This window comes from Quercus lobata, chromosome 9 (assembly GCF_001633185.2).
Source record: "Quercus lobata isolate SW786 chromosome 9, ValleyOak3.0 Primary Assembly, whole genome shotgun sequence".
Classification (NCBI taxonomy): domain Eukaryota; kingdom Viridiplantae; phylum Streptophyta; class Magnoliopsida; order Fagales; family Fagaceae; genus Quercus; species Quercus lobata.
The window spans coordinates 45257683-45329771 of record NC_044912.1 but is presented as its reverse complement, the minus strand read 5'-3'; the positions used below and the strand labels follow the sequence as shown (position 1 = coordinate 45329771).

The 72089-nt window shown below is 37.2% G+C and overlaps 3 protein-coding genes and 1 pseudogene across 4 annotated transcripts; 3 read left to right on the top strand and 1 right to left on the bottom strand.

Moving 5' to 3' along the window:
• The first annotated feature begins 31587 nt into the window (after positions 1–31587).
• On the top strand, positions 31588–33385 carry LOC115960593 (probably inactive leucine-rich repeat receptor-like protein kinase At5g48380). The gene is made up of 2 exons (XM_031079534.1): positions 31588–31878; positions 32322–33385. Exon 2 carries the CDS (start codon positions 32457–32459, stop codon positions 33126–33128), a length of 672 nt encoding a protein of 223 aa, XP_030935394.1. The 5' UTR covers positions 31588–31878; positions 32322–32456; the 3' UTR covers positions 33129–33385.
• Positions 33386–37961: 4576 nt separating this feature from the next.
• On the top strand, positions 37962–41863 carry LOC115961845 (annotated as a pseudogene). Its single transcript, XR_004085323.1, has 6 exons — positions 37962–37969; positions 38304–38313; positions 38374–38984; positions 39556–39632; positions 39720–39785; positions 41287–41863. The product of XR_004085323.1 is annotated as a myb family transcription factor PHL6-like (transcript).
• A 10908-nt stretch (positions 41864–52771) lies between these two features.
• Positions 52772–55385, bottom strand: LOC115962295. The gene is made up of 4 exons (XM_031081200.1): positions 55310–55385; positions 53979–54155; positions 53503–53900; positions 52772–53434 (listed from the first exon to the last, which is right to left on the bottom strand). Exons 3-4 carry the CDS (start codon positions 53896–53898, stop codon positions 52859–52861), a joined length of 972 nt encoding a protein of 323 aa, XP_030937060.1. The 5' UTR covers positions 53899–53900; positions 53979–54155; positions 55310–55385; the 3' UTR covers positions 52772–52858.
• Positions 55386–57499: 2114 nt separating this feature from the next.
• On the top strand, positions 57500–60637 carry LOC115959823 (probably inactive leucine-rich repeat receptor-like protein kinase At5g48380). Its single transcript, XM_031078422.1, has 3 exons — positions 57500–57864; positions 58193–59169; positions 59353–60637. Exons 2-3 carry the CDS (start codon positions 58318–58320, stop codon positions 60367–60369), a joined length of 1869 nt encoding a protein of 622 aa, XP_030934282.1. The 5' UTR covers positions 57500–57864; positions 58193–58317; the 3' UTR covers positions 60370–60637.
• The last annotated feature ends 11452 nt before the right edge of the window (positions 60638–72089 follow it).

The following is a 72089-nucleotide window of genomic DNA, read 5'->3' as shown; positions in this document are numbered from 1 at the left end:
ATTTTCATACCAATCGGGTGTAATTTACCATTTGATCTTTAAACTCATATTTTATATGTAATTTTAAACTACAAAAACTTGAATTTAGACAATTAATTGATGACATGCCTAATAATCTTTGATCACCTTGAAATTTTGTAAACATGAAAAATATATGAAGATAATGTAATCTAATAGTATATTTGTCAAAATTCATATCGAATTAAGAAATATAGGGCTGGGTTCAAGTTACACCTGATGTAAGTCTAAAAAATGTTACACCACCCAATAACTTATTATTGAATTCATATTTTGAAAATCTAACCGTTGGATTACATGTTCTATATGGTCTTAACATGGATGCCAATTTTCATGCCAATTGGATGTAATTTACCCATTTACCCATTATTATCCATTTAACTAATTAAATCTAACCCAAACCTAACTCAACCAAATTATTATGGGTAAACCCCAACTCGCCCAATAATCAAAATTACCAAATTGCCCCTAAAACTTGCAAATAACCAAAGTACTCCTAAAATCCTCTAAAATTATTGAAATGCACCCTAAACCTAAAAAATGACCAAAATACCTCTAACATAATAAAATTACCAAAATACCCTTAAAACTTAAAGCATTACCAAAATATCCCTGGAAACAAAAAAAAAAAAAAAAAACAAAAACCCCTAAATGTAAAAAATAACCGAAATACCGGAACTTTCAAAATGACCGAAATACCCCCCCGAAACTTAAAAATGACAAAAATACATCCTAAACCTAAGAAATGGCCGAAATACTCCCCAAAACCTAAAAATTACCAAAATACCCATGAAACCAAAATATGACCAAAATACCCTCGAAATATGAAAATTACCAAAATACCCACCTAAACCTAAGAAATAACCGAAAATACCCTCGAAACCTTAAAAAAATGTCCAGAATACCCTTGAAACTTATAAAAAAAAAAACCAAAATACCCCATAAACCTAAAAAAAGACCAAAATAGCCAAAAATTATAAAAATGAGTATTTTGGTCATTTAGGGGTATTTTGGTTATTTTTAGGTTTGAGGGTATTTCGATCATCTTTTAGGTTTAGGGTGTATTTTTATCATCATATAGATTTTAGGGCTATTGTTGTCATTTTATAGGTTTCAGGGATATTTTAGTCATTTTTTAGGTTTTGGGGGGTATTTTGGTCATTTTTATAGGATTAGGGGTATTTTGGTAATTTTCAAACATCAATACTATTTCGGTAAGCTTTTAGTTTTCAGAGATATTTTGGTTATTTTTTAGGTTTAGGGGTTATTTTGGTCATTTTTTAGGTTTCATGTGTACTTTGGTCATTTTTTAAGATTTGGGGGTTTCGGTCATTTATTAGGTTTAGGGGATATTTTGGTAATTTTTAGTGGTTTTTGAGCATATTTGGTGATTTCGGGGGTATTTTGGTCATTTTCGAGATTATTTCATGGGTATTTTGTTCATTTTAGAGATTTTGGGATATTTTTGTCATTTTAGTGGGTTTTTAGCATAATTGGTGATTTTAGAGATTGTAAGAGTATTTTGGTCATTTTAAAGGTTTCATTGGTATTTTGCTTATTTTAGAGATTTTGAGGAAATATTGGTCATTTTAGTGGTTTTTAAGCATATTTGGTAATTTTATAAAAATTGGCTTTGGGTGGGGTGTGGATATCTATGGATAAACAGACTAGTTAACAATTGGGTATGGATATTAATTGGGTAAGTTAATTGGATATCCATGGATAAATTAAGTGGGTCAGATATATATGGGTATACCCTGCCCATGGCCATCCTTAATTATTTGTAAACAATAGGTGACGCACACTTATTTCATCACCAAAAACACCTCCATCTTAATATTGGATAATGAATTTGGAATTTCATTACCTCCGGTTAGTCTTTGGTTAAACAATAGGTGACGAAAATTTATTTCTTCACCAAAAACACCCACATCCTAATATTGGGTGACGAATTTAGAATTTCGTCACCTCTAAATTCATCACCTCTAGTAAGTCTTTAGTGACACGAATATTTTGTCACCCTAGGTTTGCCTTTTTTTCATGACCTATAGTGGCAAAATAAATATTTTGTCACCAATTTGTACATCTTTGGTGACGAAATATTGATTTTGTCACCAATTTTAAAATTTTTATAATATTTGGTGACGAATTCTTCTTTTCCTCACTAAATGTTATCATTTGGTGACGAAATTGTTTATCCTCACTAGATTTCATCACCATAGCCCACTTTTGTTGTAGTTAGTGTGGCACGCAAAGAATGGATTCAATATAAATGAAAACATTGTACACCAATTACTATGCACTCACACAATTAATTTTTAGAGATGGGATGCAAAGCCAACCTTTTAGTACCCGTCACAATAAAAGGTGACATTTAAATGTTGTATGTATAGTAATCAAATGAGAATAGCTTTGAAAAAGCTAAGTATTCATCCTCGGGTTTGGTTCGAAGAGGATGTTACAGTTTGAAGTCTTTTCTCTCTCTCTCTCTCTCTCTCTCTCTCTCTCTCTCTCTCTCCTTTTTTTAGACCTCCCCCTCTATTTGGATGCTTCTTGGCTCTATGTATCTCAGCAAAGATGCATCTAGATCTTATAATATTTAGGGTACATGCCTCAAAACTAGTTTCTTATAATTTTTAAAAGCACCAGTCGAATCTAGTAGAAATGTTTTTAAAAGCACCATGAACCTAGTAAGGTTTCTCAAAACAAAAACAAAAAGTTGAACCTAGTAGAAATGGTTTCTAGACAACCTTTTTTTCTCTCTAATGTTCATAGGAGTAATAGACTTGTTTTCAAGCACTCGTTGGACTTTTAAGGTATTAGCAATTTGAAAACTAAAAGCAGACTCGTTTGCAGCATTCTTTGCTGTTCTTGAAAAATTTTCATGAAAGGCTTTGACACTATACTATAATCTTAAGGGATGAAACTGGTTTCAAGGACAACATTTTGCCGTGCTTCAACTGTATTAAATTTTGATAAGTTTTATATATGAACTATTTTCATTTCTAATATAAGAAATTCTATTTGAATATACTATTTGGTTTTGGATTATTTGGTACCCACTCATCCAGAACAAAACTTACAAGATACGTGAAAATAAGGAATAGTACCTGAATTAGGGTGCGCCACACACATTTCTTCATGATTTGCTTTCAGCCTTTTTGAACAGGAGTAAGTTCCGTTGCCATTCTAGTTTGCTGCAAATTACTCTCCTTTGAATTTAAAAACAACCTTCAACTAAAGTACAATACATGCCAATGCAAGCTATGGAAGCATCTTCGAAGACAATACCACTCATTTAACATTTTTTAATACTTAAAAATATAGAAGTTACAACACACAAGGTGACCATCGAATGAAATTACTGCTGACACTTTACTCGGGAGGAGTTTGTTGGCGTTGAAACTTCCTCTGCAATTTGGCGACACCGACTACTACTGTCACATAAATTTTGTCAGTCATGTTGCCCAGGAAGCGGAAATAAGTATGTCTCCAAGATCTGTTCAGTATTAAAGAGCCCTGAAAGTTCAAAAACGTGTAAAAACACCTTTGAACGTTTAGACCCCCAAATAACAACTTAATCAATTCAAGCAATATGTCAAACAACTAGTGTGCGGAAACTTAACATATGCTATCATACGAAATTGATTAAATACTATCTAAGCCATAACAAAATAAAATCCACAGCAGATAATTTAAAGGCAAAGATAGAGGAAGGAAGATGCAAACACAAAGACAACACGCGATGTGTTATCGAAGAGGAAACCGAAGTCCTCGGCGAAAAACCTCTCCGTCGCCCTCCAAGCGGTAATCAATCCACTAGAAAATATAGTTGGGATACAAGGACAGCAATAGACCCTCCAAGCCTAATCTACCCAGTGCACCTAAGCCCTCCAAGCTTCTTACTCCAACGAGGTTGCGCCGAACCTTTTTCTTTTCTAGCTTCCCGGATTCCGCTACTAGACCGTAGCATCAACCAATGAAGATTGGTTCCTTCCAAACTGCTTCCCAGAAATCCAAACAACAGACTCACAATGATGATGATGGTGAGAACCTGGTTTGGTATAATGCCTTTCAAGGATTTGACAATGGAGAGGAAGAGAGTTGAGGAATTTGAAGAGATTCTAAGGTAGAGATTGTGGGTGAAACAATCTGGTTTTTCTTTAGGGTTTCTCTCTCAAAATTCTCTCTGGAAGCTCTCTTTCAATCGTGGGTAATAGGGGTATTTATACTGGAGTGGAGAGGAATGTGAAACGTCAGAATTCTACAAAACAGGGGTGGCTCGCGGCTTGACCTCGCAGCTTGACTAAGTCGCGAGATCCAGTCGCGAGATAACCGTATGGCCAGTTGTCCTGTTTTGTCCTGTAGTGCTCCAGCTAGCAGACTGTTCACCTTCCAGCATGCTTGGCACGTGAGGTTGCTTCTGGCGGCTTGAAGCCGCGAGTCACCCGCGAGACCCAGCCGCGAGACTCTGTTTTCTTGCACACTCTTGAGCAAACTTCACTCTATCTCACTTACTACCCTTACATCAAACCCACCTAAATACAGGGTTACTAAATGCTGAATTACAAGCAAATTTGGCACGGAATAAAGCCAATACGATGGTTGAATAAATTCAACCTTACAATCTCCCCCTTTGGCTATTCCGTGACAAAACCCTAAAACAGACTCTAGACTTAACATGTGAGTTGAGAACAGTTGAACAAAACTCACTCACACCTAACTCTAGAAGCTGTGAAGCACTTGAATCATATGAACATAATACTCCTGAAACACAACAATACACCATGATCATTGTAAGCAGAAAATTATAAAATGCATATGAAACAGGCAATAAGTGATCAAGCAAAGATGGAGTTATGAAACAAACCATGGCTTGATCAACCAAGTGAACACCACAAGGTAGTGATCATAGTGCTCATTCACACTTGGAATGAACACAAGGACATACAAGTTAACAAGCACAAGGCAAGACACTTGTATGCACAACACTCAACCAATGCATATCACACAAGTCATATGCATCTAGGAACAATCCTACAAGGGCACAAGAGTGACAGTACATAAACCAAAATGCATAACATTTAGATTAAAGTACTGATTTCAACATAGCATAAAGGCTGCATTAAGCAAGGTACATACCATAAAGCCTACAAACTATGCAAAAGACATAAACTCTAAAAGCTTACATAAGCACATGGGTACAAAACACAAACATCCTGAAAAAAAAAAAAAACAGTTTACAAAACATAATATCAACTTAAAGAGAAGAAGAATGTAAAGACACTCCCCCTTAGATAAAGACACTCCCCCTCTGATCATGCCTATTTCTCCCCCTTTTTGTCATGGAATAGGCTAGTCATCCTCTTCCAGCTTTCTCTGAATTTGATCCAATTGAGTCTGAAGAGAAGCAAACTTCATATCCCACCGAGTGCTTTGATGGTGTAGAGAAGCTGTGAGCCCAGACATCTTTGTATTCAACTCGTGGACAGAGGATACGATACGTTCAAGTTTCCCATCTAGGGAGAGAGTGCTAAACTGAGAGTCACTGTGAGATGCAGAAGTTTCTGGTTTGGCTCTCTTCCGACTATGGCCAATGCTCGCATTGAATGTACGCATGTTGATTGGACTTGGTTTGGACATAGGAGATTCATCAGCCATTGGATAAATACCCTTGAGCTTCAAGATCCGTGAAATGAGACTGCAGAAAGGAACGCATATCCGAGACTCAGTTCGAAGAACCGTTTTGCGCAGTACATGAAAGATATAAGCACAAATGTCTATTTCCACATCAGAGATTAGATCATGAAGAAACAAAGCCCGTCCGAGGTTCATATACCCAGTGCTAGATAAAGGGTACAAATTGTGAAACATTACAATTATAAGCACTCTCAGTTTTGGAGAAAGAGAGGAAACACTGATGGATTTGCCATTTGGCGAGAACTCCAAGTCTTGACCAAGACTTTCCTTGAGAAGCTCCTCATCAGGACAGAGATCATCGTAGACCGGTGAATGTCGGAAAATGGGTCTGTTGATGTGAAGAATTTCAGCCAGATATGCAGGAGAGACAGAAAAGCTCTTCTTCCGAACCCAGCACTTAAGTTCATCTCCTTCCACAATTGCATTAGGATAAAATTCTTTTACCAACTCTTCATACGCGTCACCCGGATCAGAGAGAAGGTAATTCCAATCCTTGTGAGCAAACCATTTTGGAATATCAGTGTCATGAAGTGAGGGTTGATCCAAAGCTCTCTCTAGTAATGGTTTGGCATGAAGAAAGAAATTCTCATAAGACTGATAGGCTGCATATGATCTGAACTTGTCGGGATCGAATCTCTTTGATGAAGAGCGAGTCCCTTTTGGTTGAGATGGGAAATCATCAACATCAATTACTGGTTCCTTCCCTTTGGAAATACCTCCTTTTATAGCAGCTTTCTTAAATGGGGACATGACCAGTCTGCAATATGAACAAGGGAAACGACAGAACACAATCCAACAAGGTTTATTAGCAGAGGGTTAGTGGAAATTTAGGGACACTGAAGAAACCCTAATAGCTGGAAGATAATGGTCAGACAAAAACAATGAGGGACACAAAAGGCCCAAATTGAACTACACTGTAGATGAAGAGCAAAAAGAAGCACAGAATCAGCTGAAAAAGGACCCACATTCAACAACACATCAACAGGAAACCACACAGGATCATAGTGAAACACGACATCAACAGCAGATCAGAGACAAATGAGCAAACCCTAGCTAAGCACATGATGAAGAACACAAAAACCATCCAAAATAAACTAGCTCAAAAACGGAAACACAAGTTTCCATAAGCTAAGCATGGACAAAGAGAGATAGTTGAGCTAAAACCCATCACAAAAACACAATCAATAGTGAAAGATCCAGAGGGAAAACCATAACAACAGGAAAAATAGAGTGCAAGACAGAAAAACCATACCTGTTAGTCGACGATTTTGAGCTGAAAAGAGTCAAACAATGGAGATCGAAAATGGAGGCACAGTGTGAATGGACAAGAACAAATGAGAAAGACAATGAACAGTCACAAAAAGATCGAGGGAAAAACATTTTAAAAACTGCCCCTGTATGTCTAAAACACGCGATTTTCGCGACTGAGACGAGTCGCCATAAAGCCGCCAGATCGAGCCGCCAAAACACCCTAGGACGAAAATTTGAAAAATTTTCTAAGTGTTTTTCGCGACTGGAAGGTCTACCCGCAAGTAAGTCGCGAGCTGAGCCGCGAAAATCTCTGAGTGAACCTCGCGACTGGACCTTCCACTCGCGAACAAGTCGCCAAAAATGACCAGCGAAGATGCGACTGAGGCTCGCGACTTGACATACCCGCGACTGAGCCGCCAAAACAGGGCAAAACTGGAATTTTGAAAGATTCAGATTTTTCAAACAAAATACTTTCCAAAATCACCTAAAACACTCAAAAATCTTTTTGTGCTTGAATTAACAAAGATTGAGCATGTGAAAACACATTTCATCAAGTACAATCACACAAATGAATATGGCATTTATTGAACATAAACTTGTGTGTTGTGTGTGGATATCAACAATGAGATAGTCCTTCGTCTAATGTGAAGCTTCAATGATCAATTCAACCAAGGCATACACAATTAGCACTAGATCATGTGACCCATCTCAATTATAGAAATATGTATATATGACCTCCCACATAAACTTGAGAACATGATTTGGAGCTTTACATTTGACTCCACTTTCAATCAAAACAATTGATCTTTTTGATCTTTTTGAGACAATCACCTCTCATTGTGAGAGTGATATATGATATTTCACTTTAAGGAATAAGCCTTTGGCTTTTTGAATAAACATTCATTTCAATATAAGGTCGCTTACCCTTTTTCCTAGTCAAATACTAGAATGTGCGACAGGCTTTTGCAGCTCAATATCTCTTTTCATTTGGAGATTTACATTTGGTGAGCTCTTTTTAACAAAACAAAAATAAAGAGTGGGAAGATATATAGACACAAGTCTATGCAAGTCTCAAGATCAACAAAACCATTCACTAATCATTCATGACAAGTTTGAAGATCTATTTACAACAATCACGAAGATTTCAAGATTTTTCCCACCGAGATATATGTGCATGAAAACAAGTAATGTTCGAAAATGCACAAAGCCATTAGCACAAAGGTACAAGGCAAAACAAGTTTTGAGACAAAAGCTCAACAAAGTCAATCAAGCTTTTTGATTTTCTAATTTTTATGTGGTTTTTGGATTTTTGACACAATAAACTAAGAAAAATGATTTAACAATCAAAGAAAGGAACCAACAGAATTAATCAGAAGGACAAACAAACAATAAACATGTTGCACAAAAGGCTAACAAAGAAGTGTGTGCCACATCACAAGCAAAACATATCAAATTATAAATATGTGAAGCACACAACACACAAGAGGATCAAGGAATTGTACCGACACCAATGGTCTTACGGAGTGATTCAAACCGTGGACCATCGAGAGGCTTGGTGAAGATGTCCGCCTTTTGATTGTCGGTGTGTATGAACTCAAGACACACAACTCTTTCCTCTACCAAATCCCGAATGAAATGATAGCGTATCTCTATGTGTTTAGACTTTGAATGCTGGACAGGATTCTTGGAGAAATTGATGGCACTGGTGTTGTCACAGAAGACACACATCGTTTCTTGAGGAATTCCATAGTCATGAAGTAATTTCTTCATCCAAAGAAGCTGAGTGCAGCAACTTCCAGCAGCGATGTATTCTGCTTCTGCAGTAGATAGAGACACTGAATTCTGCTTCTTGCTCATCCACGAGACAAGGTTGTTACCAAGATAAAAACAGCCGCCTGAAGTGCTTTTCCGATCGTCTACACTGCCAGCCCAATCAGCATCTGAATACCCAGCAAGACAATCATTTGAGTCTTTTGAATACCACAGACCATAGTTTGCAGTACCATTCACATATCGAATGATTCTCTTAGCAGCAGTCAAATGAGATTCCTTCGGATTAGCTTGGTACCTGGCACAAACGCCCACACTGAAAGCAATGTCCGGTCTGCTGGCTGTAAGGTAGAGCAAACTTCCTATGATGCTCCTATACAATGTAGGACTTACTTCAACTCCCGACGAATCCACATTCAGTTTAGTGGAAGAGCTCATGGGGGTGGAGGCATGTTTTTTGGATTCTAGTCCAAACTTCTTGACGATGTTTCTGGCATACTTTTCTTGAGATACAAAAATACCCTCCTTCTGTTGTTTGACTTGAAGACCCAAGAAAAATGTGAGCTCCCCCACCATACTCATCTCAAACTCCTTCTTCATCTCTTCAGAAAAATCAGTAGCACGATCTTCGATGGTTGCCCCAAACACTATGTCATCAACATAGACTTGTGCCACAAGGAGATAACCTTCATCATTTTTGACAAACAGAGTTCGATCTGCATACCCTCTCTTGAAACCTCTGTCTAGAAGATAATGTGTAAGACGATCGTACCAGGCTCTAGGCGCTTGTTTTAAGCCATAAAGGGCTTTCTTCAATCTTAGTACATGATCTGGAAAATGAGGATCTTCAAATCCTTTTGGTTGCTCGACAAATACTTCTTCATTTAGATATCCATTCAGAAACGTGCACTTTACATCCATTTGATAAAGTTTGAAATTCAAGGTGCACGCAATGGACATGAGGATGCGAATGGATTCGAGTCTTGCCACCGGAGCAAAAGATTCATCAAAATCCACTCCTTCAACTTGAGTGTATCCTTGGGCTACTAACCGAGATTTGTTTCGAATTATTTCTCCGTCTTCATCAGTTTTGTTTTTAAAAATCCATTTTGTGCCTATAACATGAGTGTTCTCGGGCCGTGGAGCAAGTTCCCACACATCATTCCTTACAAACTGATTCAGCTCTTCATGCATTGACTCAACGCAATTCTCATCTTGAAGAGCCTCTTCAACCCTTTTTGGTTCAAATTGTGCAAGATAACAGTGATATGTCACATGATTGGCTAGCAGAACGTTTCCTTTCCTGAGGCGAAGACCGTCATCAAGAGATCCAATGATATTACTTTCCGGATGATTCTTGATAACTCTTGAAGATGGCCTTTTTGAAGTGGAAACTTCATCACTACGAGAGATAGGAGGATGGACTTCCGGAGGAGTAAGAGGGCTTGAGGTTCTAGACATCGATCTCGTTTCCATTCTTTGGTTGATTGGAGTCGATTCTACTTCTGGTATAGATTCTTCACCTTCTATATCCAAAGCTTCTACCTCAACATCTGCCTCTTTGGTGCTCGGCCCTTCTACATCATCAATCATTTCCACCTTAGGTAAGGCATCATCAATCTTGACATTTATGGACTCCATCACAGTCTTTGTTCTCTTGTTAAACACTTTATACGCTCGACTTGTAGTAGAGTAGCCAAGAAAAAAACCCTCATCACTTCTCGCATCAAACTTCCCAAGATTCTCTCGATCATTTAAGATATAGCATTTACTTCCAAACACCCGGAAATACTTCACTTTTGGCTTCTTCCCATTCCATATCTCATAGGCAGTCTTCTTTGTACCAACTCGAAAGAAAATCCTATTGCCAATGTGACACGAGGTGTTGACAGCTTCTCCCCAAAAGTTTTGAGGTATTTGCTTGTTAAGCAACATGACTCTTGCCATCTCTTGAATCACACGATTTTTTCTTTCTACCACTCCATTTTGTTGTGGAGTTTTGGGAGCTGAAAATTCTTTTAATTCCATTCTTTTCACAGAAGGACTCGAATCTTGCATTCTCAAATTCCCTCCCATGATCACTTCTAACTTTGGCTATCGGAACCCCTTTTTCATTTTGTAGTTTCTTGCACAGAATCTCCAACCTCTCACAAGCCTCTGATTTTTCTCTAAGGAAATCAACCCAAGTGTATCTTGAGTAGTCGTCCACAACAACCATAATGTATCTCTTACCCCCTAGGCTTTCTGTTCTGGTAGGCCCCATAAGATCAACATGAAGTAACTCCAAGCACCGAGAGGTGGCTATCACATTCACCTTGTGATGACTTGCCTTAGTTTGCTTCCCCATTTGACATGCACCACAAACGGTCTTCTTCACTTTTCCAAATTTAGGAAGTCCCTCGACTGCTTCAAGTTTTGAAACTTTCGCTACTTGTTTGAAGTTGGCATGCCCAAATCTGTGATGCCACAACTCCAACGTATCCACACGAGCACTTCTACACGATATGGGTGCCGTGGGAACAATTCCATAACAGTTATCAGTAGTCCGATTTCCTTCCAAAACCTGAATCCCCTCTTCATTGATGATCAAACATCCCTTCTTAGAGAATTGTACCAGAAAATCATCATCACAAATTTGAGTGATACTCAGCAAATTCACCTTCAGCCCTTTTATGTACAGCACATCTTTCAACAGCGACAAACCAGGTATCTCAATGGTTCCTTTGCCTAGGACTTGAGCATGACTTCCATCACCGAAGGTCACATAATCACCAATCTTTTCTTTGAGTGTCTTAAACAGAGACTTATCCCCTGTCATATGGCGAGAGCACCCACTGTCAAGATACCACAAACATGCATTGAACACCTTCAATGAGGTATGCACAAATAGGTTCACATGTGACAGACATTCTTGACCTTCATACACAAACTCATCATCAGTTTTCATGCTTCTTTCATATTGATATTTCTTTTTCAGATTCTCAATCATCTCACACAACGTTCTATTCTTTCTTTTATATTTCTTAATCAATGATTTAGATTCAGATATGCTACTATGTAAGACATGATTCTGACTTTCAAGAAATTCCAGCATGTGAACAAATACTCTAGCATGTTTCTTAGTTTTTAACAGTTCTACAAGATCATCAGTAAGACACCTTTCAGACATATGCATAGAGTCATTTTCACAAACACTTAAGCTACAATTCAGCATGGTATAAACCAAAACAATCAGCCACAACACAGGGGTCTAGGATCACACTTAGGTAATAAAACCACAACAAGTGTACCCGCTCTGATACCAATTGAAAGTTCAAAAACGTGTAAAAACACCTTTAAACGTTTAGACCCCCAAATAACAACTTAATCAATTCAAGCAATATGTCAAACAACTAGTGTGCGGAAACTTAACATATGCTATCATACGAAATTGATTAAATACTATCTAAGCCATAACAAAATAAAATCCACAGCAGATAATTTAAAGGCAAAGATAGAGGAAGGAAGATGCAAACACAAAGACAACACGCGATGTGTTATCGAAGAGGAAACCGAAGTCCTCGGCGAAAAACCTCTCCGCCGCCCTCCAAGCAGTAATCAATCCACTAGAAAATATAGTTGGGATACAAGGACAGCAATAGACCCTCCAAGCCTAATCTACCCAGTGCACCTAAGCCCTCCAAGCTTCTTGCTCCAACGAGGTTGCGCCGAACCTTTTTCTTTTCTAGCTTCCCGGATTCCGCTACTAGACCGTAGCATCAACTAATGAAGATTGGTTCCTTCCTAACTGCTTCCCAGAAATCCAAACAACAGACTCACAATGATGATGATGGTGAGAACCTGGTTTGGTATAATGCCTCTCAAGAATTTGACAATGGAGAGGAAGAGAGTTGAGGAATTTGAAGAGATTCTAAGGTAGAGATTGTGGGTGAAACAATCTGGTTTTTCTTTAGGGTTTCTCTCTCAAAATTCTCTCTGGAAGCTCTCTTTCAATCGTGGGTAATAGGGGTATTTATACTGGAGTGGAGAGGAATGTGAAACGTCAGAATTCTACAAAACAGGGGTGGCTCGCGGCTTGACCTCGCGGCTTGACTAGTCGCGAGATCCAGTCGCGAGATAACCGTATGGCCAGTTGTCCTGTTTTGTCCTGTAGTGCTCCAGCTAGCAGACTGTTCACCTTCCAGCATGCTTGGCACGTGAGGTTGCTTCTGGCGGCTTGAAGCCGCGAGTCACCCGCGAGACCCAGCCGCGACACTCTGTTTTCTTGCACACTCTTGAGCAAACTTCACTCTATCTCACTCACTACCCTTACATCAAACCCACCTAAATACAGGGTTACTAAATGCTGAATTACAAGCAAATTTGGCACGGAATAAAGCCAATACGATGCTTGAATAAATTCAACCTTACAAGCCCTATAGTCCCCAAAATCCTATCATAAATCCAAGTCCCTTGCTTAAATAAAATGAAGGTATTTTGAAGCCATCATGCCCTTCTTTTTGAATGCCTTGATTTTCTTCATCTCACATTTCATTGCTACAATGTGAATCTTCGAGTAATTCATCCCTCAAGCATATCTTTGACAACGGAGACCCACAAAGTTGAGGATTCCCCATGAAGGACGAGTAATTAAATGATTGGAGTTGCGTAGAATGTGGAATTTCTCCTGACAAATTGTAATGTGACACGTCCAAGTGATTGAGGAAGATTAGACTTGCCATGCTAGGTGGCATGCTGCATGAAAGGTGATTCCTTGATAAATCAAGAGACTCCAAATTAATCATTTCACCAATGTTTGGTGGGATTGGTCCGATCAGATGATTTCTTGACAAATTCAAAATTTGCAATCCAACAAGACTCATAACTTCCTTAGGAATTTCTCCCGATAAGTTATTGGAAGATAGGTCAAGTAATTTTAAAAGTTTAAGAACACGGTTGGATACTATCTCCTTAGATTTGACTGTGAGTTTGATACCTTTAGAATAGGTTGTGTAAGGATAATAGATTAAGGAAAGAGTTTCCTCAAAGGAAGTCATGCCATCAAAGACACATCTTGGAATAGTTCCAGATAAATTATTTAAAGCAAGATCTAAAATGTTCAAATTTTTTAGTTGGCACATCTGCGAGGGAATATGTCCACTGAATGTATTAGATCGCAATTCAAGAATCATCAAGTATTGTAAATTTCACTAATCAATTCCAATACGTTACCGGATAACTTCTTGTTGGCAAGGCCTAGAACTCTCAAGGCAATGGAATTCTTCAACGATAAAGTCACTTCTCCAGAAAGATTGTTGTTGTCCAATCGCAGGGTCTTTAGATTTATTAAGTGGCCAATTGAGTAAGGAATTTGTCCAGAAAGATTGTTATTAGCTAAGTTTAGAATGACCAAATTCTACCCATATTCCCAACAGTCTGGAATTTCTCTCAATAAATTATTTGAAGATAGATCCTAATAGCTTGGAGAATTATTTGCAAACAATATTCCGCATAAGTGCGAAATTGGTCCAAAAAATGAATTTTCTGCTAGAGCCAATATTTCTAAGCTGGTGGAGAAGCGAGGCAGGCGACTCAAAAAGGAATTGGAGCCCAAATCTAGTAATGAAAGATGGATTTGCAATGAAAAATCTGGCAAATTTCCTTTGAGGTCATTGAACGACAGATTCATATTCTTGATCCTCGAAGAAAGGTTCCAAAACCAATCTGGCACGACATCTGTAATTTTTCCATCAGAGATATCAATGGAAGAATAATTACTTTGTGATCGAAGCCACTGTGGAAATTTTGAGCCTACTAGGCAAGACCTCAACCCTATGGTTTCAAGTTGAAAGGTGGAATCCAGCTTGAACTCACATTCAACACCGACTGGTTTGAAGAAAGATCTAACACCCGCAGACTACTGAAATTTTTTAAGTGAGCTTCCGTGATGTTACCCTCCAAGTAATTCCTAGCCACATCCAGGGCAACCAGTTGAGAGAGTTGTACAAGACCTTGCTCTAAGGACCCGTTCAATTGATTGTCGAAAAGATACAACTCTCTCAGTGATGAAGATTTGTTAAGCTGACTTTCTTTTTCAAACAAGCCTAAAGTTAGTGGTATTGGACCTTCGAGATCATTCCTCGATAGATCAAGAGGGGTGAGAGAAGTCATGTTCCCAAAAGCATCTGTGATCAGACCTTGTAACTGACATCTTGAAAGATTAAGGTAAACCAAACTATGGCCAATTTTAAACAACCAATCTAGTATGTTAGAATTGAAATTATTATCCGAGAGATCGAGGATTTTAAGGGAGGTAAAATTCACATTATGCACATATTAAGGAAGCTTGTGATGCATACAATAAAATAAACGTAACTCTACTAGAGAACTTAGCATATATATTTATTGATTCGAGCCAATCCTTTGCATTGCTAAGATCAACACCACTCAGATCAAGAACTTTCAAAAAAGAAAGACCATAAACCCAATTGAGGTTTTCAGCTCTTAAAGAAGAATATCCATTTCCACTCAAATCCAGAGACTTCAAGTGTGAGAGGTTTCCAAGATTACTAGGAATGGTTCCATATGAAAATTGGCATTAGATAGGTTGAGATATTCTATATGATGAAGAGAACCAATAAACTCTGGAATTGGAATACTATAGCTGAACTTATTTTGACTCAAGTCTGGGTGTCGCAGATATGGTAGGTTAAGCAAAGATGAACCTATCTCACTGGCAATATGTTGATGTTAGAATTAATTTGTAATTTTAATAAAGAAATTTCTAGATGATGGCTGTTAGTATTTCAGGTCTGTTGGTGTTCTGTGTTCCTAAGGGACAGTTACTTGTATCTAGAAGTCTAGAAGGTTCTTTCAAGTATAAATAAGTGCTATTGTACTGGTTTATGCAGATCAGAAAAATCTGCCTAGCATTGTGCAGGAGCAGCAGCTCTGCATCACAAAATAAAAAAAACCTTGTAATCCATTGCTATTTTTTTAGTAAAAGTTCCGCATATGCCAACAAATTTTGGTATCAGAGCCAGCCTATTCAACCTATTCAGCCTATACAGCACCTGATTTTTCTTTGTTCAGCCAGCTTTAAACCTCTCTTTAGTTAATCTCCATGGATGCCAAATCTGGAGATGTCTTGTTTTCTTATTCAACAAACCAGGTTCCTATTTTCAATGGAGAACACTATGACTACTGGAGCTCTCAATTGATGACCATTTTCATTTCCCAAGATCTATGGGATTTGATTGAAGATGGTTTCCAAGACCCACCTGGAACTGGAAATTCTTCCTGGACTGATGAAAATCAAAAGGAGTACAAGGAGAAATTGAAGAAAAATGCTACTGCCTTGAGGATCATTCATCATGGGGTAAGCAAGTCTATCTATCCTAGAATCTTTGGTGTTAAAAAGGCAAAAGATGCATGGGAGATTCTGCAAAAGGAGTTTCAAGGCTCAAAAAAAGCCATCTCCGTTAAGCTTCAAAATTTGTGGAGAGACTTTGATAATTTGACAATGAAAGAAACAGAATCTGTCAAAGATTTCAATTCAAGAGTTGCTGAGATTGTTAATCAAATCAAGAGCTATGGAGATACTATTCAAGAGCAGAAACTTGTTGAGAAGATACTCCGGAGTTTGCCTCAAAAATTTGATCATGTAGTAGCAGCAATAGAAGAATCCAAAGATCTATCAGTTCTTACCATGTATGAATTGATGGGGTCTCTTGAAGCACATGAAGGAAGGATGAGCAGATTTTCAAGCCAGCCATTGGAGCAAGCATTTCAATCAAAGCTGAATGTTTCTCATAATGAATTTTCCAAAGAAGAACAAGGGAAAAGAGGAGGCAATTACCAAAAGAAGGGTCAGTATGGAAAAGGTCGAGGCAACTTCAAAGAAGGGCAGAACAGAGGACGAGGAAGGAATGGAGAAAAATACCAGCAAAAACCAGGTACCTCTAGTGGTCAATGTTTTATTTGCAAGAAACCTGGTCATGAGTCAAGGGAATGTCGTTTTAGATGCACTAGATGCAAAATTCCTAATCACTCTAAAAGAGATTGCTGGTACCAAGATAAACAAGAGAAAAATGATGCCAATTTTGTAAAAGATAGTCAAGAAAATCAGTTATTTTATTCTTGCTTGAATGCTCTACATGAAACACAAGATACATGGTTCCTGGATAGTGGATGCAGTAGTCATATGACAATGAATTCCAAGTCTTTTGTGGAACTTGATCGAAGCTATACTTCTGTAGTAAAGCTTGGAGATGGGAAGCTAAAGAAAGTTGAAGGAAAAGGAACCATTGCTGTCCACACTGAAGAAGGTAACCAAAAATTTATTCATGATGTTCTTTATGTGCCAAGCTTATCACAAAACCTTCTTAGTGTTGGTCAATTGCTTAGAAAAGGTTATTCTTTATACTTTGATGATGGTGTGTGTACTGTGTATGATAAGAAAAACAGATTGACAGTGGCAAAGGTTGGAATGTCACAAAATAATGTTTTCCCTCTTAGCATGCCATTACATGAGAAAATTGCTTTGAAAAGTGAGGTTGTTGATGAGTCTCATCTTTGGCATCTAAGATATGGCCATTTGAACTATCAAGGCCTTCAATTGCTGAAGCAAAGAAATATGGTGGTTGGTCTTCCTTCAATTCAGAAAAATGACAACGTTTGTGAAGGTTGTATATATGGCAAGATGCATTGTCTTCCATTTCCAAAGACAGCCTGGAGAGCTCGTGCTCCTTTAGAGCTTGTGCATGCAGACATATGTGGGCCAACTAGAACTCCATCATTGAGCAACAAAAGATATTTTCTTTTGTTTGTTGATGATTATACAAGGATGATGTGGATTTATTTTCTTGATCAAAAGTCAGAAGCATTCTCATTTTTTCTTCAGTTTAAAGCTCTTGTTGAAAGGCAAAGTGGTCATCAAATGAAGATCTTGAGAACTGACCGTGGTGGGGAGTTTATCTATAAGCCATTTATGCAATATTGTAAAGAAAATGGCATTCAAAGGCAGCTCACAGTTCGAAGAACTCCTCAACAAAACGGAGTAGCTGAACGGAAGAATCGAACAATTGAAGAAATGGCTAGAAGCATGCTCAAGGGCAAGGGATTACCCAACATGCTATGGGCAGAAGCTGTCAACACAGCAGCATATATTCTCAATCGCTCTCCAACAAAAGCAATTAGAGACAAGACTCCATTTGAAGCCTGGCATAAGCAAAAACCTATGGTGAATCAGCTTAAAGTCTTTGGCTGCATAGCATATGCTCATATTCCCTCACAAGAAAGAGAGAAGTTTGATGAAAAGGGGGAAAAGTATATCTTCATTGGCTATAGTGATGAGTCTAAGGGATTTCGCCTTTTGAATCCCAAGACAAACAAGCTGGTGATTGCAAGAGATGTTATTTTTGATGAGTTGGCAGCATGGCAATGGGAGGAAAATGTCCAAGAAAGCAAAAACTTGGAAGTTCCTGCTTCTCTTGATTTTCAAGACAAGTCTAATTCACTTCCAAGCATGAATTCTGAAGAAGCCCCAAGAGCAACATCATCTCCAACTAGATCTTCAAGCACGGTCTTGCCAAATGCAGATACTTATGATTCAGACAGCCCTCCAAGGAAGTTTCGCTCATTGTTAGATATATATCAATCTTGTGAATTTGCATTATTTGCTAGTGAGCCACAAACCTTTGAAGATGCTGCAAAGGAGAATGTGTGGGCAAAAGCCATGGATGAAGAAATTGCTAGCATTGAGAAGAATCAGACATGGGAGCTTGTGGACCTGCCTAATGGAAGAGATGTGATTGGCTTAAAATGGATTTACAAAACTAAGTACAATGAAGATGGTTCAATTCAAAAGCATAAGGCACGTTTGGTTGCAAAAGGCTATTCGCAACAGCCTGGAGTAGATTTCCATGAAACATTTGCACCCGTTGTTCGCATGGAAACTATTAGAACTTTCTTAGCTCTTGCTGCACAAATGGAGCTTGAAGTATTTCAGCTTGATGTTAAGTCAGCATTTTTAAATGGTGACTTAGAAGAAGAAGTGTACGTAGAGCAACCGAAGGGATACATGAAGAAAGGCAAAGAAGACAAAGTCTATCGACTTTGTAAGGCATTGTATGGCCTAAAGCAAGCTCCAAGAGCTTGGAATAGCAAAATTGATGGCTACTTTCGCCAAAATGGTTTTCAAAGAAGCATATGTGAGCCATCACTTTATGTCAAGCGTGAAGGTACTAGAGATTTTCTAGTAATTTGCTTATATGTTGATGATTTGATCTATATGGGCACAAATAGGAAGATGGTTGAGGATTTTAAAAAGGCCATGATGAAAGAATTTGAGATGACTGATTTGGGTTTGATGAAATACTTTCTTGGTTTTCAAGTGCGACAGTCCACAGGTGAAGTTTTTATTTGCCAAGAAAAGTACATTGAAGATTTGCTTAAAAAATTTCACATGGCAGCATGTAAACCAGTGTCCACACCTATGTCTTCTAATGAGAAATTGCAGCAAGAAGATGCAGCGGAAAAGGCAGATGCAAAGACGTATCGAAGCCTTGTTGGTTCTTTGATTTATCTCACAAATACAAGGCCAGATATTGTTCATTCAGTCAGCCTTATATCAAGGTTCATGAATCAGCCTAGCAAGCTGCATTATGCAGCAGCAAAAAGAGTTCTTCGCTACCTGCAAGGCACCAAGAAGCAAGGCATTTTATACAAAAAGGAGAATGGCAACAATCTTGTTGGTTTCACTGACAGTGATTGGGCTGGATCACTTGATGACAGAAAAAGCACATCTGGCTACATCTTTTGCTTGGGATCAAATGTGATTGCTTGGAGTTCAAAGAAGCAAAAGACAATTGCCTTATCTTCAGCAGAAGCTGAATATATTGCAGCAACTGATGCAGCATGTGAAGCTATTTGGCTAAGGAGATTACTTTCAGATTTGCAACAAAAAATTGAAGAACCTACTGTTATTTGCTGTGACAATATGTCAGCTATTGCAATGACTAAGAATCCTGTTTTTCATGCAAGGACAAAGCACATTGAGCTTAGGCACCATTTTATTCGAGACTTGGTTGGTGAAGGTGAAATCCAACTGCAATTTGTCAGTACCAATGATCAGCCAGCAGATGTTCTCACCAAAGCAGCTACAGTTGACAGAATGGAGTGGTTCAAGAAGCAATTAAAGATTACAAATTAAGAGGGGGTGTTAGAATTAATTTGTAATTTTAATAAAGAAATTTCTAGATGATGGCTGTTAGTATTTCAGGTCTGTTGGTGTTCTGTGTTCCTAAGGGACAGTTACTTGTATCTAGAAGTCTAGAAGGTTCTTTCAAGTATAAATAAGTGCTATTGTACTGGTTTATGCAGATCAGAAAAATCTGCCTAGCATTGTGCAGGAGCAGCAGCTCTGCATCACAAAATAAAAAAAACCTTGTAATCCATTGCTATTTTTTTAGTAAAAGTTCCGCATATGCCAACAGTTGAATGGATCTTGACTGTGGAGCTCAAGTTTGGTCACATGCCCTGTTACGTTGTCTCATCCAACTCCACTCCATTTGCAACAATCTTCTTCGGCCTTCCATGAAGAGAAGTAGTCTGTACCACTACTAAAGCCTTCTCCAAACTTAAGAAGAGCTTCATGCTCAATGTCCAAGCACCGAATCGTGCTACTCATCAAACTGAACCCTACGCATTGAAGCCCAATGATGAGATAAACAAGTAGCTGAATAAACTTACTTCCTTGAATCATCATGATCAGGATTGCACTCGAGATTTCCAGGTTCTAGCACGGCAGCACTAAATGAAAGATAGCTTACAAATGTTTGGAACCAAGGAGAAGGAGGGAGAGGAGAGCGAAGGTGGCTGAAATATTAAACTCTTTTGCACTCTTAAACATGTGAATAGAACGTAAACAACTCGTTTTTTGTTGATTCGGACCTCTACTTTTGTCTTTTTCCCACTTTTTTCTTACATTTCTCTTTCTCGTAATAAATCGAAAAATATCTTCATGTTATAATACTCGTTCTATTATTTTGTATAAATATTCACCATTCATGCAAACATATCTGTATTTTAAAAGTGAAATTAAAAGTAAAAAATAAATAAAAGTAAAATAGTAAATATGAGAGTATTGTTGTCTTACAAGTTTTTGACAAAGTCAGTCTTTTTTTATTTTTGGCAAAGTCAGTCTTTTCATTTATTAAGAAGTGATGTTTTCATTTATTAGGAAGTGATGTTAAACCGTGTGCAACACACTGAAGAAGAAGAAAAAACAAGCTAGTCGGACTAATTTCCAAGCAATGGCTACAAACTCTCTCTCTCTCTCTCTCTCTTATTAAATCTAAATTTTGATAAATTTACTATTATATTACATTCTCTTATTATATTATTTAAGTCATTGATCAAATAACTTTGCTTAGATCCTCCCTTAAAAATTAAAACAAAGTTTCAGAGTTTCTCTAACCTAAGGCGGCGCGACAACCCTAGGTTGGTAGAATACGTGCCTACTCTCAAAGTGAGGCTTTTGTTTTGGTTTCTGGTTTCCTAACCGGCGCAACGTTGGAGTCTATCTCTAGTTGGATAGGTATGGAGAATCTATCTACTCTCTAGGAGTCTTTTTCGCTAATGGAGTTTGAAGGCAGTAAGTAGTAAGTACCAAGTGGAGGATGATGGTCTTGAAGGGAAGTTTCTACTTGCGGCACGGTTTTTTACGGGTAGAGTTTTGAATATTGAGGCCATCACTCGCACTTTCAAAATACTGTGGCACACTAAAAAGGGCTTCGAAGCACGTGATATAGGTGATCACCGTGTGTTTATTTTTTCTGAGCAGACTGAAGTTGACAGAGTTCTTGCGGGAGAACCGTCGTTGTTTGATAAGTACTTGGTTGCTTTGAAGAGAATTGGACACCAAACGGAGATGAAGGGACTAGTATTTGATAGTGTATTTTTTTGGATTCAGGTATATGACCTCCCTATAGGTAGTTTGAAGTTGAGAGTGGCACAAGACATTGTTTCGGTAGCAGGGGAAGTCGTAAACTCAGGGGCAGCGGAGGAGGACTATGAGGGCAGCCACTTTATGCGAGTAAAAGTGAGGATTGATATTACAAAACCGTTATGTAGAGGTAGAAAGATAGGACTGAGTGATGGCAAGGAAGGTTGGGTAAATTTCAAGTATGAGCATTTGCCTAACCTATGTTATTGGTGTGGCCGTCTTACCCATCGTGATAAGGAATGCTCGGTCTGGTTGGAAAGGAAGGGTACATTGTAGGGTAGTGATCAACAATTTGGATCGTGGTTGCAAGTGAACACCCCGAACCTAGCCAAGAAAATTGTGATTCGGGTTGCTAGGTATGAAGAGGAGAAGCACGAGGATAATGAGACTGCCTTATATTTGGAGCAGAGTGAGGGTGGGGATGTGGAAGTTTTGAAGACCATGCAAAGCAATGGGGACCGAGAGCACCATCGGAGTGATGATGATGAGGGTCGGAATGCCAAGTTTAATGATGTGCACGTTTAGATGGAGGTACCAGTGGTGACGGAAGTGAATGGGATTCTTGATGTGAGTAACCCACACAGGTGCATGGATCCAGGAGACATTCAGGGCCCCATTAGTTAGAATTTCCAAGCTCAATTAGATGATATCGATGCCAAGTTAGCACGCTTCGATGGTGGGAAGGAACTTGGGAAGAAGGTTCGAGTTGGTAGGGGTAGTGGTGAGGGGGAGCGAATGGAGAAGTTAGTAGGGGGGTTAAGGAATTTTCCCCTTAAATTTGATAGTGGCAGTACACCTTCAATAATACCAGTGGAATTGTTTTCCTTGAAGCATCCAAGAGAGGTGTCAAGTGAGGAAATGGGACTTGCTAATGATGGTAGAAAGAAACAAGTACTTGTGGTGAGAACTCAATCGGTGGAGGCTGATGTTCAACCCCGTCGACAACCATGAAAATCTTAGCTTAGAACTGCAGGGGGCTTAGGAACCGACATGCCGTTCAAGAGCTTGTCAATATTGTGCAAGCACAAGATCCCATGATTGTGTTTTTGTCAAAAACATGGTTATTTATGGAACATATGAAATCGGTACGAGATTGGATTTTGTTTTATGGGTGTTTTATGGTGTATAATGATGATTAAGGGGGGGGGGGGATTAGCTATTTTATGGAAAGTAGGGGTGGATGTTTGGGTGAATAGTTTTTCAAAGTATTACATTGATTTTATTGTGCATGGTGGTTCGAAGAATGCTTAGAGATTGACTAGGTTTTATGGGGAGCCGCCCGATACAAGTCATCGGAATGAGGGTTGGAATATGCTTCGAATGCTTAGTTTTAAACTGAAGCCTCTATGGTGTGTTTTGGGTGATTTTAATGAGTTGCTCGAGGTGTGAGAAAAGAAAGGTGGGGCTCCTCGGGCTCCTTTTTTGATGCAGAATTTTCGTGATGTGTTGGACCATTGCGGGTTTGTTGATTTGAGGTATTTTGGTCCAGATTTTACTTGGCATGGCAAGTGAAGAGAGGACTAGATTTGGGATAAATTAGATAGGGGAGTTGCTAATTATGAGTGGTTGACTCGTTTTCCTACAAGTAGGGTGAAGCATTTGAATTGCTTTACATTAGATCATAGGCCACTTCTTCTATCCTTGGATGGGGATAGTGAGTACCAAAGGTGGCGCAGGAAGCCTTTCCGGTTTGAAGCAATGTGGATTTCGGACCCTGAGTGCAAGGAGGTGGTAGCAAGGGCCTGGGATTGCACTCCTAATGGTACTCCCATGTTCGTGGCAGCTATAAAACTTAAAAGATGTAAGAAACGATTGAAGTCTTGGAGTAGGGTTCATTTTGGCAATGTGAAGCAGCAGATAAAGCAAGCAAAGGATCAATTATGGCATGCTAAAGAGGTTTCGACTAGGACTGGGGAGCTTGAGGAGGTTATTCGGATTAAGATGGAATTGAATGCTCTTTTTGATAAAGAGGAGAAGATGTGGCAACAAAGGTCCAAGGTTCAGTGGTTGAAAAATGGTCATCAAAACACGAAGTTTTTTCATAGGACTACCACTCAAAGGAAGAGGAAGAATTTTATTAGGGGGTTGCGTGATTGGAATGGAGCTTGGCAGGAGGATGAGGAGGTTTTTTAAGCTATTATCACTGATTTCTATACTCATCTGTTTACTTCCTCAAATCCACAGGATCTTGACAGGGTTTTGGAGGGGATTGATGCTGTGGTCACTGAGAGTATGAGAACAAATCTGAAGAGGCCTTTTACTAGTGAGGAGGTGGGAGTAAGAATTAAAGAAATGGATCCGCTTAAAGCCCCAGGTCTAAATGGTATGCCACCTTTATTTTATCAGACTTATTGGACTGATATTAGTATGGATGTTTCTCAAGCTGTTTTATCTTGTTTAAATTCAAGGTCTATCCTAAAATCTATCAACCATACCTTTATTACTCTGATTCCCAAAATTCAAAACCCTGAAAAGATCTCTAATTTTCGACCCATAAGCCTGTGAAATGTAATCTACAAGATCATCAGTAAGACGATTGCTAATCACCTCAAGCCCATTCTTAATTCCATTATATCTTAGACCTAGAGTGCTTTTATCGCTGATAGATTGATCACTGATAATATTTTAATTGCCTTTGAATCTTTGCATCATATGAAGAATAGTTGTATAGGGAAGAAAGGTTTTATGGCTATGAAATTAGATATGAGCAATGCTTATGACAAAGTTGAATGGGTGTTTCTTGAAAAAAATTCTTTTTAAAATGGGTTTCCCGTGTGCATGGGTAGCTTTGATTATGGAGTGTATTACCACTGTCTCGTATTCTATCCTCGTGAAAGGAAGCCAAAGGGTATGATAGTCCTATCTCGAGGTTTAAGACAAGGAGATCATCTTTCCCCTTATTTGTTCCTTTTCTGTGCTGAGGGGTTGAATGCTCTTTTACGAGGTGCTACAATAAAGGGAGACATATAGGGTTTCTCGCTTTGTAGAAATGGGCCTAAACTAACTCATCTATTTTTTGCAGATGATTGCTTAATCTTTTGTAGGTCTACTTTAGAAGAGTGCAATAAAATTCAAGAGCTATTAGCTTACTATGAGATTGCGTCGGGCCAAGTGATTAATAAGGAGAAAACCACTCTTTGTTTTAGCAGGAATACAAATGAAGTAACTCGAGAAGCTATCAAAATGGCCCTCGATGTCCCTGTTATTAGGCATTATGAGAAATATTTGGCTTTACATTCTTTTGTTGGAAGAAATAGGTCGGCATGCTTTGCTTAAATCAAAGAACGGATATGGGGTCATATGCAAGGTTGGAAGGAAAAGTTGTTGTCTCAAGCTGGTTAGGAGGTTATGATTAAGGCAGTGGTCCAATCTATCCTAGCTTATTCATGAGTGTCTTCAAGCTTTCGGTAGGCCTTCGTAAAGATATTGAAGCCATGATTCGAAAATTTTGGTGGGGCAATGATGATGGAAGAAAAATTCATTGGGTTAAATGGAGTTATCTATATTCTTCAAAATCAATTGGAGGTATGGGGTTTCGAGATTTCCAAAAGTTCAATAATGCATTGTTTGCTAAACAGGTGTGGCATCTCTGTCATTGACAAGACTCCCTCCTTTTTAAAGTATTTAGTGCTAAGTATTTCCTCATTGGTAATATTCTTGAGGCGTCTATTCATCCTAAATGCTCTTATGCATAGCAGAATATTCTTTAGGCACGAGGAGTTATTGAAAAAGGGGCTATATGGAAGGTTGGCGATGGAAAGCTGATTGATGTTTGGCAACATAGGTGGCTGCCTAATCTGAATCATAGTAAGATCATCTCTCCAAGAGCTGATTCTTCAGTTCAGCGGGTTTGTGATTTGTTTTTCCCTAATACAAGAGTTTGGGACCCGAGTCGTCTTGCAAGTTGTTTAATTCCGTGGGAGGCTGACTTGGTGAGGAGGATTTAAGTATGTGAGGATGGGGCAGAAGATAGTCTGACCTAGCCTCTGACCAATGATGGGGAGTATAGTGTTAGGAGTGCTTACCGTATGCTTGTCTTTGCTGAATCTCTTCTTATGCCCAGTTCATCATCTTCGAGTAGTAATGGTTTGGTATGGAAGAAAATATGGAAGATGAGGGTACCTAATAAGATTCGGCATTTTATTTGGTGTGCTGCTAAGGACTCTCTGCCCACGAAACAGAACTTAAAGGCTCGACATCTCCCTATTGGCAAGGAATATGATGGTTATGGAGAGCACACTGAGTCAATTATGCATTGTTTATGGCTCTGTGATCAGACAAGGTCGGTGTGGATGTTGCTCCTAGAATTTCGGTCACTAACTCAAAAGAAGTGTCGGACTTTCTTTGAATTATTAGAGGAGCTCTTCAGTTCTGGGTCGAATTTTAGGGCAGCTTTGTTCGCTAATGTGGCATGGTGTTTATGGCAACATCGTAATTGGATGAAGGAGCATCAATCTTCTTGGTCGCTACTTGAATTGGGTGATAAAGCTCGGCGGCTGGTTAAGGAATTTTGGGATGTGAATCCTCAGGAGCATGGTGCATCTATTCCTCATCCTGTGGTTCACTGGTCTCCTCCGCCCAATGGTTGCTTCAAAGCAAACTTTGATACTGCTTATTTTGAAGATTCAGGTATAGCAGGTATTGGTGTTGTATGTCGAGATCAGTCCGAGCAAGCTATTGCGGCACTATGTTAGAATCTAGGAAGGGTGCAGTCAGTTAAGATGGCTGAAGCTTTGGCAGCTCAAAGGGTTGTGATTTTTGCAAGGGAGTTGAGTCTCTTTAACATTATTGTTGAAGGTGACTTCCTTCATGTTATTTAGGCCTTGAAGTGTAGTGGTCCCTGCCCTCTGCTGTTTGGCCATATCATTGATGAAACCAAAAGACTTGGACGTATGTTGAGAAGTTGTTTGTTTCAGCATGTTAGAAAGGATGGGAATAGATTAGCTCATTGTTTAGCTAAAATGCAGTTTTATCTGCAGATCTTGAGATATGGGTAGAAGATTTACTCGAGGATGTGGATGTTGTTTTCCAGTCGGATCTTCCCTGAGTTTGGTTTTTGTTTTGTTTTGTAGTTTTTTTTTTTTTTTTTTTTTTTTTTTTTTTTTTTTTTTTTTTTTTCCATTAATAATAGATCACTTACCTTTTTCTTAAAAAAAAGACTTTTAAAATACCCTCTCCCCCCCCCGGGGGAATTGATAGTAATAATAAAGTAATAACATTATTTATTTATTTATTAATGTTTCCTTTCCTGATAGTAATAAAATACTCTAATAACTTTATTTATTTATTTATTAATGTTTCCTTTCCTTGGTTGGTTCTCATCAATCATCAATATATATATAAAAGCAGAGACCTCATACGGGAGTGTATGAGGTCTTGCCAAGTGGCGCTCTAACCTTGCATTTAGCCTTTTTTTTACTTCTTTCATTAATTTTTTCTATATTAATATGTGCTGTGATGGTCCCAAGCATTTTCACTTTTCATTTTTCTATTAAAAAGTGAGAATACACAATTTGACCGATTGGCCAATATTTCATACTTTTTTTCTTTTTTGATGAAGTTTCATACTTTTCTCACAACCCATAATTTTGAGAAAAGTTTGTGTTCTATACATTTTCTTAGCACAATCCTTCAGATGGCCCCATTATATTTTCAAAGAAGACCTTTCTTTTGAAGAAATTGTTTAATGCAATCCTTCTATGTACAACTCTCTCTTCTTCCCTTTCCCTTCCCTTACTTTTTCCTCCCTTCCTTCCTTTTCATCTCCCTTACAACCAAACAGGATATTAGTTTCCAAATTCAGCTAATAAAAAAAAGTATTTTGAGGATATTAATAAAAAGAGTTTGAATTTGGTAAGAATGGGGTGTAAAATTCATATTTTATACCATCCAATAAGAGATATCACATTAGCTTTTTATTTAAGACTTAGTACATCATACCACAATTAATAATATCTTAATAAACTCCCAATTTGGTTGAATTTTCAAATGAGTATTATAATTGATTGAGTGTGGTTGTTCTTATTTTTAAATACATGATAAGATGATGTGGCATGTTGGGCTTGGAGGGTGTAAAACTTGGGTTTTAAACCACATTCTTATAGAATTTAATCTTTAATAAAAAAAATGTAAAAAATGTGTTTAATTACCGTTTTAGTCTTTAACACTTGTACAGTTGGACTATGTATCAAAATGGTTTTTAACATCTTAAACGTGTCAATTTTGTTTCTAAACTTTTCGTATTGTGTCAAAATAATCCTTATTATTAAGTGGCAAATGAAAAGAATTGATGTATCTAATAGTAATATCAAAATAATATTTTTATACCATCTAAGCTATCCTTTGAATTATCACGTGTCCTTAATTAGAAAATAAAATAAAATATTTGAAAATATATTAATTGCATCTCCATAAGTAAATGAGATGTCATTTTATTAGCAAAAATTGAAAATTTCTTTTCTTTTATTTTCCTCTGCTTTCTTGGCAACCAAATGGGGTTTAAGTCTTGAGTTTTTAGTTAAAGTGCTCATGAACATCATCTAAAAAACATACTATTTACCTAATTTTAAAATGAAATTAAAAAAAAAAAAGCCAAATGTCAATTTTTTACATTATCATTTTTTTAAGAAGTTAAAGTTATTACCAATTATATTATAAAAATCTTGTAAACTAACATGATAATGAATATAATTAGTGTCATGTCAACAAGGTAATAAATCAATTTCCTACTTATTTTTCTATTTTGTGTTTAAAGATTGATACATTCATTTAATAAAAGTAGTTTGTAACCCCGAGCATATGCACATGTACATTTAAAAACAAGCACAATTATGTGTGTGTGTGTGTGTGTGTGATTTAGAATCTAATTGGTTCTAGACTCTTCGGTTTTGTACCAAATAATCCACCTGCTACAAAAATTAAAATATTAGATGGGATATATGGCACAAAATTGAACTCCAATTAAAATTCAATTTAGAGTCTAATTGATTTTAGACTCTTTGATTTTTGCACCTAATAATTCACTTGACACACAAATTTAAAAATTAGATGAGACACGTAGTGCAAAATTAGACTCCAATTTAGAATTTAATTAAATTTTCTCTTAGTTTTGGCTATATATGTATGTATGTATGTATGTATGTATAGCTACCTACCATCACTCTATTTAAAATTAATCGTTGTTCATGAAATCACAGTCCCATATATGGCCCTTTTTTAGGAGCCACTATCTCATCACAAAAACTATCTCATAAAAAAAAAAAAAAAGTTAGTATATTGCAATGTATTTGGAATGGTAAGTCCATCGGTATTTGGAAATCAATTTTTTTTTTTTTTAAACCTTAAATTGGACATGTGGTGCAAAATTAGACAATAATTGGAATCCAATTTAGAATCTAATTGGATTTTCTCTCAATTTTTGCTGTAATTATATATATAGACTGATTATTAGCCTATGCGTTGCACGATTTTTTTTTTTGGTATGATCTTTTTTGGTAAATATTTTGACTAGAGAAAATTTTTTTGGGAAAAAAAAAAAAAACCTTCTTTCATTTTTATGTAATGGTTTTAAAAAATACAATGAAGGGTTTTATGATAAATTTTGTTAATTTTATGAAATACATTTATATAAAATAAAACTCATAAAATGCATAAGATATATTTAAAGGTATAATTCATGACTATGCATGAAAGTTATTGTATTTTTTTTTTTTAATTTCTATTAGCTAGATCACATTTCTTAAATAAACTGAACAACCATTTTATCACCCCATTATGCATGTAATGTTTGGAATGTTGTTAGTTAGTACATGATTGCTTGATAAACAATATTGAGTAAAAATTATTTTAATTCTATTTAAGAAATTTTTTGTGCAATTTTCATTTTCATTTTCATTTTCATGTCCATTTTTTTAATCTAATAGATTTAATTTTTCATGTTAGTTTAATTGAACAGTATTGTGTTTATAATTTTTTTTCTTAACTACAATTGATTATTCACAAAATGAGTAAACAACTTATTGAGTATTGCAAAAGATACAAATATGAACATTAACATGAGCATGAACATGAAGGGAGATTTCTATTCATTTTCTTGAAGAAAAAATGTACTTACAGAAAATTCCAAACTTTATTAGGTAAAGAAGAATCAAAGTTATAGATAGCAAAAACAATACACCAAAAATTTTAAGAGCCTAAGAGGAGCCATTACTCATTTGAAACAATCCAAAATACTCGAGGACTAAAAAAAAAACCATCCACTCCACACTTCCATCGCAACTGCTTTAGTTCAAGGAAAACAATATATATATATATATATATATATATCTATATCTTTTTTTATTTATTTATAAATAATTACAATATACTACTAATCTAGCAACTTGAACATTTTTTCCCTAATTCCTGCAATTTGAACATTTTCTCCCTTAAACCCCAGATACTTTGTGTATAGGGAGATGCCAATTCAGCTACATGGCCCTCGACATATATATATATATATATATCATTTAATAAATATAGAACTTCCTTTAAAAAAAATTAATATGTTTATCATAATTAAGGGAAATCCTAATGGGTATTTCACTTGAGCATATGTGAAAAAAGGCATATACATACCACAAATAGTTAAGGAGAAAGGAAAAGTTGCTAATCCCTTTTAATATGGTTAATTACTTTGCCTCAATTAGTTGCCCAAACAACATACCACTTATTCATACCACAACCACAAATGACAATGCAACATTAGTCATCTGTAATTGCTAATTTGAAAGTACAAATTTCTTTAATAACTCTACCTTCATTTCTTTTGGCTAATATGTCTTTACTGAATCAAAATCAAACCACAAAAATCATATAAAAATCAACAAATTAGAGTTTAAAATTATAATTAAAATTTTAAAAGAAATCTAGGCACAATTGCACAAAATTCCACGTAACTAAGTCACACTTAGGAATATTGGACATTTTTTCCTTTGTATATATAGGGGGGTCCCAATGGGATGAGGAGGCTAACAATTTTCTCTCCAAAACATTTATTGTAGGAATATAAAAGTTTTCCATTTTATACTTTTCACGATTAAAGAACATGACTTGCCAACGAATCAAACTAGAGTTTTTAGTACTTATAGCAATTTCACAACATCAAGAACAAACCCCAGTGTATACATTGTCAAATTCCATATTCTCCTATTACATCAAATGAGTGTTTAATTTTTCTCGCAAGGAAGAAATTACATCCTATTTCAATTGGTTAGGTTAGTAAAGGACCTATTCCAATTTAATTATCCTAGAATTTTGTATACAAGTAATAATCAAGAAAACTTCCGCCTAAAATAAGTCAGACTTTTGGCAAGAGAGAAAATTGAAGTCTAGACAAATCAAGCTAAGGCCGACCAAAATAGACCATATTCTTAATTTCTTATCTCTATTTGTTCCATGTACAAGACTTACAATCAATGGTTGGCGTATAAAAGTTGAACATCTTATCTAAAGTCTATTCTCTGAAAGCTTGAAAAAAATTCATTTAAACTAACACAATATATAAATTATAAAGGAATCAAAGAAAAATTGTCAAAAATAATGAAAATTTAATCTATACTTAAATTCTTATAAGGATGAACACAATAGCAATATCTTTTTTAAAAAAATAATAATAAAGATAAAAAAATCTGTGCTTATTTTGTAGGTATGATAAAGTCCTATCACAAAATTTTTTAGACTTATGTTGATTAGTGAGTAGGCGATAAAAAGAAATAATCATCAAATACCACAAAATTATCCGTGAATTGCACGGTCAACTTACTAACTTTCAGCAAAAGCAAGTCAAGCACCGAATAGTCGCCTTTGAACTTTGACAAAATGGCCTACCTTCTTGGACCCGAACTTGATGATGATGAAGATAAACCCAACCCAACCTCTTTACTGGTCTCTCCTCGTCTACTCTCTTACAAATTCAAAAAGCTATCTCAGTTCACACTCTGCTTATATATGGTTGAATTTCACATCACAACTTTTATTTTTTCTTTTTTTACCTTCATCAATTTACTCCCTCTAATACTTGCGTTTAAATATTCAAACCATATCCATCCCATCCTTTCAAACCAAAGATTGCCATGTTTCAAAAACCCTTTTCTGGGTTTCCTTTATTTTTCCGGGTAAGCCTCCTTAAACCTCAATCTCAGCTTACTTTTGTATTCTCTCGCAAATTTACTTCTACTTTTAGCGTTTTTTTTTTTTTTTTTGGATGAATATATTGTCAATATTGACTTCTTTTGATCGATGAACGAGTCAACTCAAACTGGTAGCTCAAAGTTTTATGCTTTCTTCCTACATTTGTTGCATACTCTGAGTTTGAGATTCTTTGGTTACATGCTTTAAACAACAATTTTCAATATTTAAACAACAATAAAACTTTTAATACGTATTTTTATAACACTCAAATACGTCCTTCCACAACATTAAAAACTGAGCAATAATACTTAAATACTGGGCTTTGGTTTTATTTTGTTATCATTTTTCTCAGCTGGGTATGCTTAAAAATTCGTAGAAAGCTGAACTGGGGTTTTTTTGTTGTTGTTTTTCTTGATTTCTGTCTCAGGTGATGATGCTATGAAGGCTTTGGTTGTTTTTGATTTCAGTATTTTGAGCACTCTGACGTACATTTGATAGTAATCTCCAAGTGATTTAAAGAAAAAAAAAAAAAAAATCCGTAGCTCGTTCTTATTGGCTCTTGATGAAAATGGTTCTGAATGGCCGGCCTCTTACTGTTCTTGTAGTTGTTTCTCTCTGGTTGTTGCTTAGTTGTGGTTTGAGCTTTGGTGTTCAAAGTGATATAGATTGCTTGAAAGGTATTAAGGCTGAACTTGAAGATCCTTATGGTTATTTGAACACTTCATGGAATTTTAACAACAATACTGAAGGCTTCATCTGTAAATTTACTGGGATTGAGTGTTGGCACCCTGATGAGAACAAGGTTTTGAATATCCGGCTTTCGGATATGGGACTTAGTGGCCAATTTCCTGGTGCCATTAAGAACTGCACAAGCTTAACAGGCTTGGATCTTTCCAGCAACAAACTTTTTGGAAATATTCCGCAAAATATCTCCAACCTAGGTGGATTTCTGACATCTCTTGATCTCTCATCTAACAATTTCTCAGGAGAAATCCCTGAGGACCTGTCCAATTGTACTTACTTGAATGTTCTAAAACTCGACCATAACAGGTTGACAGGTCAGATTCCTGCAGAATTGAGTCTGCTTGCTCGGCTTAAACAATTTAGTGTGGCAAACAATCTTTTGACAGGACCAGTCCCCTACTTTGGTCCAAATTCTTCAATTACAGCAGATAGTTATGCCAATAATCCCGGACTATGTGGGTTTCCTTTGGATCCTTGCCAGTCAGCTTAGACACAAGATTGAAGAGCAATGTGCTGGGTTGAATGGTGAACTTTGCCGCCTTGTGGTTTTAATTTGAAGCTTGAACAAATTGAAACAGAATTATGCTTCTTACCTTAATAATAATTTTGTAACTTGAAGTTTCTCACAATGTATCCGTTTTTTCTCTCGTGGCCTTAGTTTCTTATTATGCATTGTATCTCATTCTCTATTTTGTTATCAATTACCCTATAATAATAATTAACATCTCATTTGTTTTCTTTTTACAATTGATTGTTTTATCAGTACTTCTACTAAGTTTGGAAATAATATTAATGACATTATCCTTATTATCAAACATCTCTTTCGCTCTTGAACTCCATCTACCCTCTGTTATTGTCGAGGGAGATTCGGAGCTTATTATTTCAGCCTTACGAAGTGAGGAGGAGTCCTTTACTTCCTTTGGCCATTTGATTTCATCTATTAAGCAGAGTTTTGAAAGTTTTTCTTGTATTTCTTTTTCGCACACCCACAGATCGAGTAATTCTCTAGCCCATAATTTAGCTCAGTACGCTAGACACGTTGATGCTCTTATAGTGTGGATGGAGGATATTCCACCACAACTTCATCATGTTCTTGTAACAGACTTTGGTTGATTTAATAAAGTTTCTTTGTATTGATTCTCAAAAAAAAAAAAAATTCTTGATTACACTTCCTCCAAAAAAAAAAAAAAAATTCTTGCGTACATTTTTTTTATAAAAATTTCCCGCTTACAGATTCTTTCAAATTTCACACGCTATGGTACAAAGTAAATTTTGAATTTAAGAAGCTTCATTGAAAATCAATTTGGGCAATGATCCAAATATGAAGAAATTTTTTATTAAAATGTACATTTTGATTAAAATTTCATAATAACAAGAGTTCTATTCAACCCAAAACAACAAACGTGACAATTTTTTTTTTTTTTTTTTTGGGGAGAATCAAGACAGAAATTTTATTGAAAGACAACATATGAGATTACAATATCCTCAAGCATTTCTTTGAACCAAGCCCGAAACTCCTCAAAATCTCTAGCCTCACGAGCTAATGCGTAGGCAACACTATATTGGTAATTGTAGTCTTTCTGGTATACTAATGCCTCTATGGTAACCAGTTGAGAAAACCCTGTAAAAGAAGAAAGTAGGGGTGTGCAAGAAACCCACCGACCCGCCAAACCCGACCTGACCCAACCCAGCAGGTCGGGTCGGTTTTTAAGGCTTGGAGGGTTGGGTTGGGTTACAAAAAAAAAAATTTATAGCGGCTCGGGTTGGGTTTGGATCATAAAATTACAAACCCGCCAAACCCGACTTGACCAACCATATTTAATAATTAATATATATTTAAAATTTTTTATATATTTAAATTTTTTTTAAATCAACTGTAGGGAACTTATATATATAATATATATATTTAAATATATATTATATATTTAATAATTTAAAAAAAAAAAACCAACTGTAGAGCAGCATTTCCTCGATTCCTCCTACTAATACTAATTTAATATATATAAATATATATATATATATATATTTATATATATATAATTGTGGGTACCTAAGGCATGCTTAGGCATGCTTGGCAACGTCCTAGGCATGCTTGCAATGTCCTAGGCCATCCTCGGCATGCCTTGCAACGTCCTCGGCATGCTTGACAACGTCCTTGGCCGACCCAGGCATGCTTGCAACCTTTGCGTCCCACATCGAAGGAAAACCCCCCCACTTTCTGCCTTATAAGCTGTGAAGTAAAGGGAGTAGTATACCACCAAGTCTCTTGTGATCACAAGAGACTTGGTGGTACACTACTCCCTTTACTTCACAGCTTATAAGGCAGAAAGTGGGGGGGTTTTCCTTCGATGTGGGACGCAAAGGTTGCAAGCATGCCTGGGTCGGCCAAGGACGTTGCAAGCATGCCTAGGACGTTGCCAAGCATGCCTTAGGTACCCACAATAATATATTATATAATTAATAATTTTTTTTAAATAACCAGTTCTTCCTATTCTATATACAAGCCAATTAGTTCATACAAATTCTAATAAATTACTATTGTTGTTTAGTCATTAGTGTTGTTTGCTTTTAAGAAGTTACATTGATACTAATCTTTAGGTTTTTTTAATATATTAATATTTATATTTTTTTTCTACTCAATTTAATAATAATAAAAAAAAAATTGTCAAACCCATGGGTTCAATCCGACTCATGTGGGTTGAGTTGGGTTGGGTTGAATATTTTTGACCCACCATGGTGGGTTGGGTCAAAAAATCCCCTCAACTCGACCCAACCCGACCCATACACACCCCTAAAAGAAAGGAAAAATTACAGGGAAAAGGTTAAAAAGAAGCTTATACAATATATATGGAAAAGAAGTTACAAGAAATCCACTTTAGACCTTTTTCACAGATCTTTGGCTAGACTAGAAGAGAGTTGAGGTCAACTGTAAATAGGCAGATAATGCAAGAAGATGGATATGATCAATAACACGAGTTCTATAATAATCAATATCCCCGCAAACACAAAAACCAGACCGTCAAAAGAGATGATAAGAGTACCTTCCGCAAGCCTTTTTTTTCATTTCACAAGTGACACGCTTTATTAGGAAACGATGAAATCTATATACAAACAGCATACATAGACTCCTTCAAAATAATTACAAGCCAAAATTCAAATTATTAACCAAGTCTACAAAGGAAGGGATACGAACACTACCAAAACCAATAGAATACTCATACAATGACAACAAAAATAAAGATTTTTGCTCAAGAATTGATAACTCAAAACCATTAAATCTGTGGTTACATATCTCTATCCATATTGTCCATATAAGCGAAGGGGGGTGGATATCCTAGTAAGAAGCAATTAAGCATGAAAGCTCATTTCAAATGGCAATTATGATCCTCATGACTACCAAACTTACATTACGCTTTTAAATCAGTCATGGCTACCCAAGATAGTTTACATGGATTTCTTATTACTCTCAATTAATGCCAAAGGCAAGAGATTTATGCACACACCAATTACAAACAAGCAGGCAACTTTTCGTTCAATCACATGCCATACCCAATAACCCCAATTTTCAAACCCAAGAAAAATCATCAAGCTTTATTCTTAACAATAAAAACCCAATCATCAAACGGATACAAACTGAAACAAAATGAGACCCATATCGTTAAACAAAAAGAAAAATTAAAGAAAAAAGACAATAGAGAGTGACCGAGAGGAGAGATAGACCCATACACTAACTACAGTTACCACAAGAAAATAAGAGGAGCCAAATCTCGACCACCAAACTCACACATGCCTTCCATTTTGAGTTGCAACTTGCAAGTGCTAGTCTTTTTATTTTGTATTTTTTAAATTATTAATGTTTCACTTGGAAGATAATAATATTTAACATTAAAAACTAAAATGACACTATAAATAAATAAATAAATAAATAATATATATATATATATATAATTTCATGTAATTACCATTATTATTATGTGCTAAAGATAAAAAACCGAGAAGGCAAAGAGATGAGTGTCTCTTGTCGATACTCTCTCTCTCTTGCTGTTGCTTCTCTTTCCCCAGTGTCAGTAGCAATAGCAGTAGCCTTCCCAAAGCCACCGCCACCACCTCCACCTCCTTCAATTTAAATTCAATCCCAACTCTCCTCAGAGCTTGTATTTGCAAGAGCTCTCTCCACATCCGCTCACATCATCTGTAAAGGCCTCATCACCCTTTTCATCTCCCTCTCCCTCTCCCTCTCCCTCTCTCTCTCCACTCTTTCCTATTCCACTTCCATCTTCAACCGTGTTCGCAGGCCCAGTAGGTTTCTCTAGAACTCTCTCATTAGAGTTTATTCTCAAAAATCTCATTTCATCCACGTTGTTTCGCTCTTCATTCGCATGAAGAGAGAGGTTGGTGTGCCTGACAGCTACACCTACCCATCAATCATTAAAGCTCGTTCCACCCAGTGTGAGGTTAGCCTAGGGAGTGCCCTTCATGGGTCGGCATTGAGGTGCGAGGTTGAAGGGGATCTCTTTGTTAGGACTACTTTGATTGACTTCTATGGGAAATGTAAACATATTTTCAGTGCTCGTAAGCTGTTCGATTATATTTCTGACAAAAATGTGGTTTCATAGACAGTTATGGTTGTCGAGTATGTAACTGTTGTGGTCACTGGGAGAAGCCGCACATGGATTGTTTAATGGTTCTGTATGTGTTGCTGCTTTATAACATGATCACAAATGAGCTGGTTGGTTTCAGTTAAACTCCAATCTGTGCCATTCCAGATTTGGTCCAGTAAGTATCAACTAAACATTAACTACTGTAATGAATGTGTAAATTTTTTACTCTTTTATTTTGTGACCAGGAAAGGGTTTTTGATGTGGCTTGCTATTAGCACTGCTGACTTGTAGCTGAGCACAATATAGCAATTTCTCAGTCTAGTGATTTTGTTGTGATCCTTGCTCTTTTAACCAATAAATATATTATCCATGAAATTGTTAGTATGTGTAACATGATTATTCTACAGTGTAAGTGTTGGCCCACCTTTTCATGACTTAAGCTTTTAAGACTAATCGTAACCACTTCTTACATGTATCAATTAAGTAATTGGACTGATTTTATTATAACATGATTTCTTCTGGTGCTACCGGATGGCATCTGGCTGATCACTCAACTGGTGGTCTGTTTTGTAGGTCTTGGACATGTTTCTTTGTACCCATTTGTTTATGAATTCAATTTGACATACTTATCAAAAAAAAAAAAATGAATTCAATTTGACATGGTTCCTTTGGCTTTCAATTCAGTGGTTTACTTTGTGGATTGACCACTCTCTGCCACTAAAATGAAACGGTAACAGGTTGAGAGTTTTTACTTGTCTAAATAAGCCAATATCGTGGGGATACCAAATGACTCTATTAAAAGAAGTACTGTAGCTGATTCTTGTCTTTGAACTGAAATTTCTTTCTGCTTTGGGGAGAAAGAAAGAAAAATTTCATAGAGATGTAGACTGTATGTGACTTCTTGTTTCTGCTTTGACCTGGTGTTGTTTCTTTGTAAAGTACCTATCCCTCATGTATATTCAACCCAATGAAGCCTTTAAATTGTAATCCTTGTATCTCAAAGTAATTTATAAATTTTAAGCTTTCTACTGAGTTAAGACATATCGCATTTGTTGATTTCACAGGTGGATGAAGGTTCAGCTGCTTTTTAAGACCATGAATCGCAATAGTATCTTAATAAAATGGGGCCACTAGTGGAGTCAGTCATATTATGCTACCGACTATTAAGTAAATAATTTTTTGACTGATGAATCAGAGATTCAGAATACAAGAGTTTATCTGCTAGTGAGTGTTCATTTTCACATCCATCGCCTTTCATTTGAACAAAATCTCTTAGTTCTCCTACTCATACCTGAGCATCTACTGTCCAGCCTCAAAAGCATTTTTTGAAATCTGGATCAAATAGTTCTCTGTCTCCTAGTTCTTATGTCCAAAACTCTAAGAGCACATTTTCATGTTCATCCATGTTCTGATTCAGCTTATACCAGTCTTCTTCTTTAAGCTCTGAAAGCCATTGGCAGCTTGGAAATCTCCCATCTCTTCCACATCCTCCATCCTTCAACCAGTCTATTTCTGCACATGATTCAAAAGCTCCATTAGTTATTAGTGGGGATTTAGACAATCTATATGATGAGAAGAATTCAGAGGTTCATATGATAGACTTTCTTAATTTTTCTGGAGATGCTTCTAAAATTAGATGGCCTTCACAGTGTAAGTTGTGCAAGCGACATTTTTACAGAGCAACTGGAGCTACAGTTTTTGTCTGATGAACTATCACTGACCATGGAGAAAATCCTCAGCTTGAAGTAAGTCTCTTGCGATTGCCACTACTTACATTCTGATTAAATGTATATATGCTGACTAAAGTACCATGTAAAGGGTAAGGTTGATAGTTCATGGTGCTGAATCAAATATGACTTGATTGTTCGAACAAATTAACTTCTGGCATTATCGCCAAACTTTTATTACAATTCAAAAGAACAGAATGAATGAGATATGGTCTTTCCTTTTGAGTCAAATATAAAATCTTGGGGGAGGGATTATTTGTGCAATATGTAGGAAATTTATGAAAAACCACAAGTACCAACAAAACCAGCCATAGGATTGATGTGTAATCAAAGTTGTCACTCTGTGGTGCCAACTCTTGATGATCTTTCAAGTCAGCCATCTCCCTGGTTAGCCACTTGAAGGTTATGCCACTCCATGCATGTTTTGTGCAAGCTGTCACCTGATGGGGCTGAGGTTTTTTTTTTAGTGGTATTGTTATGTTTTTAGTATGTCAAAATATTTGCTATCTTATCAACTGTTATGAAAGCTTTGAAAGTCCTATTGTCTTTCTATTGCGTGTAGGTCTGATTTGTTTGATCTGAAATGTAGAGGCTACTCCAAAGGGCGTATTGAAGCATATGCATGTTGAAGGTTTGACCGTCTATCATGTGAAAAGCCACTTACAGGTACTTACATATATTTACTGAATTAAGTGTAAATTTTGCAATCAGCTACCATTCATATTAAGCCTGTGTTGTTGTATGTCTATGCAGAAATACTGATTTGCCAAGTATACGCCCGAGAGAAAAGAAGCTAAGGAACAAAAAAGTGGAAATAAAGTGATGCCTCTGTTCACCCTTATCATAATCATCATCTGTTAGAAATTATAGACCATATCAGTATAAACATCTCATTTATTCATTTTTAGCAGCTTATGTTGTCAATGAGCTATTGCTCAAATGACACCCCTTCCCCTATAAGAATAGAGAGAGGGTGATATTGAGGGTTCAAGACCCTATGGGGTGCATGTGTAACTTATACTTAAGGGAGAATAAAAGTTTCCGAAGCTTCCATCCTATTTCACCAGCAAAACTCTTTGGAGTGATACCTGCAATTATAGCAGTGTGATATTATTCATGTTTGGACTCTGGACCCACTTTTGCTCAACTTGTATTGCCTTTGTAAATTTCCTTCTTTCCCTTTACGCTTCTTCTACTTGTGACTCACTAGATATGTCCATGTGCTAGACAAATGCTCCTTTACCGTGTAACACACCTTTTATTTTTTATAGGTAAGAAAAAAATTATTGGAAAAAGTCTACTTCATGCAAAAATACACGAAGGGGTCAAAAATGATACAATGGAAATCAAAATAATTATGTACCTATAAACATTGGGAGGGATTTGCTTTACCATATAACACACCTGGTTTCTATTTTCCATAAGTAAAAAAAAAAACATAATACTTCAATAGCTTTAATTATTCTATTGTCAAGCATGGAGGCTAAAATTCAGAGGGAAGCCTTATTGCTTTTAATCTCATTTCCACCTTCATATGATACCTTGGTGTGGTAGAAGACTCACATGTGAAGGGGAGATTTGTTTAAATATTTACATGTGAGTGATTATTGGTTAAGTAGTCAAATCCCACATCAGATGGTAGTGAAAAAAATGAGTAGTTAATGTAACATTATTGGTCTTAAACCCATTGACTTAAACTTGCAAGTTAGGGTGGTATCCCAACATGTTGTGTCAAGTCCTCACATAGAGGTTTCCGGGTATTAATTTCCAACTCTCCAACTCTCACAGACCTGATATCTCAACATCAACAATAATAATAAACATAAACTAAGGTTTTAGGGTTTTATTTATTTATTTATTTTTTTTTAATTTTACTTTCCATGTTGAACTTCAGTTTTCTCCAAATCGTGGGAGTTCTCTTGCAAATGTAGTTACTTTTGAATTGATGGTTCTGCTGCTAGATTTCTAAGAAAGTGGTATATATGATATTCCTTATCCTTCATTATGACACTCATTCATATTTCTGCACCAGTGTCAATGACATATTTCTTGCGAACTTTTATTTCTTGGAGGAAACTTTATGTTCTTTGTCTAGGAACATAAACTTACATGCTGATGTCTGGAACATCTTTAAAATGATACCATGAACATCTTTGTACTACACGTTATTCTTTGTTTTGAGGACCTTCTAACTTTGTGGTTAAGGTCATTTGATGTATTATTCATTGAGATGGTTGCTTTAATTTTAACTTCTTATTGCTGCCTGCCCTGTTTGATCATGGTTTAGCATATTTGAGAACTGTTTCTATATCCTTCACAGAGAGGTCCAAAGGGCCCTTCAGCTGGCATAGAGGAAAATGCAAGGTACTTGCAGAAGATCTTGGCTGAACAATAGAAAGCTGGCATTGCCTTAATTGCTCCTCCAACCTTGTCATCGCTGACTAATCCATGCCAAGATTTTGAATTGCGGCCTTCTCCATCAGCTGGTGCATCACCTACACATCCAGCTGTATCTAAAATGGATTCATCTTCACCTCTGTAATCCAAGTATAAAGCTACTGATAGTAGTGATTCTAAGCAACAAGTATGCTCAAAAGGACCAACATATGGAAGAGAAACAAGAATCCCGTTCAGATAAAGGTAGTGGCTGAAAATGAAGTGTAATATTTGGACTACTTCAGTTATGCTGCTTGTTATCTCCAACATTTGCATCATCTCCACAATGACCCAACTATTGTAAATCCGTCAAACGCATGTAATGTTTTGGCTGAACTGAAACAAGAGATTCCAAATACCAATCATAAAGAAATTTGATTGGTGATAGTATCTCTTGATTCTCTTCATAAGTAACATTTTAGTTTTTTGAATAAAAGAGATTCAGAGGCCTTTCAGCTGAACTTTGGATTCTGTTGTGATTTTAGTCTAATGTTTTTTGCTTTTGTTTGGGTTACTGTTGGTAATTTTGGAGGATTTTTCACTAAGGGATATTTTTGTCATTTTAGTACTTTTGGTGATATTGTGATAATTTTAGAGCTTTAAGGGGTTTATTTTTGGATGTTATGGAGTTATGGTCACTTTGCTCACCACCAATACTCAGGAACCTGAAACTTGCCTTTCGATTACAAAGCCCTAATGCAATGAACAGTTTAAAGAGAAACTTTTCAAACTCTTTATATATCTTTTTATTGACTGTGAATTTTGACAAATTTACTATTACATTGCATTTTCTTATTATATAATTTATGTTTGCAAAATTTCAAGAAAATTGAATATAATAACTACGTCATCAATTAAATTTTTAAATTTTAGTTTTAAATTATGCATAAAAAATATGTTTATGGATCAAATAGTGAATAATATCTAATTTGAACGAAATTTGACATGTTTGTTAAGAACTTAAGAACATGTAATCTAAGTGTTAATTTTTTTTCAAAATATATAACTATGTTAATATTAGTTTAATGAAACTTTGTCCTAAGGCAAATCATTATGCTCTCTTTGACTAATGAGACTTTCTCTAATTAGTGTAAGTGTAACTCTTACCAATGATAATATATATAATTTCTTTGTGATTTATTATTTATTATGAATGTTTTGGCCATTTCTTTATGATTTATTATTTGTTATGAATGTTTTTGGCCATTGTATATAGTTAACTTTTTCTTAAAAATAAAATTTGAGATAAATGAATATGCTCATTTTAAGGGCTTGATTGGTAAGAGTATTTATATAAAGGTTTTTTTTTTTTTTTTTTTGCAATCTATAAAATGGTGGGTCCCACACTTGAATCTATTTTTTGGTTGATGTTCTCTAAATTCAGTTTTTAAAAAATTGTATCCTATTTTCCATATTCAAAATAGGATTTTGAAAATAGCTAAAAGAATGTTTTCAAGATACAGAAAATGTTTTTAATGGCATAATTGTACCTAAATTGAAGACAGTAGACCCAACGTATTTGTCCAAACTCTTCTATTTCTTAAATTAAGGAGTTTATCTTTATAATAAAAAGAATTCTCTCACTTCAAATTTGAAACTTATCATTATAAAAAAAAAAAATTAAAAAAAAGTAATCTACATATTTTACATGTTACTTTTTGTAATTTTTTTTTTAAATCTCAAAAATAGAAATGGTCTCCTAAACAATTTTTTTTTTTTTAATATTTTGAAAATTGTTCTTAAAAGTGAGAGCCAAACATGTATAATATAAATATTATTATCTAAAAACTAGCTTCAATTTCAACATTTTGAAAATTGTTTTTATACTGTTTTGAAAAAAAAAAAAAAAAAATCTTCTTACCAATCAGGCCCTGAGATTGTATTTGGATACTAGAATTTGGATTTTAAATAAATGAACTTAGAATTTATTGATTCCAAACATGGTTTTAAAAACTGGTACAGTCAAAGAACCGATTTGTGCCCCAGTTCTTGATTCAACTTAGCTTTATATCGATCTTGAGGGATTTTGCCAGACCAAATTGGTGCTTGGTTCCCGGTTGAACTGATCGGTCCAATCTTGATTTTAAAATAGTTTCCAAGTTAATAAATTTTAAAAATTTTCATTTGAACCTATTTTGTAGGAAGGAGGATTTGAACTTCTACAGTCCTAAAATTTATTATTTTGAAGCTTTAATAAGTTATAAATTTTGAATTTGAAATCCATTTCCTTCTAAAATAACCAAACAATTACCATTATTCATGACCTCTAAAATGATGCTTGAAATCTTTAAATGACCGTACAAAACTAACTTTAAAACATAAAAAATAAACTAAATAACCCTAAAATTTCCTAAATAATAATTTAACCAAAAAAAAAAAAACATTTATGAGCATTTTTAATAGATTAGCCAAACCCAAATTGGTTACATTATACATGTTGGTTTCTACATTTAAGAACAATTTTCAAAATACTGAAAACAAGATAATGATGTTTGGGAGACTTTTTTTTTTTTAGACTAAAGAAAAAAAATTGCAACAAGGTTCATGTAAAATATGTAGATTACTTTCTTTTTTTTCTTTTTCTTTTTTGGATAATGATAAGAGAATAGAGCTCATGTACTTTTGAAGTGTGAGAATTTTTTTTTTTTTTTTGGTAATAAAGATAAGCTCCTTAATTTAATTTAAGAGATAAAGAGTTTAGACAAATATGTGGAGTCCACTATTTTCAATTTATTTACAACTATGTCATTCAAAATATTTTATGTATCTTGAAAACATATTCTTAGCCGTTTTCAAAATCCTGTTCTAGATAAAGAAAATATGATACAATTTTCTAAAAATTATATTTAGAAAACATAAGTCAAACAATAGATTCAAGTATGGAACCCACCATTTTATTTTTATGGTTCACCAAAAAAAAAAAATAATAATATTCCCTCCGCCCCAGTTTGTTTGTCCTCTATTTCATTTTGGGATTTCCCAAAATATTGTCATGTTTCTAAAAATAAAATTAATTAATTTACTAATGTTCCTATTATACTCCTACTTTATTTTCAAAACTATTTGAAAAGAAAACTAACAAATATTTAAAAAAAATCTAATTGGGACACTTTTTTAGTTGTCTTATTAAGAATAACTCTTTAAAAAAAAAATGATAATCTTATTTAAGGATTGTTTTGTAAACTAATTCATTTTTATAAGGTAAACAATATAATCAATGATATTCCCTTAAAAAGTTTGACTTTTCAAACAGGACAAACAAATTATGACGAAGGGAGTAGTATTTAAATTCTCTTACCAAAGATGCCCATTGTCTCTCAACATAGGAGGGGTTTGGATACGCGTTGCGTTTGTGCCGTCTACGTTTCCTGCATTTTCACTTTCTTTTTTTTTCTCCTTCTACTGCAGCACTCATTTCAGGGGACAACGGTTACTGTTCATGCACTGTTCATAAACAGTAACCGCAACTTTTGACTATTTTAACCCACAAATCTCATTTTTAACCAACTTTTTTATTAAAAATAGGTCTCACGGTACTATTTACATATTTAAAAATTATTTTACTACAATATTTTTAATTTTAACAAAATAAGTTCTATTTAAACAGACCCTATAGAGAAACATTTTTGCTTATTTACAATGACTCTTCGAGCAAAGTCAATCACTGTAGATGAATAAAACAATTCTTGGTTAAAAAAAATTCCTAAAGCTGAAATATGGGAGATTGTTATCTTTCCTCTCAATTTCGTCCTCATGACCAAACGTTCTCTCTCTCTCTCTCTCTCTCTCTATGTTTGACTATTTCAGAGTATAAAGCTGTAGTAGGGTGGGGGACCAGGGGGTAGGGATACTGAATTGTTTTAATGAATAATAATGATCCTAAAAAATTAAAATTAGAAAGAGGTGGATTTTTTTTTCTAGATTAAAAAGAGAGAAATTAGAAAGGGATAAATTTAAGAGTGCAAAAGCCTATTTTCACACCCTCTAATCAAATATCGCCACATCGGATTTATGTAAATACAAGAATAGAGACTAAAACGCCAGATCACAAAATCCATATATCTTTCTCTCTCAGACTCATATTAGCCGTTTAAACCCAGATCAATCATTAGAGTCACCATCATCACCAAAGATTGAAAAACGGATTGTATTAATAGAGAAACAAATTGAGGACCAAAAATAGTATAACCCCAAAAGGTCACCCAATAACCCAGATGCTTTGTGAATGGAAGCACCTCTTCGTGTCAATCCCAGATGCTTTTCCTTTACATCCACTTCCAAATCATCATTAAAGACTCAACAATTGAACCGTAAGGCAGTGAAAGCTCCACACATGACACAACGCTTGGGACTAACGATGCATTGATTTGGTCCATTCTCTGCTTTGGCCAGACAATGTTTTATTTTTGTTTTTCTTTCTTTGACGTTAATGGGACGTTGACAGTGATTGGTGTTTTGCATTCTATTCTTGCATTTATACAAATCTAACGCGGCATCTTTTGATTAAAGAGTGTAGAAGCCTACTTTTATACCACATTCTTATTGAATTTAATGGTTCCAAAAAACACTCTTGCAAAAAATAAAAAAAATTAATGAGTTTTGCATTAGTTTTGATAAATTCATTCCAAATTAGATAAGATTTGATAAACTTCCAGATTTGAACATATATTATGTATATGTATGTACGTATATAAAATGATGAGGATAAAAGGAGAGCTTAAACCACACGGACATAAAGCCGACGGTTTGATAATTTTTCTTTTGGGCGTAGCAGACGGTGCTTATGCTAACGGTCATAGGATCAGCTGACTCCGTGGTTGACGGCTCAAATGCTGACGGTATAATAAAGGTGACGGAGGTAAATTGAGGCTGACGGACCGGGCACAAGTTTACTTGCTTCCCACGCTAGATAATATTTAAAGAATCCCCATAAGGAAAAGATCCCGTAAAATACGCTCAAAAGGACTCCTATAAGGAAAGGACTTCTACTCCAAGGTAAAGAGGTCAACCTCCTACTAGTATAAAAGCCCAAGCATCCTCACAAACTGAGGTACGCATAATTTACCCTCTCTAGCACTCTAGAGCAGTGAGAATAGTTCTAACTTAACCTTCGGAGGGTGTTTGGCCGGTACCACACCGGTACTCTCTGCTAGGTTCTTCCTTTTCGTTGTGCAGGTGCCGTTTGATCGTACGAGGAACGTGTGACTCACTGGTGATACTATTTTCGGCTTCATCAGTTGGCGCCGTCTGTGGGAAACGTAGCACGTTCTCGCTTCCTAGACAAAAGAGTTACATGGTACTCACTCGCTCAATGGCGACAACCAACGACGCTCAAGAAGAAGAAGCCCCTACGACTGCTCTTGAAAGACAGGTGAGGACACTCGCCGCTGCCGTAGAGCGCCTCACCAAACAAAATCACGACCTAGAAGAGCAACTGAGACAGAAGAATGCAGCCCCCAACAACCAAGGAGCAGAGCAAGAGGGAACTAGCGCCGACAGGAGAAATCAGGAAGGCCCCCAGGCCAGCAACGCCCCGAGCAAACCAGAACGGCAGAACACGAGCATCCCCTCCCTCGCAGAGATTGCTCCGCCACTTGTTATCGCGGAGATGCAGGCCATGAAGGAACAAATGGAGGTTATGATGAATGCTCTCAAGGGACGAGTATCAAGCGACCTGGACGACCTTGTCAACCGAACTGACTCGCCGTTCACCGCCACCGTCAACTCCTACCCTTTACCAAGCAAATTCCGCATGCCACAAATAGACAGTTATGACGGGGTCAAGGACCCGCTGGACCACCTGGAGACCTTCAAGACCCTAATGCACCTTCAAGGAGTAGCGGACGCCATCATGTGTAGGGCCTTCCCTACAACACTGAAGGGCGCAGCGAGAATTTGGTTCAGCCGACTGGCACCAAACTCCATCGGCACCTTCAAAGAGCTCAGCGCTCAGTTTACCACACACTTCATTGGAGGCCATCGATACAAGAAGTCTACAGCGTGCTTGATGAGCATGAAACAGCGAGAAGATGAAACTCTAAGGGCTTACATCTCCCGCTTCAACAAAGAGGCACTCTCAGTCGACGAAGCCGACGATAAGATCCTTGTTGCGGCATTCACGAATGGCTTGAAGAAGGGAAAGTTTTTGTTTTCCCTATACAAAAACGACCCTAAGACCATGTCGGAAGTTCTTTACCGCGCCACGAAGTATATGAACGCTGAAGATGCCCTATTAGCTCGGGAAGAGAAGCCCAGGAAAAGAGAACGACAGGAAGACAATCGGCAGGACCAAGGCCGCAAGAAGACAAGAACAGGAGACCGGAGGGAAGAAAGACGCCCTAGACCAATGGGGGGAAGATTCACGAGCTTCACTCCGCTAACAGCCCCGGTGGATCAAGTCCTTATGCAAATCAAGGACGAAGAGGCTCTGACGTTCCCAGGAAAACTGAAGAGCGACCCCAACAAACGTTCCAGGGATAAGTATTGCCGTTTCCACCGCGACCACGGCCACGACACGGCTGATTGCTATGACCTCAAGCAGCAGATTGAGGCCCTTATCAGACAAGGAAAGCTGCAGAGATTCGTTAGCAAGGAGAGAGCGGATCCCCCCGCACAAGACCAGCACCCCCGACGGGACAATGAGCGACCGAGGCCTCCGATCGGGGATATCAGGATGATCGTAGGAGGAACGGCTGCCGCCGGGTCATCCAAGAAAGCCCGCAAGACCTATCTTCGGATGGTACAAAATGTTCAGCTGACGGGAGTCGTGCCGAAGATAGCACGGAGAGAAGGTCCCATAATCGGATTCTCAGAGGAAGACGCGCGACGCCTTCATCATCCACATGACGATGCGCTCGTCGTCAGCCTGCGTGTGGGGGACTACAACATGCACCGGGTGCTGGTCGACAATGGCAGCTCAGCGGATATTCTATACTATACAGCGTTCCAGCAGATGAGGATCGACAGAGAGCGGTTGATCCCAACCAACGCCCCGCTTGTTGGCTTCGGCGGGAGCCGGGTATTCCCATTAGGCGCAGTCACATTATCCGTCACTGTAGGCGATTACCCTCAGCAAATAGCCAGGGACGTGACATTCTTGGTGGTCGATTGCTCATCAGCCTACAACGCTATCCTCGGGCGACCTACGCTCAACTCATGGAAGGCAGTAACTTCCACCTATCACCTAATGATCAAGTTCCCGACTGATTACGGAGTAGGCGAGCTGCGCGGGAGTCAAATGGCCGCACGCGAATGCTACATAGCCATGATGGAAATGGAGGATCAGGTTCAGGCTTTAAGCATAGAAGAGCGCCGGACGGTAACAGAGCCGGTCGAGAAGTTGGAAGAGATATCCCTTGACAATTCCGATCCTAGTCGAACGACCAAAATTGGGACGCTCGCTGACACCACGATCCGTCAGGAGCTCATAACCTTCCTCAGACGCAATCAGGACGTATTCGCGTGGGATCATGAAGATATGCCGGGAATAGATCCTTCAGTCATGGTGCATAGGTTGAACGTATCGCCCGCCTTTCCACCTATCAGACAGAAGAAGAGAGTGTTTGCCCCCGAGCGAGACCGAGCCATAGCAGAAGAAGTCAGAAAGCTACGGGAAGCAAGTTTTATTAGAGAAGTATACTATCCCGACTGGTTAGCAAATGTGGTGATGGTCAAGAAGGCAAGCGGGAAATGGCGGATGTGCGTGGACTTCACCGATCTCAATAAGGCCTGCTCCAAGGATAGCTACCCCCTCCCGAGGGTCGATATCCTAGTAGACTCCACGGCTCAACACCAGCTGCTGAGCTTTATGGACGCCTTCTCGGGGTACAACCAAATCCGAATGCATGAAGCCGACCAAGAGAAAACGTCGTTCGTAACCAGCCAAGGCCTCTTCTGTTACAAGGTGATGCCCTTCGGCCTAAAAAACGCAGGCGCAACGTACCAGAGACTCATGAACAAAATGTTCGCGCAGCAGATTGGGAGGAATGTCCAAGTCGATGTGGACGACATGTTGGTGAAAAGCTGAAGGGAGGAAGATCATCTAGGAGATCTCAAAGAAACGTTCGACACACTTCGCTCCTACAATATGAAGCTTAATCCAGGAAAGTGTGCCTTTGGAGTAACGGCAGGAAAATTCTTAGGATTCATGGTGTCTCAGAGGGGCATTGAAGCAAATCCGGACAAGATCCAGGCCATCCTGGATATGGCACCACCAAGAAACGTGAAGGAGGTACAAAACCTCAACGGAAAGATAGCGGCACTAAACAAGTTCGTGTCAAGGGCTACGGACAAGTGTTTACCCTTCTTCCGAACATTGAAGAAATCCTTCGAGTGGACTGACGAATGCCAGCAAGCGTTTGAAGAACTGAAGGCTTACCTTTCCTCCCCACCATTACTAAGCCCGTCGCAGCCAGGAGAGGAGCTTTTTCTCTATCTAGCCGTCTCCCCCGCGGCGGTTAGCGCAGCCTTGATCAGAGAAGAAGAGAAAGTGCAAAAGCCCGTGTACTACGCAAGCCGAGCGCTTCATGGGGCCGAAGAAAGATACCCGCCCATGGAAAAACTTGCCTTTGCATTGGTTACGGCAGCCCGCAAACTCAAGCCGTACTTCCAGGCCCATACGGTGAACGTCCTGACTGACAAGCCTTTAAGGAGAGCAATGAGCAGTCCCGAGGCCGCGGGACGATTGGCATTATGGGCCATAGAACTGAGCGAATTTGATATTCAATACCGCCCACGGACTGCCATCAAAGGACAGGTCGTCGCCGACTTTATAGCTGAGTTCACTCATGATGAAGACAAGGGGGCAGCAGAATCCCCTCAATGGAGCATATATACGGACGGGTCATCTAACAGACAAGCCGCAGGGGCCGGCATTGTGCTATTATCGCCCGAAGGAGACACCATTGAATGTATGGTCCGTCTTGATTTCCCTGCCACTAACAATGAAACAGAGTATGAGGCTCTGATAGCAGGGCTCGACCTTGCTAAAGCGGCAGGAGCCACGAGGGTAGTCATCTATTGCGATTCACAGGTCATCACTAACCAAATAAATGGAGACTATGAGTGCAAGGGCGAAAAGATGAAGAAGTACCTTGGTGAAGTAAAGGCGAGAGTGGATGACCTAGAAGCTAAAGTTGTCCAAATTCCTAGAGAAGAAAACGAGCGAGCCGACCGCCTCGCGAAAGCCGCCTCAGCAGAACAAATGGTCATCCCTGGTAATGTACTCTCCTTCATACAGCTTTCTCCGCTAATAAACCTCAGCAACATGCAGGAAATATGCCCCGACAGAAGCTGGGCGACGCCGTTAATTTCATACTTGAAAAACGGGGTCTTACCAGACGGGAAAGAAGCCGCAAGGAGACTCAAGGTCCAGGCAGCAAGGTTCGTCCTGATAAAAGACGTCCTTTACAAAAGAGGTTTCTCCCGACCATATTTAAGATGCTTGGATATGGAAGAAGCTGACTACGTCATGAAAGAGGTACATGAAGGAATCTGCGGAAATCACTCAGGGTCCAGATCGTTGATACACAAGCTTGTGCGGGCAGGGTACTATTGGCCCACCATGCAGAAGGACGCCGAAGCCTACGTCAGGGCCTGCGACAAGTGCCAAAGGTTCAGCAACATTATTAGGCAACCAACCGAAGAGCTGACCCCAATGACGGCCCCATGGCCGTTCGCACAATGGGGCTTAGATATCATGGGACCCTTCCCTACAGCAGCACGACAGCTAAAGTTCCTGGTGGTGGGGATCGACTATTTCACAAAATGGGTGGAAGCTGAAGCATTGGCCACAATCACGGAGAAAAACGTACGAAGCTTTGTTTGGAGATGTATCATATGCAGGTTTGGAATCCCTAGAGTCTTCGTCTCGGACAACGGACGGCAATTCGACAACGACCCCTTTCGAGATTTCTGCTCACAACTAGGAATAAAGAACCACTATTCCTCCCCCGCCCACCCTCAGGCTAATGGCCAAGTCGAAGTAACGAACCGATCCTTGCTCAAAATTATCAAGACTCGGCTCGAGGGGGCAAAGGGTATATGGCCCGATGAATTGCCAAGCATATTATGGGCTTACAGGACGACAGCAAGGACACCCACAGGAGAAACACCATTCCGACTGACGTATGGAGGAGAAGCGGTCATTCCAGCAGAAGTTGGGCTCACAAGCTACAGGGTGCACAACCACGACGAAAACAAAAATGATGAGGCTATGCGACTACAGCTGGACCTAATAGACGAAATCAGGGCAATAGCAGAACAAAGGCTCGCTCGGTACCAGGACCGTATGGCTAAACATTACAACTCCCGGGTTCGACACAGGGACTTCCAGGTTGGAGACCTTGTTCTTAGAAAGGTCATGGGCGCCGCTAGAGACCCTACCCAAGGGAAACTCGGCCCCAATTGGGAAGGACCCTACAGAGTCACGTCGTGGCAAAGGAAAGGCACATACCATCTTGAGACATTGGAAGGAAAGAAACTGCCGCACCCGTGGAACACCGAGCACCTACGAAAATACTACCAGTAGGAGCGGCAGCACGAAGTTCAATTTTTCTTATTTTACAAAACTTTAGTCTCACTCCTCAAAACTATCATTTACTTTAATCTTTTGCAACAATTCTTCTTTTTAGCCCAAGGGGCAGGATTTGGTTTTAATTACTTTCATTTGAATGCATGACAATAAGAGGAGTTTTTCAGAAATTACTGAAGTGTATTTCTTCTACGGTCTACTAGGTTCGCGGCCAAAACCGCTAAGTCCATAACATACGGACCAAAAAGATGTCAAAGACATCAAAGCTAAGACCGACGGTCCAAAAGATGAAACAATCATCGTATGGACGAAGTCCTAAAAACTAAGGACTAATGAAGGTGTTAAATACACCAAAGCTAAAAAAGCTGACGGGCCAAAAAAGATGTCAGAGACGTCAAGGCTAAGGCCGACGGTCCGGGAAATCTAAAAAGCCGACGGTCCAAAAGATGAAACAATCATCAAATGGACGAGGTCCTAAAAACTAAGGATTAATGAAAGTGTTAAATACACCAAGGCTAAAAAGCTGACGGTCAAAAACGTCAAGGCTGAGGCCAAGAAAACGACGGTCCAAAAAAGTCAACGATCCAATAGATGAAAATATCATTATATGGACCAGGTCCTAGAACTAACGGACCTATAAGGCAGACGGTCCAATAGATGACGGTCTAACAAAAAAGTAAGACCCTACTTACAAACATGGTTCTAAAAAACCCATAGAAATGACAAAAAAGGGGGGCTAAAAAATCAAAAAGTAACAATCTCATCAAATAAATAGGACCATAAGAAATTAGAATCAGTATACATGTTCAAAAGCAACGGATACAAGTGCCATGAAAAGGGGCAGATAGAGTTACAAGTAAAAGAGCCCAATAAACAAAAGGGCATTTAAAAACATTGTTCAAAAATTACAATAGAAAGGCTAGGGTTAAGTGGCAGGAGCATCCTTGGAGACCCCGTCAGCTCTATCCTTGGCAATTTGTGCCGCATCTGAAGACTCGGCAGGGATAGTGACGGCTGGCTGGGCCAAAATAACTCCGACGTCATTAAGCAAAGAGTCCAAATTAAGGGGTCCGTCACCTTTGTCAGCAACAGTTTCACGAGCAGGAGTCATCGGCACGGAAGCATCCATGGTAATTCCGGATAGATCCAACTCTGGATAGGCTGACGCCACCTGTTTCAGACAATCGTCGAAACCAGTGCCATAATAATCAGCGCAGGAATCAATAAAAGACTGGGTTGTCTTGAATTTTTCGACCGCGTCAGCCCCAGCCGTCTCTACTTGTGCACGTAAGGATGGAATCTCCTCCTCAAGCTTCTTTTGCTGACCCTCAGCCTCTCCCAACTTCTCCTTTACATCCTTCAGCTCTGTGTTTAAGAGACGGACGGCCTCCTTATATTGCGCTTGCTGATCCATCAGATTGGCGTTAAGCCTCCTAACCCGAGAAACGACGCCTTCTTTGGCCATGCACCGATCTTGAAGTGCCTTTACACGAACCAAGGCCTGAATGAAGAACAACCGTCAGCCATAAAGCAAGGTAAACATTAAATTAATCGAAGTAAAAAGCATACCCGTGCTATGTCAAAGAAAGCTGACGCGCCCAAATCTTCCGTCCCTAGCTGAGCACAAGGGTCCAGATCCGTCTGTTTTATGAGGGATTCTACCCCCTCAACAGCATAATCCTTGTGGGTCAGCAAGCAACGGGGTCCCTCAGTGACGGGACCGGAAGAGGTCATCACTCCTTTCCCAGCACCGTGACCGGACTTGGGAGGCGACTTCATGGTAGGCCCATCCCCTGCACTGACGGCTACCTTCTTAGAAGGAGGATCGTCCTTTCCGTCAGCCTTCCTCTTAACTGAACTCTTCAAAGAGGAATGAGGGGTTGACGCTCCTTCTTTTCCCTTAGCTTTCTCCTCCTCCTTCTTACGGGCTGCAGCGGCCCTCACCCTTTGCCTCGCAGCTTCCATCTCTACACAAAATAAATTGACGGATCAGTAATAGCCGACGAAAGAAATAAACCGACGGGTCATGTAAGGCTTCGACTTACGTTTACGAGAAAATTCTTCCAACTTCCGAGCTTCAACCGTCGGCTCTGGACCCCCACAATACAAATGGAGAGTGTCTAGGGTGATCAAGTCCCTACACTTCCGTTGCTCAAGCGGTATGCCAAGTATCCGACGGATAAATTCCCTTTGTTCGTCAGATATCTCCGGACGAGCGCTAGCTGGAATAAAAGGGAGCAAAGGGTGTTAAAGGAGACGGTCTTAAGAAAACTCCCTGATAAATGAAAAAAGACGGTAAGAAGAAAGACAAGGGGGCAACCTGACTCCCTAATATAGGCCCAAGTGTTGTCAAAATAACCGCCGGGCAGTGTATCCCACTCACCTGGACGGCACACCCAGTCCGTCCCTTTAACGAAGAAAAATCTATTTTTCCAATTTCTATTGGAGTCTGGCATATCAAACACTAATCTTAAGCTCTTCTCACGTGGAGCAAAATGGTAGGTCCCCTTGGCAGATACTTTATGCTGGGGTCTGTAGCAATAAAAGAACTCGTCCAGCGAAAGCTGACGGTTCCCCCCACTCAAGCGACCCCAAAGGATCTCAGAACCAATAAAAATCCTCCAGGCATTCGGAGCAATTTGGCTGACGGACAATCCCAAGAAATCCGCTAGCTGACGGTGTAAAGCCGTCAGTGGTAATCTAAGGCCAGCAGCAAACATGGCATCGTACATCCCCACATCAGCAGTCCTCCCTGTATAACACTTCTCATTTTTTCTAGGGAGACGGATAGGAATGTGGTCTGGGATTTGGAAACGGGTACGCAACTCGTTAAAAACTCTGTTGCTCATCTTTGGAAGGAATTTATTGACGGCCCACTCCTCCGGGAGGATGAAGGGACGGTTACCTCCAGAACTCCCTGAAGTTCCATCACAGGACTCGTCGTCACCTTCATCCTCATTTCCGTCACTACTAACCTCGTTACCCTCGTCCCTACTCCCGTCACTATCCGACTCCTCGTCGCCTTCATCCCCGTTCCCGTCAACACAAATTTCCTCGTCTCTCCTCTCGACCTCAACCTCACTTAACATTTTATCCCTCACTTCCTCAACTTGGCCTTCTACATCAATACTAAGGGACTGGGCTGACGTTTCCTTTCCTGACGATTCAGAAAAGCCGTCGGACTCTTGACCTGAGCCAAAGAATTCGTCGTAGCCCGCTCCATCGCGGACTGACGACTGGTCACTCGACGCGTCACTCGACATCTGACTACCTACAAGTGACGGATATGCTCTAAGTTCCTAGACTGACTTTGTTTTTTCAGGCAAAAATAAAAAGGAAAAAAAAAAAAAGCGAAGAAAAGGAAAGAGGAACTTACAGGTGAAGCAGATCTTGAACGGATGGAACGACCTTGAAAGTGACGGTGTTGATAGCAGCTGACGGATCAAATTGAAAGTAAGGGTGACGGATTCTCTCTTGAAAAACCAGCGAGGTTGAAATGATGAAATGAGTCAAGGGGGGTGGTATTTATACAAGAGGAAAAACGCACGGAAGGCGAGGCGACGCCCGCGCCCAGAAACGAGGCCAACGACTGAATGCCACGTGACCTTGCATTTAATAGCTCGAAGATCGAGGAGTCGTTCATATTTGATTTTTCTCTAATCATTTTCTAACTCCACATATTGACGGTCTTACTCGTCGAACATGTAGAGTAGGGGGCAACTGATGAGGATAAAAGGAGAGCTTAAACCACACGGACATAAAGCCGACGGTTTGATAATTTTTCTTTTGGGCGTAGCAGACGGTGCTTATGCTAACGGTCATAGGATCAGCTGACTCCGTGGTTGACGGCTCAAATGCTGACGGTATAATAAAGGTGACGGAGGTAAATTGAGGCTGACGGACCGGGCACAAGTTTACTTGCTTCCCACGCTAGATAATATTTAAAGAATCCCCATAAGGAAAAGATCCCGTAAAATACGCTCAAAAGGACTCCTATAAGGAAAGGACTTCTACTCCAAGGTAAAGAGGTCAACCTCCTACTAGTATAAAAGCCCAAGCATCCTCACAAACTGAGGTACGCATAATTTACCCTCTCTAGCACTCTAGAGCAGTGAGAATAGTTCTAACTTAACCTTCGGAGGGTGTTTGGCCGGTACCACACCGGTACTCTCTGCTAGGTTCTTCCTTTTCGTTGTGCAGGTGCCGTTTGATCGTACGAGGAACGTGTGACTCACTGGTGATACTATTTTCGGCTTCATCATAAAAGATTATAACATAGATTGGATAAATTTCAAATTGCTTGAAATTTTTAAATAACTTGTATAAGACTAACATAAATTTGAATTAATAATAATGAGTAATGACTAACATTAGAAGAAAAAAAAATGTGTATCCATAAAAAAATTTTGAGTGTTTGGAAATTTGACTGCTTTCAAATAATTAAAATTTTTCAAATTGTAATAAATTTTTTCAAAAAAGGGTTATTGTTACAAAAAATATAATTGTGGAAAAATTTGACGATCGTAAATTTCAAATTTGAAAACCGTAAGTGTTGGCAAAATTTGAAAAACATAGGCTTGGGAAAGAGTAAAAGGTAGAATAAAGAAAGATTATTATTATTATTATTTTTTATAAATGAGATAGAAAAAGAACAAAAAAATATCGGTTGAAAAGTATATTTAAAAGCTAGATAGATAAAATGAAAAAGTATGGGTCTATTTGGTAACAGAGTTTAAACCATAGTTTATTAGTTTTTGGTGTTTAAGTGATGCAAGCTGTGAAAAAAAAAAAAAAAAAAAAAAAAAAAAACCCACATGTTAATAACAGTGTTCAACAAGAAGTGTTTGAGTCAAAATTCTTAATTTAGAATATTTAAACACACACTTGCACCAAACACTCATGTTTTTTGTTTTGAAAAAATGTTATAGAAATATAGTACTAAACATATTTTTTTGCACTAGAAGTCTTGAAAATATATATTTTTATTATATTTTTTAGTTCCCAATTTTCACATCATTTTGAAAACCATTGCCTAAACACGAGTACCAAACAACCCTAATATTTTCTCTCCAATTTTAGTTAACAAAAAAAAACTTTTCTATAGCAGATAATCTAAAATATTATTTATTTATTTATTTATTTTTGAGTAGAGTACACTCTAAAATAAGAACTTCAAAATACCCTCAAAATCTCCATAATAATTGAAATAACCTAAACTTATCAAAATAAACAAAATACCCTTAAATTTTTTTAAAAAAAAATGATAAATTTTTTCTTATACAAAATCTCCAATATTGCCCTAAAACCACTAAATTAAAAAAAAAAAAAAAAATCCCAATATTATTATATTACCCTAAAACTCTCTCTCTCTCATTAAAAGAATTTGATGTTAAATTGTTGCGAAGATATTACATGTCTCTCTCTCTCTCTCTATACATATTTTCCCCACCTGAATCGATAGTAATAATAAAGTAATAATATTATTTATTTATTTATGGGAAGTATTTCCTTCCTGATAGTAATAAAGTAATAACTTTATTTATTTATTAATGTTGCCTTTCCTTGGTTGGTTCTCATTTTCAGCAAAAGCAAGTCAAGCACCGAAGAGTCGTCTCTGAGCTTTGACAAAATGGCCTTCCTTCTTTGACCCGAACTTGATGATGAAGAAGATGAACCCAACCCAACCTCTCTACTAGTCTCTCCTCCTGTACTCTCTTGCAAAGTCTTCAAAAAGCTTTCTCAGTTCACACTCTGCTTACAATATAGTTGGATTTCACATCACAACTATGATTCTCTCTCTTTTTACCTTCATCAATTTACACCCTCTCTAATACCTGCGTTTGAATATTCAAACCATATCCATCCCATCCTTTCAAACCAAAGATTGCCATGTTTCAAAAACCCTTTTCTGGGTTTCCTTCATTTTTCCGGGTAAGCCTTGTTAAACCTCAATCTCAGCTTGCTTTTATATTCTCTCGCAAATTTACTTCTATTTTTAGCGCTTTTTTTTTGTTTTTTTTTTGTTTTTTTTTGTTGTTTAGTGAATATATATTGACTTCTTTTGATCGGTAAACGAGTCAACTCAAACTGGGTAGCTCAAAGTTTTATGCTTTCTTACTATAATTGCTGCACAGTCTGAGTTTCGATTTTCAGGTTTTATTGTGTTATCATTTTTCTCTGCTGGGTATGCTTTAATATATGTGGAAAGCTGAACTGGGTTTTTTTTTTTTTTTTTTTTGGGTCTTGAATTCTGTTTCAGGTGATATTGCTATGAAGGCTTTGGTTGTTTTTGGATTCAGTATTTTGAGCACTCTGATGTGCATTAGATAGTAATCTCCAAGTGGTTTTTTTTTTTAATCCGTAGCTCGTTTTTGTTGGCTCTTGATGAAAATGGTTTTGAATGGCCGGACTCTTACTGTTCTTGTAGTTGTTTCTCTCTGGTTGTTGCTTAGCTGTGGTTTGAGCTACGGTGTCCAAAGTGATATAGATTGCTTGAAAGGTATTAAGAATGAACTTGAAGATCCTTATGGTTATTTGAACACTTCGTGGAATTTTAACAACAATACTGAAGGCTTCATCTGTAAATTTACCGGGATCGAGTGTTGGCACCCTGATGAGAACAAGGTTTTAAATATCCGGCTTTCAGATATGGGACTCAAGGGCCAATTTCCTGGTGCCATTAAGAACTGCACAAGCTTAACAGGCTTGGATCTTTCCAGCAACAAACTTTTTGGAATTATTCCGAAAAATATCTCCCACATAATTGGATTTGTGACATCTCTTGATCTCTCATCTAACAATTTCTCAGGGGAAATCCCAGGGGACCTGTCCAACTGTACTTATTTGAACATTCTGAAACTCGACCATAACAGGTTTACAGGTCAGATTCCTGCAGAATTGAGTCTGCTTGCTCGGCTTAAACAATTTAGTGTGGCAAATAATCTTTTGACAGGACCAGTCCCCTACTTTGGTCTTCAAAATTCTTCAATTACAGCAGATAATTTTGCCAATAATCCTGGACTATGTGGGACTCCTTTGGATCCTTGCCCATCAGCTTCAAAGAAGTCTCACACTACAGTTATTGCCGCAGCAGCCGTAGGTGGGGTGACAGTTGCAGCCATAGGCGTGGGTATTGGTATGTTCTTCTTTCTGCGTAGAGTGTCTGTGAAGAAGAAGGAAGAGGACCCTGAAGGAAACAAATGGGCAAAGAGTTTAAAGGGAGTTAAAGGCATCAAGGCAAGCGAATTTAATGCACCTCTTTTAGTACATACTTTATAGTGAAAAATGTGGTTAATTGGTTATTCATTTTCTATTTGGTTTTTGCTTTTGGTAAACTCACACACGTGCACATATTTTTTGTTGAGTTCTTATTACTCTTTCAAAATGTATTATATTTGAGATGAAGCTATTTTACTTCAGGTATCAATGTTTGAAAAGTCAGTGTCGAAGATGAAATTCAATGATCTCATGAAGGCTACTAACAGCTTTTGCAAAGACAATATCATCGGGACAGGACGAACAGGAACTGTGTACAAAGGAGTCCTTGATGATGGCACTTCACTTATGGTTAAGAGGTTACAGGAATCTCAACACTCTGAGAAGGAATTTCTGTCTGAAATGGCTACTTTGGGGAGTGTGAAACACCGTAACTTGGTTCCCCTTCTAGGTTTTTGCCTAGCTAAGAAGGAGAGGCTTTTGGTTTACAGGTACATGCCAAATGGTACCCTTCATGATCAGCTACATCCTGTGGATGATGGTGGCAAGGTTACAGAGTGGCCTTTGAGGCTAAAGATTGGGATAGGGGCAGCTAGGGGATTAGCATGGCTCCATCATAATTGCAATCCTCGTATTATCCACCGAAACATAAGCTCCAAATGCATCTTACTGGATGCAGATTTTGAGCCCAAAATATCTGATTTTGGCCTTGCTAGGCTCATGAATCCAATTGATACACATTTGAGTACTTTTGTGAATGGAGAGTTTGGGGATTTGGGTTATGTTGCTCCGGAGTATGCACGAACTCTGGTGGCCACTCCAAAGGGTGACATTTACAGCTTTGGAACTGTGCTTCTTGAGTTGGTGACTGGTGAGAGACCTACACATATCGCTAAAGCTCCTGAAGACTTTAAAGGAAATTTGGTAGAATGGATTACACAGCTGTCGAGCAACTCTCAGCTTCAGGATGCCATTGATAAATCCTTGGTTGGGAAAGGTGTCGATGGTGAGCTTTTCCAGTTTCTTAAAGTTGCATGTAATTGTGTAGCACCAAATCCTAAGGAGAGGCCTACTATGTTTGAAGTGTACCAGCTTCTAAGAGCTATTGGGGAGCGATACAATTTCACAATTGACGATGATATGCTGATGCCTTCCAACAGTGGTGAAGCTGATTGCTTAGAGGAACTTATTGTTGCTCGTGACGTAAAGGAGAATAATTGAAAAGGTATGGAAGAGGTATATGGATGAATGTCATAATCCTTATGTAATTAACTCTATGTGGTGTTTAAAAATGAAAAATAGTGTCACGTATAATTATAATGTATTAATCACTGGTTTTGACTTATATGTATTCAGAAAATACTGTAATGCCTTCATCTCATCATTTTCGAATAGGTATTTTAGGTCAACCGCTGATGGTAGTCTTGCATCCTATATATTTTGTTAAATAGAACAATTTCAATATATTGGTTCTGTCATATTTAGGTAATTTACAAGTTATCATTAGGGATAATATGAAGTGGACATACTCTTAATGACCTGTGGGTTTTCTTGGAATTTTTGCCTACTTGCTTCATCATTGTATATGATAGCAGTTATTGGCTTTGTGTGTATGGTTTGTTGGTTGGTTAATATTTGTGATTGATGATTTCCCTTCGAAATTATTGTATATCTGATACAAATAAAGAGATATATTTGCATATAGCTTTGTTAGGCCTGTGTGTATGAATGTGTGTGTGTATATATTATGTATGTATGTATGCATGTATGCACGTATGTATGTAGTGTGTATGTATAGGCATGTAAATGATTTTGATAAGTTAATAACCTACCAAGGGGCAAAGGCCCTTGGTTCTATACAAAGGACACAATATGGATAGGTATATGTATGGATATGGACTTTTTCCTAATATTTTATTTTTTTCCCCCCAAAGTCATTCCCATGGAGGCCAATGAGCTATTGCTCAACTGGCACTGCCATCTCCCATATTATTTGGATGGAAGGTGAGGTCATGGGGTTTCGTTCCATGGGGTGCATGTGTAACTTACCAAAAAGAAGAATTTCTTAACTTAGATTACCGAAGTTGTCTGAGGTTTTTTGGAATGGTGATGCAGGACAAAACCAAAATGGATGTAACATCAAAATTGAAGAACCAAAAAAATAAAATGATAACTAGGAATGATCTCTTAGGCTTGCTTGGAGTCCAAACCAAGGAATAGAGAACAAACCTAGAAGTCAGCGCCTATGGTTAGCTAGGTCAGACTATTGGAAATTTTCCAACTAGAATTTGATTCATCATAAACTAGTTTCCATGGGAGTGCAATAGCATGCTTATTTAGACTACTAAAACTGAGCCTTATCTAACTGATTTAGGAAAACCTTGATTCTTAAGGACTTGGGTAATCCTAGTTATTGAATTACAAAATACCCTTTACTCTAGGATATTAAATACAAATGCAAATACAAGTAACCAAATGAACTATTAAGATCTAAAATAAAATCCAATTGACCTTATAAATACAATTGAGTTCCAAAATTAAATAAAACTAAATTAAAATAAAACCTCTTCCTGCATCAAATAGTTAGTGGTATTTGCAACCTAGCATGTTCAATTAAATAATGTTAAGCATCTACAATTGTGCTGTAGCAAGTGTATACAGTTCTGTTATTTCTTTCATCCAAGATAAGACAATAAGATTTTTTTTTTTTTTTTTTAAGATTTATTATTTCGCAACTGTGGCATGATACATTTCATATTTCAGAATTTTTATGAAAAGTAGTAGGCAACTCTACTACATAGAAGATTTTGGAATAAATTATGCAAATAAAATTTAGGTCAAATGGCATCTGTGACCCCACTAAGAATGGGTCAAGGGTGTGGACAAGTAAAACTTACCAACCCACTTCCCTCTATTGTAAAATGAAACCCGGGGGGGGGGGGGGGGGGGGGGGGGAAGCTAATGTATGCAGGAAAAAATACACACACACTAATGTGTGCAGTAATGATAAATATGTTATAGTAGCACTTCATCATATCATTACTTTAAAGGAATATACGTTGTACATTACTAAATTTCCGCTCTCAAAAATGGCTACCATAGATGGACCTAATGTTGTAACTCTCTTTCTCTCTCTTCAAGATCTTCTGTTTGTATATTTTCTATGTACTAGGGTTGCACCTTTTTTCTCTTTTTCAGTAAATCCTAAACCATAAATGTTCTTGCAATTCCCCTAACAGTTTGCCCATCAACTTGCAAGTGTGAATTCCCAGAGTTGTTTTTGAACAGCCAAGAACTTGTCAAAATTCCAGTACAGTGAAACAAGGCTATTAGTGTCTTAAATTTTGTCTGTAATATATATACATAATTTCATGAACACGTAAGTATTTTTTTCATATTAGTTTTCTAATTCTAGTTTTTCCTCCTTGATACAAGATAGTGAAGTAAAAGAGGTTTTGGCTGCTATATCAAATACACACTGAATAATAATAGAAGATCTGCATAAAATTTCAGTTGCATAGGATGGATGTAAACTCTCTTATTTTCATGTACAACACTCTTTCTAGCATTTAAAAAAAATCAACAATGGTAGGAATCAACAACATAGCCTTAGTCCCAAAACTTTGGGGTATGCTATGGATCCTCAAGAGATAAATCAAGATCGGTCACATGTATTCTTTGTCATTTTATCGTACTCAAAATATTGTACTTGCTGTCACCATCTTATTTAGGATATCTTTTTTTTTTTTTTTTTTTTTTTACTACTACCAATGTTATTTTAGGTTTCCTCTATGTTTTGTTTATTTCCTCAACATAAATCAAATCACTCATCCTTACAAGTTTATTAATCACTCTCCTTTGTACATGAAGAAACCATCTTAAGCGAGTCTTTCTCATCTTTGCATCATTGATACATGGGAAAGAGAAGAGGAACTTATATGCCATCTTTTTAGAAATATTAAACTTGAAGCCAACTAGCATGATGGGCATTAGCATTGATGAAATATAACATGAAGCTTTCCTCATGATTCATTTGAATCAAATGAAACTTGGTGCCTAGTTTTGGACATCTATGTGAACCTTTCCGTTTTCATTTGCCATCTTGAATTGCTTTTTTCTAATCAGCTGCTGTTATGAATTGCATGTCTCAGCTAATTCACAAATATATTATCTCTGTTTTAAAAGAGAATTCATTGCATTGTCTTGTGGATACATAAACTTTAAAAGCTTTAACATTTCTCTGAAATATTGTTATATTTTCACATTTGTTAGATAAAGTTATATGCTGCATTGTATATAACTTTAAGCTCATATATTTTTCTTTTTAACGGTATCTTTGGGTTGCATATGCTATATTCTATTGATTCATTTTGCTTGAGCCAGGGCAGTATTCTATTAATTCATTTTACTTGATCCAGGGCGCTGTCAATGAAATGATAATTGTTAAAAGTGGCTTTTAAGCTGTGTGTGTGTGCTAGCATGCACTAGCTCATGCATGTGTGGATTTACTACTGCTTTTCATGGTTTCCTTAACTAAGAGAGAGAGAGAGATCTTATCCTTTTTTTTTTTTGGTATCATATGGTAGGATTTCTTTGTCTTTGTCCATGTTGAGAGAGAAACATAGAGAATGAATAAATTTATTATTCTTTTGTTCTGTTTTGTTTTATATCATATGGTAGGATGTATTTATTTTTGTGTATGTTGCTTTTTAGAATTTTTATAATTTCATTATTGCAGTTTGCAGCATTATGATTTTATTGTGTTGTGTGTTTGTGCGCAATCGTTCATCTCCCTAATCCCTATCCACATTCATGTTTTCTTAACTTCAAAATGAAAAAATTTATGTCCCAGAGGGAGAGAGAGAGAGAGAGAGAGAGAATGTGTTCACTATTCTTCTATTTCATTCTATAATATTTCGCAGTGATTATATTTCGCAGTGATTGGAGGGATTTATTCTTTATGTTAATGGTGCTGAACTTTTCCATAATTTTAGCTCTGCTTTTTACAGCGTAGTGTGGTCATGTAACGTTTTTTTACTATACACCTTGTCACTTGTGGCAGAAATGCAGCGTTAGGATTAGACATAGCTAAATTTTGTGCATAAGCTGTAGGTTGGGCTTGGGCTTCTTCAATCCAACCAAATCTGATGTAAAATTCAACTCAACCCAAGCCATAGGGGTGGGGTTGCTCTTTTTTTAATAAATATGTTGCTTACTAAATATACCGCCACCCCAATTCCTCCGGCTTAAACTAAGTCTCCTCTCCGGCACTTAGTGCATAGGGAGATACCATCTAGACTAATATATCCGTTGGTGCCATAGAGGTGGGCTTAATCGGGTCGAGCACAATTTTGTCAAAACTGGGGAAAAAAAAGGATTTTATTGAACATCTAATTATGTAAACACATTATTCAAGAAGAGATTGTAATTTAGAATTTGACCTAACATTTGAATGTTATAGTCTCTCAAAAAAAAAAAAAAATTCAATGTTGTAAAAACTTCTATTCGAAATGGCAGAGTATTAGACCAAATGAGAAAAAAAAGAAAAAAAAAAAGAAAAAAAAGATTTTTGTTCAGTGACGCATGAGAATAAGAAAAAGAAACATCAATGGCCAAAACGACTTCTAAAACAACTTCAAGCAAGTAGCGGCATTAACATGATTAAGATACGTTAGATTTATCAATATTTAACTTATCAATTAACAAAAAGGTAAATACATAGTTTAGATCATCCAATGGCTAGAAATTTTGAACTTATGAAAGGCAGCATTTTAACGCCAATACTCATTTATCTCAATTTCATATTTAACCCGTAGTGTTAAAATGGTTTTTATTTTATCTTTTTTTAGAGATAACTTTTGATGGTTCCTAGATGGAGTGTCTATAATGGTTTGTTAGTAGCAATTGATAGATTCATTAGTCAAGCTAAGTTTAAGCTCAAATTCAAGTCTAATATCAAGTTTTTGAACTCAAGATTCAATACAAGTACATTACCAAGCCCATATTAAGCATATTATCCATCTTATTTGGTTTAGACTAAGAGTATTAGTATTGGGGGTGTAAAACCCTCCAAGTTGCTAAAATGGACACTAACCGTCTAAAAAAAAGCTCCATTCAGAGATGTGTACCTAATTTTTTTTTTATAACCTGTGAATAGTAAGTTCTTGTATTTAGAACTTACTATTCATGAGTTTGTAAACTAAAATAATATATTTTATTCAATCTCTCTCTCTCTCTCACTTTATATTTATATTATTATTTGATGGGATGGTTTATATTATTTTAATGAGTTGTATGTAAAAATAGAAATTGGGATGTTGGGTGAGTTATAAAATAAGATGGTAAAATTGATAAAATGGTGTTTGACAATGTAAAATAATTTTTTTTTTTTTTTTTTTTTTTTGCATCCTCTAATAATCCCAATTTCCAATTAATTAAAGATTTGGTAAAATGTGAGTTTATTTTTCAAGTTCATGTCAAGTTCATGAATCTATTCATAAATAATTTTTTCTTTTAGTTTGGGCTTACGCTTAACTCATTTATTGAATAAGCCTAAAATTAAAGGTTTTTATTTATTTATTTTTATTTCTAAGATGAGGCTTCTTTTACTTGTTACTCATTGTAAGGCTTATTCATCAATCATAGAGTTCCCTTTTAATTGCGCATGCAGTATGTGCCGAAAATGATATTTTAAATTGTAATTTGGACTAATGGGTAGAGATTCACCTTGATCCACAATGGGCTGGATTGTAAAAAAAAAATAATAATAAAAAAAAAAAAAAAATCATGCATTTCTGAACTTTTCTAGTCCACTTCTTCAACTATTAATATAAGCTACACTTATACATGAAGCTTGAAGAGTTCGATTTGGGTGAAGTCCATTAATCAACTGACATCTAGGTGATTTTTAACATTAAATTTAATTTTACATATTCTAATACTATGATTACTTATTCTTACAATTGAGTCTAAGGAGTAACGAGGCCTTTTGTAGTGGTACTTTATGAAGCTAAGGTGCTAGATACTACTAGGTCTTGTACGTATGACACACCATTCATTTGTGATAGTAGAATTAATTATTTTAATGCTAGCTAGAAGCCTAGAACTATCACTAGCATCCAAATTTATTGGTTATTGGTGCCAAGAGGATGATGTGGGAAGACTAGAGAATCTTGAAAATGAAGGATGTGAACACACACACACACACATATATATATATTCTCTTTCTTTTCTTTTTCTTTTTATAATTTTTATAAAAAAACACTCACAAGTCACAATGAGTTATTGTAGGATTACAATCAATTTCATATTCATTTTTACAACTATCCTATGTGGCAGATTAATTGTGACTGATTGCCTATTATTTTCATTTGAACCTACTATTTTTTTTCCATCATTCACAATTAGTCACATCAAATAATTATAAAAATAAGTGTGAAATTAGTTGTGGTCAGGGAATTTTTCTCACAATGTACATAATTTCTAATATATTTCATTATGGACAATTTTTGTCTCTCAAGTCCATCACATGGTAGATGTTACAACTTTTATCATATGAGTGGTAAAGAAAAAGTAGTAGGTCCAGAGGTCAACCACTCACAACTCATCACATGTGGGCAAAGGTTGTGTAGGAATTAAGCATTTCGGCCAAAGAAAAAAAAAAGATAATTCAATTTTTTTTAGAAAATAAAATAAAATTTGAAATAACAAATTACATATTACATTATTTTATTTATATTATACAGTACATATAATATCAGTTTTCAATAATTATATATTTTATATAATTATATTTATTAATTTTAATGACAGAAAATTAACAAGTAGGAGAAAGAGGAAGGGTCAAACTTCTGAAGGCAACTTGTAGTGTAGACCATACTCGTTTAGGATTTGAAAACTAGGACTGTAGGAAGAAGAGTAAAGGAGGAAAAAATAAAAAGTTATAAAACAACAAAGACAAGACCAGACCAAAAAAGAAATGAGAGAAAGAGCAAAGATGCAAATCTTGGAGACTCACTCAACTATAAAGCAATGTAATTTATTGAGACATTCTCACCGTCAACTTCAAAGTAAGTTAAGGATGGAGCAAAAAAATAAAATTTTTGTTTTCATTGTGAGATTAATATTATTGTTAAAATAATCTTTTATTTATCATTTGCATGTCGATATATACACAATAGGATTGTAATACAAAAAACTACTGATGTATCACTAACTCTATTTTCAAGAACTCCTTTTTAATATAAACAACCAAATTACCTTTAAAACAAACCAAAAAAAAAACTTTTACTTGGGGATTCTTAAAACGTTCTTTAGAAATTGAAAATTTTGTGGTAGAATACAAAGGTGTTTTTACTTTCTAAATTGTCAACATTTTCTTTTCAAAAGAATATATCAATAGTTCTTGATTTGGACATACTTAAATTATAATAAAAATTAATGGTAAATCATCCTAATTCTTAGTAGTATTTCTTAGATTTAATAAGATTCGATTTAATCAATCATGAATTTAGCTTCATAAATTGAAGTATATTATTAAGCTCATATTAAACATATTATCTAGCCCATTTAATTTTGACAAGTGGTCCCAATTCCTAACAGTGGTGGGCTTTTTTTGATTTTGGGCTGGACTATCTTCTACTGTATCAAGGCCCAAATATTCTGGATAGGAGAGTTAGGACGGACCCAATTGTAACTCACCATGGATCGGCTTGTGCACAAACTATACCCCGTTTGCTGAAACTTTAATCATGTGCCCAAGGCAGGCGCAATTGCTATAGAAGAGTTACGGTAGACAAATATGATAAAACAATGATAAAAGAAATATATCATTTGTTAGGCAAGACAAGCGAGAAATCCTTAGTCAAAAATAGGAAAAGGAAACACATTCCGAGTGAGGTTGCAAAGACGAAATGAGAAGCAATAACAATTAGTGAGAAAAATCGAAGAATGAAAGATCAATTTACTATGTTTGATTGTACTACGGGGCTAAGGCCAAGGAGGGAACCACTTCCTCAACGTGGGTAACTTTATAGGATCATCATGATATAGAAATTATCCACTTTGAGGGAATAAGCCTAAATGGCTTGTGCTCAAATGAGTCTTTTTCCTTAACAAAAGGTAGGCTTTTAGAGGAAGAGAAAAGATTAGCCTATTAGTGCATGCCTACCATTCTATCCTTTTTGTTTTTTCTTCCTGATTCTCTCCTTCTTCTCCCTTTTTTTGTTATTTTTTTTATTCTTTCTCTCTTCTTTTCTTTTCTCAGTGCTTACCCAGGTAGTGATGTTGTGATTCTCTCTTGGTGGTTACTATTGTCATGATCCTAATACTATGCACAGCCAAGAGTCCTTTATATACTGCCTGTCATGACTGGTTTTTATCATTTTAGCCTTTAACTACCTTTATTTGGCCTGGGTGTCCTTGTCGACCACCACTGGTTTGTCAGCTATCCAACCACCACCACTTACCTGTGCTGGCTACGCCACTCCCCTTCACTAGACAAAGAAGGTTATTTTGTTTGTTTGCTCACCGTAACATTCTTATCCACCACAACGTGGGTGTTCTCTTTCTATTCCTCATGACATGCGCCTAGTGGTTCCAACTCATCATTACTTCTTTTTGGTGGTATGTCATCCCAGTGGGACATTTCCCCCAAAAGAACCTGAGCAGGAACCCCAAAATAGACTTTTCCTTTTCCCCACCGCCAGACCATACCCCCTCTCCTCTGACTCATGACCCACCACTCCTGTATTGGCTGGGTATAGGCTGGTGGTGTCTAGGCCTTGTGTGTGTTCTAGTTCTGCATACATCCAAAGATTGTCCACTGCTTATACGTTTGCTGTGGTCTAGAGGCTCGTCTGTGCATTCTGCCGCTTATCCTTGACCACTTATGGTGTGAACTATTTTCTGATTTCCCATTCTTTATGGCCTGCTCGCTTTAGGGGTTGGGCTTTGCTTGATTGTGGGCTTTTCTTCCTTCAGCTTACTCTTTTGCTCCTTCTATAGTCTTGCTACCATTCCTGTCGTACCACTCTATCATTCCTGCTGTGATGTTACTTGACCTGTCCTTGCTGGGCTTTTTTCATTGGATTTATACTTATGTTACTTTGGGTTTTTTTGACCCATTACATTGCTTGTGGGCTTCTTTGTCCCGTTTCTTTCTTCTTGGGCATCCTTGGCCCATTTGCTTTTCTTGGGCATTATTGGCCCATTTCCTAATTTGCATTCCTATGGGCTTCTACTAACTCTTTTGAGCTTCACTGGCCCAATTGCCTTATCCTTCATCCTTGGGGCTCATGGATTTTCCATCAACCCCTTACTTTCTTATTTCATTACTTCAGACTTGCTGTGGCCCATTCTTACTTTTCTTTATCGCATAATGCCCATGAGTTTACTACTTCTCTCTTTGGGCTCCTTTAGGCCCGTTTGCTTTCCTCAAGGTCCATTTATTTACTTTATGGGCCTATAATCCATTATTCCTGCAATTCGGGTTTAATGGTTTTTCTATTAATCCACTAACTCTTCTCTGCCCATATTTGTTAGGAATGCTATAAGCATATGGATAATAATTGTTGTATTGAGATTTAGTTAGTTAGTTAGTTACAATTCCAAGCATGTTAATCACATTTAGCACATGTTGGAATTATTAATACACATGGGGAATAATAGAACCTAGTTAGTTAGTTAGTTACAATTCCAAGCATGTTAATCACATTTAACACATGTTGGAATTACTAATGCACATGGGGAATAATAGAACCATTAGGATGAGGTCATGTGGACCAATGAGATTAGAGCTAGTCTCCTATAAATACATGATTGTAATCCAGTATGAGGAATCAATGAAGAAATAACCAATTTGTTAGTGCATTTCTCTCTCTTAATCTCTCTCTTTCTCTATGGAGGGTGACTACCTCGAATTAAGTCAATTTCCCTACAATCCCCATCCATTCCCCTATAATTTCCATCAATCTCCATTAGGAACCACCGGGTTCCTAACAAATGGTATCAGAGCCGTTGATCCAGAGACGGGCAATTTTGATGAAAGAAAACTTTTGAAAAAAATACAAGGATTGTTGAACAAAGCTTTAGAAGAATCTAAGGATATTTCAAAGAAGATGAAGGCCTTGGATGAATCTAACATGGCCATGAAGGAGGAGCTCTCAAGATTGCAAGAGGGTCTCGAGAACATGACGGAAGAGGAGTTACAATCTCTTGATTCAATGAAACTCGAAGAACAAATCAAGTTCCAAGAATCTACTACTGTTGTTGCAAGCCTAGATGTTGATTTTTGTGTCAAAGTGGATGATGTTATACATGTACATGCTGCCCTTGAAGTTCAGTCGAAAGAATCAACAAAGAAGGTGATGATGATCTTCCAAGAACCCATTCTTGATGCACCAATGGAGGCTTCCATTAAAGAGTCTATGATTCAAGAATTGGCAATCCCAGTGTCGGTGATCCAAGAATCCAAGATACAAGCTCCAAGAATTCTAATGGTTCTAGAATCAAATGAGGTCTTGAGGATAATAGAACATTTCAAGGTTCAAAGAACCAATGAGACCTTGAAGATTGAAGAACCATTGAAGGCTCAAGACTTTGAGCAAAGTTTGAAGATTTACGAAGAAGAAACCTTCATGTGCACCGAGCCGCTTGTCAAAGAGAAATGCATGAATATGGTGATCAAAATGTCACTACGGTATTGGTCCATTGGAAGATCTCCTTTGATGAAGATGCTATTTCACAACAACACCTTGTGGGCAAGGTGTTTTCAAGGGGAGGGAAATGTTAGGAATGCTATAAGCATATGGATAATAATTGTTGTATTGATATTTAGTTAGTTACAATTCCAAGCATGTTAATCACATTTAGCACATGTTGGAATTATTAATACACATGGGGAATAATAGAACCTAGTTAGTTAGTTAGTTAGTTACAATTCCAAGCATGTTAATCACATTTAGCACATGTTGGAATTACTAATGCACATGGGGAATAATAGAACCATTAGGATGAGGCCATGTGGACCAATGAGATTAGAGCTAGTCTCCTATAAATACATGATTGTAATCCAATATGAGAAATCAATGAAGAATAAACCAATTTGCTAGTGCATTTCTCACTCTTAATCTCTCTCTTTCTCTATGGAGGGTGACTACCTCGAATTAAGTCAATTTCCCTACAATTCCCATCCATTCCCTTATAATTCCCATCAATCTTCATTAGGAACCACCGGGTTCCTAACAATATTGTTGGGCTTCTTCCTGCCACTAGGCTTCCAAGATGAGCATCAACATCAACTAAATAAAAATTTAGTAAAATATAATTTTATTTTTTAAGTCCATATCAAACTTATTATGACAAGCTCATAAATCAGTCTAAACTCATCTTTTTAATTTTTTTATCAAACTCTATTTGTCATAAACAATATTTTTAGTTCAAGCTTGACTTGTTTATTAAACAAGCCTAAACTTAAGATTTTTTTTTTTTTTTAATAAAAAGGATAAGGCTTCATACTTCTCACTCAACACAATGCCTATTTATCAATCATAGAGTCTCCTCTTTAATTATGCATGCAGTATGTGCCAAAAATGATTATTTTAAAGGCAAAACTTATGTACAGTACCTTAGGTGCTGTTTCTTATGTTTTCCTCTTAAGATTTTGTCATGTAGTTGCTTAACTTAAAAATACACTTTCATCCATAAAAAAAAGCCATATAGCAGAATCTTAAAAAAAGAACCTAAGGAACAGCACCTAAGTACTGTACCTAAGTCTTACTCTTATTTTAAGTAGTAATTTGGACTATTTAATTGTCGGCCCAATCCCAGGTCCAGTCCCTTAAGGGAATCAGGGCACGTCAATATATATATATATATATATATATATAAATATATTCTCTCTTTCTTTTCTTTTTCTTTTTTCTATTTATAAATTTTTATAA

Coding starts and splice junctions, on each gene's coding strand:
- LOC115960593 (XM_031079534.1), top strand. CDS start 32,457: ATGAAAATGGTTCTGAATGGCCGGCCTCTTACTGTTCTTGTAGTTGTT.
- LOC115962295 (XM_031081200.1), bottom strand. CDS start 53,898: ATGGAAGCTGCGAGGCAAAGGGTGAGGGCCGCTGCAGCCCGTAAGAAG. Junction 53,435..53,502: donor CTTTCTTTGACATAGCACGG/GTATGCTTTTTA, acceptor TTCTTCATTCAG/GCCTTGGTTCGTGTAAAGGC.
- LOC115959823 (XM_031078422.1), top strand. CDS start 58,318: ATGAAAATGGTTTTGAATGGCCGGACTCTTACTGTTCTTGTAGTTGTT. Junction 59,170..59,352: donor AGGGAGTTAAAGGCATCAAG/GCAAGCGAATTT, acceptor ATTTTACTTCAG/GTATCAATGTTTGAAAAGTC.